The sequence below is a fragment of the Pelobates fuscus genome, chromosome 1 (genome assembly GCF_036172605.1).
Source record: "Pelobates fuscus isolate aPelFus1 chromosome 1, aPelFus1.pri, whole genome shotgun sequence".
Taxonomy (NCBI): Eukaryota; Metazoa; Chordata; class Amphibia; order Anura; family Pelobatidae; genus Pelobates; species Pelobates fuscus.
The window spans coordinates 62,415,803-62,482,228 of NC_086317.1; the positions used below are offsets into that span (position 1 = coordinate 62,415,803).

Consider the following 66,426-nt stretch of genomic DNA (forward strand, 5'->3'; position numbering starts at 1 on the left):
ACCTATTATTATCTTAAAGGTGAAATTCACTTCTCATTCCAGACCATTCTCATTGTATTGATTGACCCTGGCAGTAATAGGTTAAAGGGAAACTCCAGTGCCAGAAAAACAATCCGTTTTTCTGGCACTGGAGGGTCCTTCTCCCTCCCACCCCCCAATACCCGGTTACTGAAGGGGTGACAACCCCTTCAGTCACTTACCTGGGACAGCGGCGATGTCCCTCGCCGCTGTCTCCGCCTCCGCGAAGCTCCTCCCAGTGATTGCGTCGGCCGGTGGGCGAGATTCGGCCGAGGAGACGTAATGCGCATGCGCGGAAATGCCGCGCATGCGCATTATGTCTCCCCATAGGAAAGCATTGAAAAATCATTTCAATGCTTTCCTATGGGGTTTTGAGCGACGCTGGAGGTCCTCACACAGCGTGAGGACGTCCAGCGACGCTCTAGCACAGGTTTCCTGTGCTAGAACCCAGGAAGTGACCTCTAGTGGCTGTCTAGTAGACAGCCACTAGAGGTGGAGTTAACCCTGCAATGTAATTATTGCAGTTTATGAAAAACTGCAATAATTACACTTGCAGGGTTAAGGGTAGTGGGAGTTGGCACCCAGACCACTCCAATGGGCAGAAGTGGTCTGGGTGCCTGGAGTGTCCCTTTAATTGATGAGGGTTATTGTTGACAGGGTCACTGGAGGATCTCAGAAACCACCAGGCAGTATGTTATTGAAAGGAAATATCTACCACAGGGAGTGAATTGTTACATAAAATGACATTATTATGGGCAATGTGGGGGTAAAACTCCACAAGGTGCTCTGAAAGGGTTAGTTTTATATTAATCGCACTATAAGAGATATTTAATAGTAACTGTAAATGTCAGAGACCCTGCTCTGTCACAGTAATATCTCCAGCTCTCCATACATGGGCACACACCAGCCTCTGCTATAGTCTACGTGACTTCTAGAGTGGGCGGGGTCAGTCCGGGCGCACAAAGTCTACAGTCCATAAAGGTAGCTTCCCCGGCTGTTCTAAAACTAAAACTCCCATGATGCTTTGCTAGCTAGCGGCTAGCTCTACCTTTCCAGTCCATCCCATCCCACACATGAGGCTGTGTCCCTGGCGGTCTCCTCCATGCACCAACCCACTGAAAGCAAGGGGGCGGGGCTCTGTAGGCCACGCCCTCCCAGTCCCTCCGCCCCCCCCCCTGTTTAACCCCAGGATTCCCATCGCGCGGTGCGGACGGAGTGCGGTGCTGGGCATTCCCCGGGCGGCTCCGGAGTGCGAGGAGTTAAGGCGGTGCATGCTGGCAGCGCAGTGACCCGCAGCCCGCCGGAAGGACTCGGAGCAGGGGGGTGCGCGCGCACTGGCCCCCAGGAGCCGACACACACAGACAGGCTGGTTCCATTCCCCTCGCTCTCTCTCACTGAAAGTTCTATCCTGGGGTTCTAGCACTCTCTGCGTGGAGTAGTGCGGGCAGGGAGCGGGCGCACGGCAGCGGCAGCCCCCAGGATAATGCATGCGGATTGCAGGCCGGCATGGAGCTGTGCGCTGTGGCTGTGAGCCGACTGCTCACTCTGATCCTCGTCTGCTCGCTCTGCCGGACTACCAGCGCACAGAACGGTAAGCAGACTGCAACCCCTGTCACCCTCAGCCATGGGGGATTACAACTCCCAGCATGCTCAGCCAGCGCTGGCTCACACTTTTACACACCGTTATGGACTGTGGCTCCCAGCATGCTCAGCCAGCCCTGTGATCTCTGTGTGTGTGTGTGTCATTGATGGTTATTGTCCCCATGCCCATCCAGCCATCACCATATGGGAAGGTACATTATAGCTAAACTGTGCTGCACTCCAGGGTCGTCATGCTCCCCCACTCATTGTTTGGACAGGTCACTGATGGCTTGTGTTTGGACAGCCAGATGTCTATTCTCTTACAGACATTACTTTATGGGTAGCTCACTGATAGCTGTTTGTTAGGTGTCCATGCAGATCTAGCATTGGTGTGTGGGGGTAGGTGTCCATGCAGATCTAGCCATTGGTGTGTGGGGGTAGGTGTCCATGCAGATCTAGCCATTGGTGTGTGGGGGTAGGTGTCCATGCAGATCTAGCCATTGGTGTGTGGGGGTAGGTGTCCATGCAGATCTAGCCATTGGTGTGTGGGGGTAGGTGTCCATGCAGATCTAGCCATTGGTGTGTGGGGGTAGGTGTCCATGCAGATCTAGCCATTGGTGTGTGGGGGTAGGTGTCCATGCAGATCTAGCCATTGGTGTGTGGGGGTAGGTGTCCATGCAGATCTAGCCATTGGTGTGTGGGGGTAGGTGTCCATGCAGATCTAGCCATTGGTGTGTGGGGGTAGGTGTCCATGCAGATCTAGCCATTGGTGTGTGGGGGTAGGTGTCCATGCAGATCTAGCCATTGGTGTGTGGGGGTAGGTGTCCATGCAGATCTAGCCATTGGTGTGTGGGGGTAGGTGTCCATGCAGATCTAGCCATTGGTGTGTGGGGGTAGGTGTCCATGCAGATCTAGCCATTGGTGTGTGGGGGTAGGTGTCCATGCAGATCTAGCCATTGGTGTGTGGGGGTAGGAGTCCATGCAGATCTAGCCATTGGTGTGTGGGGGTAGGTGTCCATGCAGATCTAGCCATTGGTGTGTGGGGGTAGGTGTCCATGCAGATCTAGCCATTGGTGTGTGGGGGTAGGTGTCCATGCAGATCTAGCCATTGGTGTGTGGGGGTAGGTGTCCATGCAGATCTAGCCATTGGTGTGTGGGGGTAGGTGTCCATGCATGTCTAGCCATTGGTGTGTGGGGGTAGGTGTCCATGCATGTCTAGCCATTGTTGCGTTGGTAGGTGTCCATGCAGATCTAGCCAGTGATGTGTGTGGGTAGGTGTCCATGCAGATCTAGCCAGTGATGTGTGTGGGTAGGTGTCCATGCAGATCTAGCCAGTGATGTGTGTGGGTAGGTGTCCATGCAGATCTAGCCAGTGATGTGTGTGGGTAGGTGTCCATGCAGATCTATAGCCAGTGATGTGTGTGGGTAGGTGTCCATGCAGATCTATAGCCAGTGAGGTAGGTTGGTCTGTGGTGGGCAATGTTTGGTGCTGTTGTTGTAGTTTACAGGACATCATGTAAGTTCAGCTGCTTCTCTGTGGGTCTGTCAAAGGTGGCTAATGTTTGGTAGTCCAGCAGTAGTGGATTACGGGATTCATCCTGAAGGCATGAAGCAAACAAGTTTAGCAAATAGGTGTCTGTGCATCAGAGAGAATGATGCTTGATGCCTAAAAGCTGACCCTTGTGTGGGACATTGGATAGAATGTTTCTATAGTAACCCCAAATATGTATAGAATTCATGGAATGGATTATGGTATGACATTGGACAGGGCATCAGAAATCTCACACCACATTCACATAAGCCAAAGAGCTAAAGGTTTGATTTAACCGGTGTAGGAAAAGTCACTAGTCCACCCACTAAAAGGGAATCCTGAAAGTGAAATATATTTCATAAATAACCCTTTAAGCTGTGCTGAACACTTTGAGAACAGGCCTGATAGTCTCAACTGCTATTAGAAATGAAGCAGAAATCTTTGCCAAATGTGTGAAATTTCTATTTTATTACATTATAGTGACCTTAGGAAATTTAAATATTTTGTGATCCAGATCATGCATTGTGTTAAAACACAGTGGGGCCCATTTGACAGTTTTTTGTTTTTGTTTTTTTACATTTATGTTTATGAAGTTCTTCACCCTAGAGTGGCACTTCCTATGGTAAAAATGAACTCTGATATTGCACCTCTGAGTAATTCCCATTAGAAGATGCATTGGACCTTATATGTATTAAAATTCCAGTTACACAGAACTGGATTACTGGATATATATATATATATATATATATATATATATATATATATATATATATATATATATATATATATATGAGATTTTATGGCATACAGTAATCCACAGTATACAATAGCAGAGTTAAAACGTCTGGCCAAAGTGGTAATAAAAAATGCTTTCCATCCTGGCCAAAAAAAATCATTAAATGCCCCTGGCTTTACAAAGGATTGGAATAATTTGGGTATAGTGGATATTAGGGAGCTGATATGACTTTAAGGTGACTACACTCTGTCTGGCTGTATGTGCAATAGGGAAGCCCGCACGTTCACATCTCAGTGTGGCAATACTGGATGCAGTACAAAAACAGCCATCTCCAGTACAATAAGATAATGAAAATACTGCAACTCCAATTAGATTAAGTGATGGCTTAATCCATTCAAAGTTACACCAAGGTCCACTTTTGGACACCCCTGGATTAAACGGTCACCAAATCTAATTGGAGCTGCAGTGTTTTCGTTTGTTTTATTCTTTTTGGGTTTATGACTGTATCGCTGTTTTGGAATCAGTTGTGTAATATTATGAGAGCTTTATACAAATTATTTTGCAATGATGGAGAGGGATGTTTATCCTAAGACTGGTGTTTGGTGGTACCATCGAAGTCCAGAGGAGGAAGAGAGACTTGATTGAATACATTAGACTGCCAGTCTCTAAAAGAGAACTGCACACTTGTGTTAGTATTTCTTTTTTTTTTTTTTTTTTCAATGATATTTATGGTGTTAACATATTATGGTGCAGTGGGAATATTAAAAGCACGGCTCTACATATTAAAGTGGCCTCTTACTACATGTACAAAACTTGTCTTCAAACAGACATTGTGAATCACACGAGTATGTCAACAATGAAATGAAATTGACATGAGCTGCGAACATATTGATTGCCAAACTCCAGACACTGTGACCATACTGCCAATTATTTACTTCTCAGCACTGGCTCCTTCAATTACGTACTTCTTGGGCTAAATTCGATTAAAATCCTTCTTTATCTGCATTCGATGGCTCTAGATTGTAATCATTTTTATACCTGCACTTACATTGTTCCTATGTATTAACTCCCTGTTCCATAATATTTTAAAACCAAATAGCCAATATACATAAACGTTTATGCCCAACGATTATCAGTGAAGATTTTGATGTTTTCAACATAGTGGTGCTGGGTATTGGATGATGGTGTGGAAGAGGTTAAGCCTTGGTTTTGCAAGGTCCCTTAGAGGCTGAGTACTAATGAGTAACAGCCCTGCAGTGTCCTGCTGTGTGCTTTCCAAATAAAAACACTGTTCTCTTCCTTAGCTGGACAGGCCTGTAGTCCTTCTTTGAACTGTATTGTCTATTTGTCCCTAAATTCTCTGAATAACCGTAGATCAGTCACTGTGCCCCAGAATGGTGTATATTGGGCTGTAAACAACATTTAAAGCTGCAATTTTAACCTTTTGAGTTCCAAAGGGATGGTGGATGCCATTATGCCTCCTACTCCAGGCAGTGCATGTTCTTTTACTGCTTTAAATATGCATTTTGTTGTGTTTTGCGTGTTGTCTATATGTTTAACCACAGTATCCTTTAATATTGAAGATGAAATGACTTGATAAGGAGTATGATCAGTCATTTTAGCACAATTTGGCAACATCTGATGTGTACACTATGTTAAGGGAGCTATGGTGTGAAATTCTACTTCTGCAGAATGACCAAAGACTGGACTTCTAAAATGACAAAATCAGCGCTAAATTAATAATAAAAAAATAATAATAAAAAAAAAACTCTTTTATTTCTTCATATCAAAAAATAGCTTGCACAGAAGTCCATAGGGGGAAGTACCGGAAAAAAGGATCAGTGTCTTAACACATTTTATACGATTAGTAGTTCATTCGAGATGCAGTTTCCCAGTGCTGTGATTTCCCCTGTGGTCTTCTGTGTAATATATATATATTTTCTTATTATTATTTGAAGAAATAAAGCTGTTTATCATTAACTATTTTTGGGAATGCAAAAAAAAAATAACATTTATGGCAGCCTTTTGTTATAGTGTCCTTTTTTAAACCCAATCGTCACTAGTCAGGGAAAGATTGAGAGAAGGGATGGTGCTAAAGTTGTTTTCTGGTGTACTTAACTGTTGATACTTTTGCCGCTTCTATGGACACATACATTTGTTTCTAGTACATGACAATCACTGAAATAGCCAATTAACTCTGCTAGACTTAGAACCATCCCTACATTACATTTAATCCTTGTATCCTTGGTCTGTCTAGGTCTTATTTCAAGCTAAGTTGCAAACAATGGCCTTATCTTTCTTTTTATTATGAAGTTCACGGCTAGAATATCAGCCTCCCAACTCCTAAAGCATTTTAAATACACAGTCTGCAGATTGATTGTGCTTGAGTATTTGCCATTTATTTTTATGAAACGATATTATACAATGACCTGCTCTAGTTTGTTGGCCATGATGACACTGAGGCTTACACAGGTTACAAAAAAAAAAGTAAATATAATTCTTAGCAAATACAAGGTGGGAAAATGAATTACAGTATAAGGAAATGCATGCGCCGATCCACAAGGTCATCAACAAATTCTACTTTTATTTAGGGGTCCTTATTTTGCAATACTGTGTATTCCCATTTTTAATTTCTTACTTTTTATCCTCTAGGTTTTCTTGTCACATTGCCACAGTATAGTGGAATACTTGATATTCAAGTGTAATTTTGATACATTTAGTTGTTGTTTTTTTTTTTTAGACTTTTTTTTTTCCCAAAAGTTACGCCTTCAGCTATTTTAAAACTATGCCATGATTCTTTGCAATCCTTAAAGAAACACTCCAGACGTCATGACAATGTATACCATGATAGGCTAGGAGCATGCATGTGACTCTCTCAGCCTATTCTTGTCCCACAATTTATGCTCAAGTTAATAAGGAGGTGTTAGCCAAAAGTGGAGGCACCACGAGAATTTGGAGACCCAGTTTCACCTTTAGACCCTAATTGTCAGGGCTCATTAAACATCTCTTTAAATGTCACATTTCCATTCAATACAGTTCTGGGATCACTTTAACTAGATCTATGATTTTTTAAAAAAATGTTTGCATTTATTTTGCATGGTTTATACGATCTCCACATTGAATGTATTGCACACATATTTTTCCCATGTATGTTTTGCAGCAAGCGCTCTATCTTATTCCAGTGCAGTCAAAAAAAAATGTAAAAGACAAAGTAGGAACCACTTTCTTATATATTTTTCCTGCACTTGACAACGACTGACACAAGGCTGTCTCTGTCAAACCCTCAGCCGTTCCTTGTGACTGCTAAGGGGAAAAGGCGGCTCTCTCTATGGAGGATCCTGTGGTCTTGCAGGATCCACCATAGACATGTGTAGTAATCTCGTGCGTGTGCGAGAGTACAGTGCTGATGTCCACTGGTAGGTAAATCGCCAGTAGCTGGACAGGACCTTCTCCAGTACTCTTGAGCAACTGCACTGCAAGTGGAGCTGTTATCATCTGGGATCTTTACAAAATATGCAAAGATCCCAGAAGGTGAGAAGGCCACTTCAATATCCAGCAAGCATAGTCTTGAATTAGTTTGTTTTTGGAGGGTGGGATAAAAAATACGTCAGTATAGCAAGCTAATAGAAGCTATGGTGTGGCTATTCATTTGTGCAGTGATTTTGATTCATGAATGAAATTACTGAGGAGTGCATAGCTTCCCAGACCCAATCCCAATTGGTACATTCTAAGATGTACTTTATATACTGCCATATTGACGGAGTAGTGTTACAAACCCAGGAGTGTGCTATAAAAATTAACTTTGCAACTATGCATTTGCAATCTTTTTGGCTTGCACAAGGTATAGATTAATTTTACTATCATTAAAGTGATCCTATAGTGCCAGGAAAACAAAACAGTTTTACCTGAATCTTGCGCCTATGTCCCTTGGCGCTGGGTTTGGCTCCGCCCATGCTCCTCCCACGCTGACATCAGCCGGCGGGGGAGACCTAGTACGCATCAACGGCCACAATCGCATTAGGATTTCCCCATAAGAAAGCATTCATCAATGCTTTCCTATGTGGAAAAATCTGACGCTGGAAGTCCTCGTGCAGAGCGCGAGGATGTCCAGCGTCAGATACTAGACAAAGGTCCGTTTTGATTCCGTTGGCTCTCTAGTGGCTGTCTGGTAGACAGCCACTGAAGGCAGACTTATAGCTGCAATGTAAATGTTGCCGTTCTCTGGAACTGAAATGTTTTACATTGCAGAAGTAAATGCAAAAGGGACACAGCACTAAAACCACTTCAATAAACTGAAGTGGTCTGGGTGCCTACAGTGTCCCTTTAATGTTGATCCCAAGTCGAGTGCTCTTTAAATGCATTACCTCTATAATAAATGAATAGAAAGTATCCAGGTGTGACTGGCCTTTAACGTTCTATTTACACAAATGTAGTTACTGTTTTATTCTTTTGCTCTGCATTTCTTTGTAAGCCGTTCAATCTTGTACACCATAGGCTCTCACATGTGGGAGTGCTAGCTCTGTAAATGCTAGGTGGTGAATATTGTAAGCAATCTAGCAATATTCTGGTTTCTCATATTACTTTGTCTGGTAAAACTACCAATATATATATATATATTAATATTTTATGAAGGCATAATATCTTCTCAGTTGTGAAAGCTCAGCACTCAATAAAATAAGCCAACTGATGTCAAGTGACATGATTGTCATTGTTTAATATTACGTATAGATGTTTTGTTTTTTTGTTAAAGGAACATTATAGTATTAGGAATACTCGCGAAACTTACACTGGGGATGTTGAGGAGCTGCTGGGAGGTGAGTAAACGCTTGCTGCCGGCCACCCCAGGACCGCCGGGCTTGTAATGAGCCCGGCGGTCCTGTTATATATTATCGGCAATATCGTTATCTGAATTGACTGATATTGCCGAAAATACAGAATATTGTCCGATAATATCGGTAAAACCGATAATCGGTCGATCCCTAAATCCAACACTATCACATAGGAAGCTAGTGCGCATGAGACCACTACTTTGCACCTCAGGTGTTGTTGCCATTAAAAAGGGGAAGGGGGGACATGGCACTTACGCCACTTCGTTGAGATGAAGTAGTCTGGGTGCCTATAGAGTCCCTTTAAATGTATTAAGAGTAACTTGTAGTTGGCATACACCCACTCAATGTTCAGAAATGCCGGCACAAAGCAAATGTGCAGTTGTTTGGCCAAATTCTGCACTCTTATCAAAGAAAAATTTATCAAACAACAATAATCTCAGAGAGGTCTTTGACCTTTTATTTTATTGTTTTTATTTCATAACTCTTCTTAAAAAGGACCTGGTGACCTTTGCTATTTCTCCTAACCCACTAAATACTAATGATGTTTTTGTGTACGTGTTTTTTATTTTCTTTATTTGTGGAGTATAGCATAGCTAAGAATTATGTGAACTTGCCTCTAAGAAAGATGAGATCTGGCCCAGAAAGTAAATGTCTGTGCTGACCTCTTATTACACTATGCTTGATCATGGTTTGTGTGCTCAGACATTCCACTGATTATGCCTTGAATGTGCGCGTGCCCCCATGGGTCTGCATGGCATTATGGTATTCATGATAATTCTGCATTAACACAAGTAACAATTTAGCTATAAATCATTCATGCTACGCCTCATCTGTCTCAAAATTACCTGTAAACAAAGCCCTAGTGTAGGCCACTTCTCCTTGCTTTAGCAATCTGTTGTAATCCTTTTAACCTACTAGGAACAAACATGCTAGGATACCAGTAATAGCTTATTATTTAAACATAAACCCTGCAGTGCATCCGAACAAGAAAATAACAAAGAATTTAAATGATTGTGATATCCAGAGCAGCAATGTACTGGTGTGAAAAATAAATACAATTGCTAAATCTTTTATTTTTGTGATTGTATGCGTAATGGTTTACAGATTCCTTCCTGCAGTTGGTTTATTGTGTTTGTGATCTTTAATTAAAGGGAAACTATTAAAAAGCACGGCTTACTGGGGGTAGCAATTATGTTTGTTTAGCAGACTAACACTGCAGTAATTTTAGATCTTTAATCACTCTCTTCTTTTATATGATCATCTTTCTTGTGAAATCTAGCCGTAGCTTCTCTGTCTGTCTCTCTCTTCGATCTATGTTATGTTGCAGGTTTTGTATAAAATCCTGATTTAGGCACTGGCAATAAAAAGAGCTGAATACAAAGATGGACTGTCACTTCTTTGGAAGTTATATAATACTGTGAAGAATACTTATATGTTATGTTAAACCTTTTTTTCCCTATGTAATTAAAAAAACAAACAAAAAAAAAAACACATTTTTTTTTTTCTTCAATGATATGATTTCCAGAGTAGTGATAGTTCCCCCTATAAGTTCTGTATTTCTTGTAACAGTTTGATTGCATAGCTATCACTTGGGATATCATACTTGCTTTGATTGTACCCCCTATGTACCTATATACACCAGAAAAAAAAAATACTTATTTGACCAACTTTGTTATTTTGCGACTTCTTCATTTTAGGGCATGGGAGAGGTATATTTTCCGAAACAGAAACGGCTGCTTTTATGTTTTGTTTACAGTGATTTAGTTTGTGTAGAGATTCTTTCAAACAGACTCATGCTCTTTATATGCCTTGTTTGTATCTGCTTTTGTTAGTCTGTTGGCATATTCTAATTATTCCATTGTGGTTTGCCTTTAGAAGCAATTCACCAAGACCTGCCTTTGCCTTGGTAACATCTGTAGAAAGTTGTTGAGACGTCAGAAAATGGCCTATGCGGTGTATCTATAGTCCTATCAGGTATTCATGTAATATGCCATATCGTTCCCGACCTTCTTTCGAAAACGTAGCATGTGGCAAACTGTGTCTGAGTAGTTTTATTAATGAAAAGCTATGCATGCACAGTCTTAGACCTGACTTGGAGTGTGTGTCTCCTGTAAACACCAAATAAAACCAATAGACAAAATATGCATATACAATACCTTAGTGCCATTTCACACAGCATATGAATGATTATATATTGTTTGAATTTGCAAAATTAACTTAATCTGTAGTATATGTAAACAAAAAAGACAAACGATGCATCTACTGTTCGTTGCACTGAATTGTCCTGGTCTTTTTTTATATACCACTGCTTACCTCAATATCGCATCTTTCTGGCAAATCTAATTATTCATAAGTTGCTTAGATGCATTTTCTTTGTTTTATTGATTTATGTGGCTGTCAGTCAGCATAGAGATAGGAGAATTAACTGTCATAGCGATTTTCAATTATATGTTGTTTTTTTTTTTTTTTTTATTGATTAATTATGGTTGTGCTTAGGGATTGGTTTCATAATCCATTTACTAGACCAACCACTCCTTCAAATACATTGAGACATATCTGTTAAAGGGAAACTATAGGGAGAAAACTGCCCCTTATTATTTTTATTACATAGGTAATGCATTTGAAAAGAAAATGCCAGAAATGCTATTTATTTATAATCCGCTACCCTTTTAAACTTCCCTGCAAATGCACAGTTTAGCCAAGGAGTGGCATCCAATCACGACATCTGATTTATTATAGTCAAGAATGTATACCGGATTCATTCTAATCCCATAAACATCTGTTCATTAGGAATTTATGGGGTGAGTAGTTTATCCCCAAAGAGCGTTCCAGTAACCACATGAGCATAATTGTACGAGCTCTAAAAACAGATAGCAGCCAACCTGTGGCAGAGTGTTCTGATTGACAGCTTTGAGGGGCTGTGACTTTTACAAATGGAGTTGGGGGGGGGGGGGGGGAGAAAGAGGGTTGGCGTGCGCAAGGGGGATTGCAGCGTTCTGCAGTGATAAAAATTTAATTATTTTTTTTCCCAAAATACTGTACCTGCATATATGATGTCACAACCTGCTTTTTGTGCATCCCTGCTAAATGTCAGTGTTTCTCCAGTAACCTGGTTGTTCATGTCATCATGGATAAAAACAATCTTTTCTAGGAGTTGTAGTTCGGCTAAAAGCATGCAAAAGTACGAAACAAATATACGAAGTACAACTTCCAGCAACCTCTGTAATATCCATAAAGCTGTGCTGGGCAGGCTTTAAGGAAATTGTCATCACTTCTTTTTAAAAGGGCCATTGAAAGTTATTGAATCGGCCTGATTGGTTGATCACTTGCTTGCCTGGTCAGTGCTAACTGCTGAAAATCTAAAGCCTGAGATTTAATTCCAAACACGGCAGCTTTAAATGTGAGTATCTTTTAACACTTTTAAATTGTGCCAATATGCACTCCATGTTTATTTAAATGGAACGCTCGTAAAATGTGCCCACTTCCCTTCCTGAACAACACAAAGGTGTTAGAATAAAGAAACACCCTCCACTTTATCAGTAGTGGAGCAGAAAACATCTGGGGAGCTGTGAACACCATGTTTTTATAGAACTTCCACTTTTCCCCCTGTTACCGTTCTCAGGAGCACTTTGCTAGATGGATGTTTTATAGATCAATAAAGGGTAGCTTTTTGGCACCGTAAGTGTCGGGAGCACTTCCACATTATAATCAGCCATATGGATGGATGAGCACAATGTACTGAGCCTCATGGGAAATGTAGTCCATAATGCAGTGCTAATGCATGTGGTTGATAAGGGCTTCAGACATGATGTGCCGGACCAGTGATGACTAACGTTGGAACCCTAAGAATTTTGGAGTACATTTTCCTAGGAATGGGCTAACCTAAACAGCCTTCCAAATACAAGCTCCATGAGCGACAGCCAGTGTATACCTAGCCAAATGCTGTCTAAGGGTAATGACATTTCTGTCTAGGGAGCGATCTGCTAGAAATGCATTGCTTATTGCTAGCATTGAAAGAACAATCCAAAATCAGGTAGGAAAGGTTTGCCACCCAGGACCACAAACTGGAGGTTTTGGTATGGACAGTGGGGGGATAAACAGTAGGATTCACTTTCACTTTTTTCTCTTTTTTTGCTTTTTAGGATATCTATATCTCTATCCCTTTGTGATACACCCTTACAAAAGTATTGTTTTACTTTGTTTAAAATTAGTCTTTAAAAAACAAACAAACAAAAAACACCCAGTAAGACATGTCCAGGTTATGAAATTAGTGTTTTTTGTTTTCATTTTAAATAAATACAGTTCAACATTTGAGCCGCTGTGTTTCGTGGCCTATTGCTGCCCGTGATCTATCCCTACTTGGATGTTGCAGAGTTAAATGTCTGTTTCAGCCAAGCATAAATGATTGTTTTGTTCCAAGAAAAATACTCTTGAGCTGCAGTGATAAGAAAATGTTGGATGAAAGTATGCCAGTGTTGTCCGTGTCTTCATGTGAACTCTCCGTGATCTGTGTGGAAGCGAAAATAGAGCCCTCGCATAGCCAAGAGTAGTTCTGAGAACATTACTGAATGCAGGCGTCTATGCTCTGACCTTTTAAAACAGATCTGTTCAAGTAAAATGTGACTATGTACTGCCAGCCTCCCTGATTATACAGTATTAATCACCACTGCAGTATTACAGCTCAGCCATTTTTGCACATTTGTCCATTCTTGGTACTCCAGCAGGACAGCAAGTAGGCACATTGCTGTGAGTGCTGCTGGCGTGCAATCAGGAGGCCGATGCTATGTTACTTACCCATATTCTATTGCTTGACCAGTGCAGTATAACTCGCGCTGTAAGCCGTGGAAAGCAACTGTTCTTGTCTATAACGTATAAACCCTGCCAGGGGCAATATGACCCTTTATATCTGTAGCAATCAAGCATTTCATTAAAGGAATTTTGGAGAAGTGTAGTGTCAGAATGCGGACTGGAATCACAGAATTGGTCATTTTCCACAGTTTCTGAGCTATAAGTAATCTGATTACCCATTATACACTAGACAATACTGCAGTCTACTGATCTATCGGCAGCCAGTGAGTGCTTGGAAAGGATAGCCCCATGCTGGTAAAATGTTTTACACGCTTTTAGACTGAACATGCCGGTTTTCCCCGAAAATAAGACATCCTCCGAAAATAAGCCCTAGCTTATTTTCAGGGGATGCTTGTAATACAAGACATACCCCAAAAATAAGCCCCAGTTGAGATGGTTGCTAATTTTCTAATCTATCTGCAGGGAAGTTTCCCCGAACATATATTCTCAAGATTTCATTCGCTAGTAATGTAATCTATGTTTGGGGGAATTCCCTCGAACATAGACCTGATTTCTTGCAAATGCGTGCTACAGTTTTCCCCTTAAAATAAGCCTAGTGCTTTTTTTATTTTAAATGTATTTATTAATATTCTTTTTTTTTTATTTATTTTTTACATGTGCAAAAATGTATATAAGACCTGGTCTTATTTTCGGGGGGAACGGTATATGGCTTTGTATACATTTATGACTGAGGCATACCTTTTTAGTGTTATGTTCTATGAATGGCTCTGGAATAAAATGGATCTTGGCTTTTTGTTCCTAAATTCTGGAAATTATTGCAAAGCCTGCCTTTATATAGCCGGTTTATGCACACTGACTTATCTCTGCTTTTATCATATACTGCCTGGTCCTTCGGTATTTGTTTTTTCCTCCTTACAATGTTTTCTCCTTTTGAGAAAATGTGTCCTTCTGTTCAGCACTGACTGATTAAAACTGTATAAGCTTTCCCAAGCGTTCCTTCACGTTAAGTATATGTCCATCTGGAAAGTACTTATGGCTCAACTGGGATAGGGTGCGGTGTGCATTCATGCACAGCTGCTATTAGAGTATTCGATAAGAATATAAAGAGACCATCTCTAACTTAGAGTAGTTTGGGTGGATATTTGTAGCATTGTTTTGTTTTTCTCCAGAGGACAGCCTTTTGTTAGTTGGATAGACCAGCTTTAAAGGGAAATTTCTTAGAAACACTCCCTTCCTTAACCCCTTAAGGACCAAACTTCTGGAATAAAAGGGAATCATGACATGTCACACGTCGTGTGTCCTTAAGGGGTTAAATCACATTTTATTCCAGAATTAAATACTGCAATAATAGCTGTGACCCAGCATAGCAGATGTAAATGCTTTAAGATAAATCCTATTTTATTGCAAAAATACTGGACATTTTTTTTTCGTGGAATCCATAGTTGTTTGTTTTTTTTTTTTTTTTAATAGATATATATTTTTTTTTCTTCCTGCTTCTGAAATGAACTTCCATTTGTTTTGTTTCCTTAAATCTTAGGTCTGCAAAGCATAATGGGAATGTTTCTCTGCAAGAGCTGTAGGACTCCACTATGGTCATTCCTGTTTATAAGCAATCGATGGGATATGTGGCTTTGGGGGGCTGGCTTAAATCTTAAAGGAACAGTATAGTAACCCAGACAGCTTCATTTTAATGAAGTTGTCTGTGTGCAGTGCCCCTGTCCTCTTAACCCTGCAATGTAAAACATTGTCATTTTTGAGAAAATGCAATATTTAAATTGCAGGTTTAAGTCCACCTTACAGCCACTAGTCTAGAGCAACTCCCGCTGCACTGACGGAGTAACGTGACGTGGAGGCCTGTTAAGAAAGTATTGTTTCACTGTTCTCCTAAGGGAAGTAAAAATGCGCATTAGGTCACCCAGCGCTTGACGCTTCAAAAAGGTATATACTACTTATTTTTTTGTTTTTTTTAAATATACTGCAAAGGGGGGAACCTGAAAGAGAATAGGGACAGGGACACCACAGCATTTGAAATACAGATTTGTATTCTTAAAGGGATACTATAGTTCCAGGAATACAAATCTGTATTCCTGGCAATGTAGCTCCCTCTGCCTCCCCTCCCCCCCTGATCCCAGCTCCGACGTCACTTGACGAGGGGGCGCTAATGATTTCCTATGGAGCAGGAGGGCGTTCAGCATACCAAAAGTCCGAAAGCACCACTAGAGGCTGTCTTAACGTTGCAGTTTCTCTTAAACTGTAATTTTTTTTACATTGCACCTCTAATCAATAGGGACACTGTACACAGACCACTTCAATGAGCTGAAGTTGCCTATGTGCCCAGTGTCCCTTTAAATGCTTTTTCATTGCACAGAAGGTGAAAGAGAAATGTACAGGGATTATGTACTTTAGTGAGAATGCAAAATGTATTTCAAATTTGATGGCCAGTGTAAAAGCGTAGCTGATTTTAAAGAATTACTTTCCAGTACTTCTATTGTGACCTTAAATTTGCAATTCATTTTGAATTCTCACTATAACCCGGACAGTTTGTGTAATCTTATTGAATTACAAAGAGTTAAACTGTGTGCTTGTAAATATTTTTTTAAACACTGCGCATGTAATGATATTCACAGCATCATCCTCCTTATTCTTTACTTTTATGGGCTCAGTTTACCAGATCGATCTGCGGTGGGCAGAAATCCAATCAAAAGACTATATACAAAGCTTTATTGTAGAGCATCTTCTTATTTACTATCAGTTCTAAGACCTAATGAAATACCCTTGAGTCTTGTATTAATTTACTAAATGATCAGTAATGATTTGCTCTCACTTAAGCTTTAAGTCTCTTAACCTTACAAGTGCTAAACAAGTGTGTCGGCTACTGCCCTGCTTACAGATGATTTTCTGATTCCCAACGCAAATCATACCAGCCACTTCACCTGCTACTACTTCAAACAGGTAGTAAAAGACTATTTAAAAAATAATAATTTTAAACTAAATTGTGAATTGAATGAATAGAAAACTGTGTTGCAAAAATCAGGCTAAAAAAGACAAGTCGTCATTGTATCGAAGTTGTAGTTGTCAAACTCTTGTGACACGTCTGAAATGATGCTCCCTTGATAAAGGCACACATGCCGAAACATTGGGGGCTTCTATTTGATTTTTCACCCTCTTCTCACTCATTCCGAGAGTTTGTTTTTTTTGGTATGTATTAATTGTTGGGCATTATTTTCAGGTGTCTATCCAAGTTTGTATCCGGATTGATACTATTGATTCCTAGTATTGATTATGTTTATCTGTGATTAGTATATATTATTTATATTCAGTGTGTGTGTGTGTGTATATATGTATGTATGTATATATAAAATATAATTTCTATTGATGCTGATGCTTATTGGCGTATATGCTGTTATTTTGTACCTATAAAATAAAGTACTTTCTATTTAGTTGGTTGTGCTCCTCATTCATTATTATAGATTACTGATTTTTGGCCTTGGGAAATAAGGCTTTAGAGTGAGCACCCTATTTTTTTGTATTCTATGATTCTGCTCTGAATTTTATTTTATGACTGTTGGTCAAGTGTGCCTACCTGTTCTGTATTAAAATATACGTCTTAAATAATATACAGATTTTAAGGAAGTACTAGCCACGATCAGGATCTGTGTTTTTTTTTTTTTTGTTTTTTTTTTTAAATCTGTGTAATTGCATCACATAACACTCTAACTTTAAAAAAAGTAATCCATTTAATATCATATGATATATGGTCTGCATTTTTTTAGTGGCCTTCTGCCTGCTTGTTTCAATCATCTCTCCTTATAAACACTCAGATACTCCATCTCATTGAAGTAATCTGGGAGAAGTGCCCCTGTTCCCCTAACCATGCAAGTGAAAACATTGCAGGGTTAACAACCATTAGTGGCTGTCTACTATACAGACAGTAGAGAAGCTTCCTGGCCTCTCACAGAGTTTAACTTCGTGAAACAACATTGGACGTCCAGCATCTTTAAAATCCCCATAGGAAAGCATTGATTCTATAATTTTCTAGGTGGAAGCTCTGATGTCACATATGCGCATTAGGTTCCTCCATCAGCATGTCACTGGAGGAGGTGATCGATCCAGCGTGAAGGCATCTCTGGGCTAAAATTAAGGGGAGTATTAAAACGGTTTCTTTCCCTTTCAAGCAGGGGGCGCTAAGGCTTCTCAGATATTCCATGTGCTTTCTCTGTTAAATTCTACCCCCAGCACACCTTGTTTAGATAATAAATGCCTCATTCACAGGTGTGTGGAGTGTCTTTACAAGCATTGTGTGAAATGCATAGAATACAATGATGGATTTTGGCAATGGCTGCCAATTTAAGTCTGGCATCAGCCGAGCAATGTTACTTAGCAAGAAATAGGCTGTTAATTTGAATGTCCAAGATGTGTTGGTTAGCAGTTGTGTAGAAAATTGAGCAACTGAACACCCCTTCTTGCGTCTTCTACATTTTCTTACGGCATATAATTAATAATAAAAAAAAAAAAAAACACTGTCCGAGGTATGTGGTATTATAACACGCTCTTCATCATGAGTCTTGGTGGTCATTTAGTAGATAAGTCGTTCTGGTGAAAAGGCAACAAGAATCCGTAAATGGCTGGGTACTACTCCAGGCTAATTTCAGAAATGCTAATGGAACCATGAGATAAAATTTAAATATTCTAAATTCTAATTCTCTTATTCTTCTTACAAAGTCATCACTTTGTCTTTATATTAAAAAACAAAATAACATTATTAAAACTAACCTGTATTGCACTTGCCATAGTGCCCCTCTAGTTGTATTACGGTGTTATCTTATAATTCTTGTTTCTACAAAACCAATATTTTAATTGCAGGATTATCAGGATAGTGCCACTACACCCACACCACTTTACTTGGATGAAGTGGTCTTGTTGACTATAGTGTCCCTCTAGTAATGACATATACATGGATCTTGAATAATCAGCCTGCACTTCTTCTTCTGTTTATTTTTTGTATGTGTGTAGAAGAAAAAAACAAAACAAAACAAATGATCTTTAAGTGAAATTAACCCCAGACACCATTAAGATTTACTTAATTTGCAGATGGAACACTTACCATAATTGATCATCCCACAGCATCAGCCTTAACATAATTGGAACTGTATGGGTGGTTTGGCCAGCACTAGATCACTTGGGCAACACCAACCACAAAAAGCAGACATATTGAAAGGAAGAAAGATGACAAATTCCTTGAACATGGGCAAAAAAAAAACAAAACAAACATTTTAGCATGGACTGTCTTCTATACTAATGCAGAGGTCAGGACACAACGCATACTGACTTGTTTGAAAAGCAACAAATATTCTGCTTTTAATTTTGTAATTATTTTTAGTTTTTTGTGTCTTCAAAGTTTCCGTGGATTTTTAAAAAATGTTTCTTGATTTTTACATTCCTCAGATAAATGGCATTGTATGTGTTTATGCTTCCATTCTATCTCCTGTCATGGTATCTCTCGAATTGGACTGCATTTTTGTAACTTTCATTTCCCTTGAGTTTTCAGTGGCAAGCAGCTGCAAAGAGGTGTTTTTATATCTGTAAGACTTCTTGTTCATTTTTTTCCCATCTTCATCTTGCTCATTGATGGATTTAATCTGGTTTTTGCTTTGTTGCTTGGCAATGCATGGTCGCTTCTCTTTGCACTTTCACCTTCATTTTTCCAGTATTGTGAATTTTTTTTTTCTCCTCCAATAAACAAATGCAATATGAGTTTTTTTTTATTATTTTTTTTATTTTATTTTTTTATTATTATTTCTGTTTTTGGAGGAATGACGGAAATAACTGTGAATGAAGGTAAAAGACCTAGCTGACTTGACACCAGCAAATTATCACAGCGAAAATCAAAGCAATGCTGCTTCTTTGTATCGGTACTGTAATATGAAACATTGCTTGATGCTTTCTTCATTTTGAAGGCTGTCATCAGGGTAGTCTGTCACATCACAAAATCACAGATATTGAGGCAGCGCAATTTTCAATAATCCTCAAATGGGATGAAATAATATAAAAAATTTAATTATTCTTCCCACACATAATAAGTATATCTGTTCAAATTTTTAAGGTGTTCAGTTTCAATATACATCAGTTTTAACCCTGTAAAACCTTCTTCTTCAAGATGATATCGGCCCATATCTTCCCCTTATTATTTCTTTATATAGCGCTGTTTTATTTCTTTCTTTTGCCTTCCCTTTCAGATCTTCTTGTGCATGTACAAACTGCATGCATCCCAAGTGTTTTTGGTCTTCTGGTATAGTTCTTCTTTGAAACATTTGTAAAGCCGTGCCAGATTGTTTGCTGGCCTGTTCCGAAATACACTGTACGGCAGTAACACTTAAAGGGACACTATAGGCACCCAGACCACTTCAGCTCGTTGAAGTGGTTTGGGTGCAGTGGCCCAGGTCCCTTAACCCTGCAGTGGTAAGAATTGCAGTTTTTCAGAAACTGCAATAATTGCCTGCTGGGGTTAGCTCTACCTCTAGGCCATCTCCGCTCTCACATTGGGTCCAGAAGCACAGCTTAAACCAGCGATGAGGGATATTGGCATTGGAAAAAGTCAAGTGACAACGTTTTTTTTGTGTTTAAACCCCATCTGCACCGACGAGGGAGGGGGCATTGTAGAGAGCTGTAGTGCCAGGAAAACAACTTTGTTTTCTTGGTACTATAGTTTCTCTTTAATTCAAGACTACCTGCAGCATGTGTGCCGTTGCTTGTTTGGCTGGCGACCTATGTGAATATTGAGTTAATGCATCTAATATTATAGAACTGTCCGTCCCCATGTTTATACACATCCCAACAGCAGTCACAGCTTTCCCTGATTTGTAGGGGGCACATTTTGAGCAGTATGGGCTGATGTCATTGACCTTTTTTGAGCTTTTGATGCCTTTTCTAGTTTACTATTACTCATGGCAGCTAATGGGAAAGGCTATTAATCATCATTGCTTCTTTGCTGTTTCTGTAGGTATCCATAACCTAAATACAAAAAAAGTCTGCCCTCTAGCATAAATAGAGCAACCCTAAAAGTAAGGTAATATAGGTAAAATATAACTTTTTTAAGTAGTATATTAAAATCCAATGATCCTAATAGGTTCTAACAAGCAGGGACCAGAACATAAGTGTTGCATATGAAAAAAAGAGGAGAAGCAGGGTAAATAAATGCGACTGCAATCAGTAGGTAACGGGTAAACAGAGGGAGGACAAATACCTAATCTCTAAAAAGGGTAGCGTGCCTACGAGGGCACCCCTTAAAAAAAAAAAAATCTCCTGATAAATAGTGGTATACCAAAGCACCTCCCAGATACCCAGTTAATAATAAATAAAGCCCTAATCCCACAAATCCTCCTGCAACACAGCATACAAAGGAATAAAATAAGAAAAAAGGGTTAATGATTGGTTTAGTGTAAAAATTTCTTAACGTGGTGGCCATGTCCTAAGTAGAAGAAGTAGCTGCAGCATCTCGCCTAATAATATGCCTAACCACGATGAACAAAGTCCCAACGTGCTTTTCACCAAGTGCTGGCTCTTCCAGGGGAGAACATAGGACACTGTACACCCTATTTTATCTATATCTCTGATAGTCGCAGTGGAGTTTCTGTGAAATTCCACTCTATTATGCACCCAGATTGATATTGTCTTCATGGAAAACTCAATATTAGTTTACCTCCCAATACCATCAGCATTCCTCCTATGTGTGATCTCCTTAAAACAGGGGTGTACCTAGGGTATTTGGCTCTGAGGCCACCATGGCTTATTGTACTGGTTATTGTGCAAGGAAACTACGGGTTAGAAAGCCCATTTGGTCTGTCCAACGAATTTTTCTTCATCCCACATTCTCTGTCCTACTACTGCCTCTAGCTATCCCCCATTTTCAGCCTGCCCACCCATAAACACTCCCATAATATCTGTATGCCTCTCATTCTGCTTGTCTATTTCCTGTTTTCATTATGTAACTCATTCTCCAACCCACATTCACCATATTTTCAGTAAGTCCTCCCATTTTTTCTGTCCTCCATAATTTCTGTTTGTTTACCCCCTCCTCCCCTCATCTTTTCTGATCACCACTCATTCATTGTATCCTACGCCCCCAAGTGCCTTGTGTAGTTCGGCTGAGGCAGTGGGTATTCTGCTGCTCTGCCCCGTGTTTCTTTTCCATGCACAGCAGGTCACTGGATTTGGGGTGGGATGCGACTTTAGCTTATGGCCCAATAAATACACTGCAAGGTGAGCGCACTTAGCCACGTTGACAGATCAGACAGAGGAGCATTATTATTATAATAATAATTATTATTATTAGCATGTATAAAGTTCCAGCATATTCTGTAGCCCTAAAATTGGGGTAAAAAAAAACAGTACCATATACACAGACCAAATACAAATGCCAGTAAAGATCTTTCATACAAAGTACTTGGCCAGAAAGCCTGTGCGCTTACAGTGTTATGTACCACTTCCTGGTTGTCTTCCAAAACTGATTGCCGCCACTACCTCCCCCCAATCCGTGCGCTACTTAAACGGTTGCACTGTACCTTGGATTTGGAGTGTATAGTTTAGAAACCTAGAATGTGACGGCAGATAAAAACCATTCAGCCCATCTAGTCTGCCCAATTTTCTAAATATTTTCATTAGTCCCTGTCTTTCTTATATCTAGGATAGCCTCATGCCTATGCCACGCATGCTTAAACTCCTTTACTGTGTTCACCTCTACCACTTCAGCTGGAAGGCTATTCCATGCATCCACTACCCTCTCAGTAAAGTAATACTTCCTGATATTATTTTTAAACCTTTGCCCATTTAAATTAAGACTGTCCTCTTGTAGTAGTTTTTCTTCTTTTAAATATAGTCTCCTCCTTTACTGTGATTCCCTTTTTGTATTTAAATGTTTCTATCATATCCCCCTGTCTCGTCTTTCCTCCAAGCTATACATGTTAAGGTCCCTTAAAGGGGCACTCCAGGCACCCAGACCACTTCTGCCCATTGGAGTGGTCTGGGTGCCAACTCCCACTACTCTTAACCCGGCAAGTGTAATTATTGCAGTATTTTATAAACTGCAATAATTACCTTGCAGGGTTAACTCCACTTCTAGTGGCTGTCTACTAGACAGCCACTAGAGGTCACTTCCTGCTCTATAGCACAGGAAACCTGTTCTAGAGCGTCGCTGGACGTCCTCACGCTGTGTGAGGACCTCCAGCGTCGCTCAAATCCCCATAGGAAAGCATTGAATTAGTTTTCAATGATTTCCTATAGGGAGACCTAATGCGCATGCGCGGCATTGCATTGCCGCGCATGCGCATTAGGTCTCCTCGGCCGGTGGGCGGGATCAGTCTCGCCCACTGGCTGACGCAATGGAGAGGAGGAGTGTCGCGGAGAAGGAGACGGCGGCGAGGGAAATCGCCGCTTCCTCAGGTAAGTGACTGAAGGGGTTTTCACCCCTTCAGTACCTGGCAATTGGTGGGTGGGAGGGAGAGGGAGGGACCCTCCAGTGCCAGGAAAACGGATCGTTTTCCTGGCACTGGAGATTCCCTTTAACCTTTCCTTGTAAGTTTTATCCTGCAATCCATGAACCAGTTTAGTAGCCCTTCTCTGAACTCTCTCTAAAGTATCAATATCCTTGTGGAGATACGGTCTCCAGTACTGTGTACAATACTCCAAGTTCATTCTTCATTCCAGGAATGGGTGTTAAGGTGTGATTCTCTTTGTATTTGAGTCTTTGTTGCGAGATGAGGGTAAAAAAACCTATAGATGACCTGTTTTGTTATTCAGAACATTGAATATAAGGAAAGAGATACTTCCTGACATGCAGATTCCAAAAATGTCTTGAACACGTGCAGTAATTCCTATAATTAGGTGACCCGTATAAACAAAGTATATAAATAGGGACAGTGAAGAAAGCAAAATCTACTTTCATTCATACGCGAGGAAAGCCGGATTCTGAAAATATTCATTTAGGTAATATCCTGAGGAAAAGTCATGTTTTGGATGCACGCCAACATTCCACTGTGTGTGTACACCCTGGAGCTGCAATGTACAGGCGTGTATCCTTCCCTCCTTGGCATAAACTGAAAGCGCAGGATCATCAGTCACATTCCGTTAGTGCCCAATCCAGCCATCTGTTCCCCAAAAAGATGCCTCAAAATGTGCAAACACACCTCGGAAGCAACATTCCGTTAATTCCTGAAGGTTTATATATATATATATATATATATATATATATATATATATATATATATATATATATATATATATATATATATATATATATATATATAGCTGCCACTACATACACTTTGTATTGCCAAATACTTCACCTTCAGGACCTGTGGCTCTCTGTTATTCAATAAAATGTATATTTTCTAAAAATTTCTAATAAAGTATGGTGATGGGTACTTGGAGAGTTCTTTATTGGCAATAGTAAAGCTGGTACCCATCCTGCCCATTAACCCGTACACCATGAGTTTTGCTTGGAATATGTAAAACTACTTGGAACGTTTTTTGCTCAGTTGCCCACGTTTTCCTTGTGAGATTATTTTTCTTTATCTCTACTGATCATATCTGCAAATATATGAGATTGACGAACAGGGACACTATTATTTTAGGGGTGTGGCTGTACTGAGATATTTTAGGTGTCATACTAAAAAATTTTGGAACTAAAATAGAATTTTGGACAAGAACAATGTGTCTTTGTCACGCAGGCTGATTTCTATTCAAGTTTTTGTATGTTAAAAATACTTTATTACTGTGGACCTCTGTTATACATTCAGACACACATAACAGAAATGAAGGACAGAGTAAATTGGGCACGGAAAAAAATAGAAATATGGTCAGTGTTTACATTGCTGCCTATATACACCTTCAGTGGCAGTCACTCAGACGGCCACTAGAGGTGCTTCCTGGGTCAGTACTACACAACTTGCGGCACAGATTCTCAGCGTCTCCACGCTCTGCGTGAAGGTGCTGAACTTCCCCACAGAGATACATGGCTTTCCTATGGGGAAGTTTTGGATTGGCTGAGATCATCCGTTTTGCACAAAGCCAGGTCAAAGTGGACCCATGCGGCGCTGGAATAAAAGCATTGCTTTTAAAGGGGAATAAGGGTGATCCGGGCACTTAACGTGTGTTTTACACTATAGGGTCAGGAATACAATTTTGTATTCCTGACCCTGTAGTGTTCCTTTATTCGTTGCACACCATTTCTTCTAAAAATGTAGATTCTCAAAATTCGATTTTGTGCATGTGCTGTAGTTTGGACAATTACCGTATTTGCAGATTAAACATCTTAAAACCAACTACGCTACCTAAAATGTTGTTTTCTTCTCTATACATGAAAAGAACACCACAATTACCATAACCAGTGCAGCCCACTGCAGTTATTCTTTTGTCTATGCAGTTCAGGGCTTTAATGCCCAATGACTGTTAAATCACTGCTGGTACCAAGGATGTCCTCTTTGTCATTAGGGGCCACAATTGGTGGTCTCAGACTGACTGACAGAGCAACGTACAAAACATAGATCTTAAAATTAATTGATATAGCATGGCTGAGTGCAATCATGCTCAGCTTTGGAAATTTCAAACGTAGCAAGAAACATTGTGGGTGTCGTTGTTTTTTTTGTATTTTTACTTCTTATTTGTTTTTTATTTATTATTGCATTATGTATACATGTAGGGTATCAAAATAAAGCCATATTTCTGCTTTAAAGAAGAATATAAGTAGGGGAGCGCAGCCTGGCTGGCTTGACCAATTAACTCAATTCTTAAAAAGGTCTACATGTGGAATATTGCTGTACTTAGAGGACCACTCTGGGCCCTATAACAACTTAATGTAGTTCTTATGGTTCCTGGTGCTGGCTTACCTTTAGGGGTTAAACATTTTGTGAACAGTTTAACCGCAAAGTCTCCTTGCAAGAGCAGTTTTCTTCTGCTCCCCCTAACATTAGTTTTCTGAAAAATTTCAAAATGGAAGTCTCAGACTGCCGTTATCAGGGGCAACACTGATTGGCTAAGAGTGGTCAGCTTATGCTGTAATCCAATCGGCAGCTCCCTATTCACAAATTGGCTTTAAAAACACACGTACCTTTATCATGGTGCACAGCGTGTTTCTCAATTTTTATTTATTTATTTATTTTTATTTTTATTTGTGTAGAAGTTGTGTAGAAATTACAAGCAAGACAAGACTATGACATTTTTTTTTTTTATTTATTTATTCAAATGTGATGTTCTGTCATATGTACATGTATGCAAGGTATCAGAAGAAAGCCTTGTTTCTCTCTATCTAGCTATCTGTACTCCGTTTTATATTATGGTGGAACACACATGGCAAATGTGCCCCAGTCACTAATGCATGGCATTTCAGGAAAGGGTTAATCACAAGGCCTGCTTGCAGACTCACACTCAGGGCAGCAGTACACAATAGTGCCATAAATTGTAAACCTGTCTGCTCAGGAGTATTTATTTATTTTTCATCTAGTTATTTTTTCAATATGGTAACATTAAACAATGGCCCTTTTGTTTCTGTATTGTTTGGAGAAGAATATTACAGAGATGAGGGGCTGTAGGTCAGTAATTGCTAACACTTGGCCAACCACCCATTTGGTTAGTTATGGCTGCTAAGGGAAGGGGGGCATTCATTTCTAAATCTGAGATCACGTTTTACTTTACTTGCAAAAAATATCAAATATTTCTTGATTATAATAAATCTGTGACACCAGTACAGCCAAGAACTAATGACTTTTATTACAAACTCCATTAACTGTTCCTTAACCAAGTAGGAACACATAAGGCAGGAAGTTACAGGCTGACGTTTTGTGCTGGTTGCTAACATTTTGAGGTATTTAATGTGGATTTTCCAATTCAGTAGAATCCTCCTGGCTGTGTTTTGATACTTGCTATTGGATAAGAAAACCATGAGATCATGCATATAGTCCCTGGTTTTCTGAACATTTAATTTCTTTCCTATTCTCTTTAATATGGTCTGTAGCCAAATAAAATCTAAAGGTAACCATACTTTCTTCATTTCAAGGAAGGAATAAAATGAAACCGATAACAAATAGATGACTCATTTAACCTGAATTAGCCCTGTCCCTATTTTTACCTGCTTTATCAGTCGTGGAGTGCATAGTGATTGCTGAGGGTTGTTTTGGTTCTGATCCACATTCATTTATAAACCCTGAGAGAGCTTTTGGCTTCCTGTAAAATCACTTTATGACATATGTAATGGGGGCACATGTGAACAAGAAAGTGTTCGTTCTTGCCTGGGATCCTTGTTACTGTGTTATTTTAATTGTTTGCTTTATGTACGCTTGATATATGTGTACTGTATATGTATATAGTGTTGTGTGTTGGGGTTTTTGTTTTGTTTTTTGGAGGGGGGGGGGAGATGGGTTTGGTCTTACCTGCAATGCTGTGATTTCGGGAACGGGAAAACATTGCAAGAAAGTTGGTGTAAAACCTGGAATAAGTCTTTGTGTGATTATCTTGGATGGATTTGGGCAGAAACCTTTTAATTTTTAATTGTTTGCTGCGGTGGTATGATTTGTGTGTTGGGGGGGGGGGGGGCACATTCTCTTTCTAGGTTAGTTCTTTAGTTTTTTAGTTTTTAATTTTGTTTTACTTAATTTAACTTTCTTTTCTTTCTTTACAAATTACAGGTGATGGTTGTGGTTACACTGTATTTGGGCCAGAAAGTGGTACTTTTACATCCAAGAACTACCCCCAGACCTACCCAAATAACACCGTGTGTGAATGGAAGATCCAGGTGAAACAAGGAGAACGAATTCAGCTGAAGTTTGGAGACTTTAATGTGGAGGACTCTGATAACTGTCATTCTAGCTATCTGCGGATATACGATGGCTTTGGTGCTACAAGAAGCGAGATTGGTAAATCTAAATCTAACCCCCAAACTAAACTAGAAGGACTGTATTGCTAAACTCCTATACTGTTGCCAAAATCTCACAAAATCGAAATGGTGATTTGTTATAGCATGCTGCATGAATAACTGAAAATGGCGACCTGTTAATGGAGTTATTCATTAAAGCGTGAATTGTTAGGGAATTTAAACTTTTTAGCCAATACCCACAATTTTTTTTTGTGTTTTTTTTTTACAGAGGTTCCAGTTTGGCTAGTTTGTGGTAAAATTTGAAATTCAATTTAAATTTACTTTGCATTCCCAACATTTCATACTTTAGTGAATAATCCTCTATGTAGTCCATGAAGATGGGATACACTGGGTAAAGTGGAAGATTTCAATAAGGGGTTACCAGTACCCGGATTTAGGGTGCAGGCTCCACTAGGTAAATACGGTTTTTCCTACACCTGTACTCATCATATATTGATGGAACACTGTGTCTACAACGAGAACATTTACAGTAAAGGAATGTTTATGGTTTGACACATCCTCTTCAGAACTGTGCACACGTTTCCCTGGCATTGTGTGCCTAATGCTACTGGCACGGGATAACTGGGGCACACCACCAGAGACGTTGCCTGCTCCCTGGCATTTCTAAGTGCGTTTCCTTGCATTCAAATTATAAATAGTCTGTTTATATGAGAGCATGTGCTGATAAATCCCTTGCCTCTGTAGTGCCATTGTTATGTTTCTAGTCCTTTCATCCCACGTCTTCAAACCCCCACCCCTTCTCGTGTCACTGTTAACATTCCCTCTCTAACTAGAAGATCTGCTTTTTGTTTTCCCTTACCAGTTTAACCCCTGGCCAAAATATCATCTTCCCTGCTATTTCATACTACTACTATTCACATGATCCTTTACCGTCCTTTAGTAGTGATGTTGTTGCACAGAACCCTGAATACTGTTAGACACGCAGGTCCGTAAATGGCAAGAAATTCTGGCCTGATCTGCATAAGCTAATCGTTCTGTGACACTCTCCAGCTCAGGATGGTTCTCATGGGAGATTAATTAAAGTGAGCAGCCACTGACATTGTACATAAAACTCACTTATTCCGGGATATCGGCTTTGAGTCCATTACAGCACATCAGTGAATTCAAGGAAATGCAAGAGGTGAAAAGTTATGGTTTCTTGTAACAGATCATGGTGGCTTTTTTTGTCTTACAGGCAACATTTTTTTTTTTAAACAAATGTCAGCATGTTATCCATGTGCTGTTACACAAACATTTTGCAAATCTAATGAGAATTCAATATAAGTCACTGTTTAGTAAAAATGCACTTCAGTGTCTGGCCTAAGGGGATAGCGATAGTAATATGGTTTGAATCTTCCTCTACTTAACTTATAGACTTGCTACTTTTTTCTTATCGTCATAATAAAGATTGTTTACCGTTCTTTTCATCTTTCTTGTCCAAAAGCTAAATACTGTGGCTTGGAGCCGCAACTAAGAGACCTAGAGTCCAAAAGCCATGAGGTCACCGTAACGTTTATGAGTGGAACACACATTTCTGGGCGTGGATTCCTTGCTTCATATGCGACCAAAAATAAAACAGGTATTTGGCTTACAAGGCCTTCCGCTGATTTTATTTTCCTAATAATACTTTTAATGGATTAAAGGGGCATTCTTAGCACCATAACCACTACAGCTCTTTGAGACTTTTCCCTTGGTTTATGCACACCATTGTAAATAGGATTGACAAAAATAAAGTGTTTGTTCTACCAAAAACTTAAGCCTGGTCCCTCTGCTATGGCTGACTTCTACATTCGTTCAGGCAACCTTGCGCAATACTCTCAGCCTATTTTTGTCTCTCAAAGTGAGTTGTAGGGTTTATAGTACTTACAGGACTCAGTTAATGTGTGTGTGTGTGTGTGTAAGTAGCTATGTGTATTTGTTCAATATAATATGTAGAAATCAGACTGACCAATAGGATCTTCCCGTTCAGTAATTTACACTGTACCAAGCGGAGAGGCTGCATTCTAAGCAGCAAAGGAGATCTAACATATAAAGTGCAGCATGGAATTTATAGTAACTAGCCCCCACTGGAGGTGTGGCTAAGGCAGAGATTATAAACTTCCTTGTAGTTATACCGTGATAGGCTGAATGAGAATTACACCATGATAGCATACCATTTGCAAAAGACAACCCAAGGTATTGCAAATGGGGTATGTTCAATCTTTTTTAGTAGCCACTTGGTCACAAACACTGACCAAAGTTAGCGTTCATAATTGTTCTTTGCATTTTTAACACAAAGAAATATAAATGCTAACTTTGGCCAGTGTTTGTGACTAAGTGACTACTGCAAAAGACTGGACATACCCTGGGTTGTCTACATGTGAGGTGTGAGTCAGAGATTTATGACAGATAAGTGTTACAATGTCACTATTGACTATCACTATTGATACATTTTAAAAATATATATATTTTGAAACTGCAAAGTTAGAAAAAGTGTTTTTAACATATATTTTTTTCAATAGTAAATTATATGATGAAAATAATGGTATCTTTAGAAAGACCATTTAATGGCGGGAAAAACGGTATGTAATACGTGTGGGTACAGTAAATAAGTAAGAGGAAAATTACAACTAAACACAAACACCGCAGAAATCTAAAAACAGCCCTGGCCCTTAACAGTAAGAAAATTGAAAAACGGTCTGGTCACTAAGGGGTTAATCTAGGCCTTTTAAAGCTGCTGGGGTGCAATGAAAACTTTTGGGAGCTGGGAGGTGTACGTCAAAACTTACTTTCCTTGCACTCAGAGGATTGATTTCCAAAATACAGTGGAGGATCTACAAAATAGTGTGGTGTAGGCCAGGTTGTGGCAAGAGTAACATCTTTAATTAAGGACACATGACGTGTGACATGTCATGATTCCCTTTTATTCCAGAAGTTTGGTCCTTAAGGGGTTAAATCTGGCAAAGCATCATGGGCATTGAAGGTCTGCAACAGGTAGACGTTGATCCTTTTTGCAGACACCGGACCTAACTTGTATGTCCCAAGTGTGGCTGCTGTTGGATTAAACCTCCCATCATCTCCTGCCATCTGGGAGGTTTTATTGCAGCTGCAAGGCACACAGTTTAACAAAGTGTTTCTAACCGCTATTCTTACCAGCAGTGAATAACTGTGCCGGGAAATATACAGGAGGGTCACATGCCACAGAAAGCCATCTAAGTCTTCATGAAAAGGTTAAAGGGGTAAAATTTTATGATGAGTTGATGTTTATCTGTTTCCAGTGTTCTCTTCCTTTATATCAGTAGTTTCCTTTGTAATCGCACAATTTGTGTTGCTCTCCCAGCAGACTTAGACTGAGATCTTTGTTGTACGGGGCAAACAAGGACGGTTTATTTCCTCTCATTAGATGAGCTTGTATAGGTCTCCTGGGATTCTACGGTATTAAAAGAGGAACTGTCACATTCCGAGAAATGACAGTTGCTTGATCCTCCAACCCACTAAATGCTATTCCAGTGTTTACTGAGGGTGAATAATGCAACAGAGGTTGATAGCTTACTGCAGCTGTACTCCATTGCAATGACTTTGTGGCCCTGTGTTGTGTAGGGAGAAGGCAATAAAGAAACTGTAAGGACTTTAAAAAACAAACAAACAAAAAAAAAGTTGTGTGTGTGTGCGCAATTGTTGGGAGTGTTGATTGTGCACATTATTTACTTTTAGGCATTTTTATGGTGCACAGCACACCCAGTGTAGCATACATTTTTTTGCATATTTATTTATTTTTTTAATTCTTTATTTTCATTGTGCATTAAGTAACAATTGGCATGCAGGGCCACAACAGCAGCTGCATGCTTTTTCATAACATTTTAGCATTGTAAGTTTTTTTTATTTTATTTTTTAAAGAAGAACGCATAAAAATATCTTGCTTGAGAACATTGGTAAATTAGTTTGGACATGCTAAGCTTGTCAAGTTTATAGTTAGTTTGGTCGCGTTTGAGGTTCAGTTTAAATACATCGCATAGCTGTACTGTGAGGGTCCAACGTGTATGCTTATGCCTTTCTCTTGTCCCCCTCTTTATTTTTCCTGTTTTGCTTTCTTATATGCATATATATCTGCTTAGATTCTCACTATGATAAAAAGTTATGGACAAGCTACGCGTAGTACAAGAGTCTTACACGTTATACATTAGCATAGTTATTCGTTTGTTACAAGATTATTAACCAGCATATTCAACCGTTGACACCGCCAGAGTTGGCATATTTAAAAACCAAGGAGAACAATAAATGTTTAACTGATGTAGATTCACTATTTTAGTATCGAGAGCAAGTGGTGGCTTTTGTTATGAGTGGCTAGGTCTACAACCTTATCAGTGTCGCTCTGTGATAACAATAATTAACAATAAACAATAAAAACAAAACCATTAAGAGCGTTGTCCCACGTGCTGTAGCAATTAGCCTAGTGTGTTCGAAGTGTGTGGGCCTTTGGTGCTAAGTAATACCTGGAGGCTTCTGTGTGCATCTGCGCTCCAGTTGCCGTACGGGGGTAGGAGTATTATGTCTGTGTCCCCTTATTACAATACGTGTTGAGCGTGGTAGTAAGCATTTATGTAGCTATAGTTTTAGTGTCAATTAAACAGTGCATATTGCCGCAGTATGGTCTGGTGCGGTCTTAGTCGAGTTTGCATGGGTTGGAGTCCGACTTCAAGTGGTGGCCTTGGTGTAAGGGTCTGAGGGCCGCCCCTGGGGGATATACATTTATTTTTTTTAGCACCTATATTACTTTTATGTATTTTGTGTGTTTGTGCTTGTTAATATAAAATGCACGATGATTTCCCAACTATCCTCACTTTAGAGGATAACCCTGTGAGAGAATGAAAATAAATTCTGATTGGATTTGGGGAAGGAGTTTTGTTCCATGATAAACACAGGGAATTCAAAATGGATTTCAAATTGTAAGCCAGAATAGTTCAACTGAAAGCATAGCTGGCTGGGTTTACAGTTTACGATTCAACTATTGTGGCCTTAAATTAGAAATGTACTTTAAATCTTGGAATTGTCGATTCTAAGTAAATTTCAAATTTAAGGCCACAATAGTCACCCCCTCTTCCCTAAAAAGAATGTTGACCTTTTCCTTTAAGAATGTCCTTTTGTCCATTAATCTTTGCTAGTTTCATTGAGATTATTCAATGGAAATACTCTGGGTTTGGAAGTAGTGTCATTTTTGTTGTTTGAATGTAATGTCTTGCAAGAAAGCCCTGTTAGCCATTATTTTGTGAGGAATGTAGACTAATCAGCTGAAGTTGTAAAACGACAAAGAATTCCGCACATACTTAAAGAGCAACATGAGTTGCGATTAACCCAGTTTCCAACTGCTACAGTCAGAATGTCAGACTCCCAATCCAGCAGGAGGTTACTAGTTAACATGCAGTAAAACATTAAATCCTGTCACTACAGTATTTTAGTCCATTATTTAATATTGTTTAGCACAGGAGAATTTTACAAAATGTGTTAAATAAATAAATATATATATATATATATATATATATATATATATATATATATATATATAGAGTAAATGGAATTACAGTATAAAATCTGACATACCAGTCCAAAAAGAAGATATTAATCATAAGGAAACACTCCCCTGCTTTCCTACTCCATGAACCACAAATGCCCTACTGTGTTTTATAAATAAAATAGAATATTCATGTACTTTTTACCATTACAGGCCGAAGTCCTCAATATTTCTAAATGATGATCCATAACTTTCTTTTCAATAATATCACCATTCATAAGGCTTAAAACACTATAGTAACCAAAACAATGTTGGCTTAATGTAGCCGTTTTGGTGTATGGATCATGCCCCTGCAGTCTAACTGGTCAACTATCTGCCATTTAGGAGTTAAATGACTTTGTTTATGCAGCCCTAGCCACACCTGCCTGTATGTGACTTACACATCCTTCCTAAACACTTCCAGTAAAGAGTCATCTAATGTTTGCACTTCCTTTATTGCAAATTGTGTTTACTTTAGAATCCCTTATCTCCTGCTCTATGAATAGCTTGCTAGATCTAGCAGGGGCCTCTTGTATGTAATTAAAGTTCAATTTACAGAGCAGGAAATAAAAAATAAAAAAAATGATGATAATAATAAGTTTTAAAGCAAGTAACATCTGATTAAAAATGAAACCATTTTGTTTTCATGCATAAGCAAACAAAAGTGATTTAACTCTAAAATTGCAGCAAATTAAAAAGTGAAACTTCAGGGGCATGATCTATACACAAACTGCTTCATTAAGCTAAAGTTCGTTTGGTGACTTTAGTGGTGCTTTAATGATAATCCACAAAACAAAGATTTGCTTTATAAACTTACAGTATACTGAGCGACTTATAGCTTCACCAAATACATTGTTTTTGGTATCGATATTACTCGTACTCCTTTACTTTGTTGCTACGACGTCCATTGTCCTAATGAGAATGGATGTCTAACTCTTTCCTGAAGGGTTCTTTACCTTTCCAGAATATTTTTTTTTTAACCCCTTAAGGACCAAACTTCTGGAATAAAAGGGAATCATACCATGTCATGTGTCCTTAAGGGGGTTAATGGCCTATCTACATTTTATAGTGAGGTAGCAAAAGAAGAAATGTCTGTCTTCCTTGTATATTCCACACTAACAGTCTTCTAGTTCATGCTGGCTATATCTGCAAGTACTATGTAAAAATGTTACCATAGTTTCTGTTGCTTTAAAATTAAAGTGGGTTACTTGGCCTCCTGTTTCTGTGGGGGGGAGGGGGAGGAATTATGAAAAATAGGAATAGCATTAAAGTGTCAAAAGCTGCCAAGGAGACCACAATCCCCTGTGTAATCTAAGTCTGTGACTTGACTTTTGTGTCTGCGAATGCATGTTGTAAACACAAATGCATATATGTAATATTTGGTGTGTGTGTGTGTGTGTGTGTGTGTGTGTGTTTTTCAAGGAAGCAAGACTTTCCCTCTGGCAAAATCTCAACACGTGCTTTGACCTTGAAAATGTAATTTGGAATTCTCTGGATTTTCACATGTCCTAAAAGAATATAATATACTACACTTCATTTTCCTTAATTTTTTAAATATTTTTTCCATCCTCAGATTTCATTACATGTTTAGAGAAACCAAGCCCGCTTTCTAAACCCGAATACAGGTAAGATGTCCAGCTGAAATATGGAGCATTGTTCCTGTATAAACTGAAATCTGCTTATGTAAGGGTCCTAAAAACTGTTGGAAGGGAAAGATTAAAGGAGAATGTGTATTTAAACCGGGGACTTGCGTAAGCACCTGTCTGTCACAAGCAGGCCCTGTTGATGGGAATGTGTTAACACGGAGCATTCAAACATGTAACTTCTTACCCACGCTTGCTCAGTAATCCAGGTATTTGCTTAGTGGCAAACTTTACGAATTGGTGTACATTCTTGAAAAGGCTTTTATGTCTAAATTGGTTTTGTGATTTTGTGGCATAATTTATAAATTCTCACAAGCACAGCTTATTTTATGAACGTTTTTGCCATTTTTCCCGACCGTAAAGAGGGAGAATATTTTCTCCGGTATAAATCTGGTGGTCTTTTGAACTGGAAATTTCAGTGAAAACTGGTGGATTTTACTGTGAAGAAAACCATTACTTTTTAGTTCACTTTAATACTTTCAATAAATTGAATGCCATTTTTTGGAACACTTTAAAAAAAGCATGCAACACTAGTTTATAGAGTATGATATGAATATTTGTGACCCAAACTCCAGAGGTATTTATCGGTTTGGTTTGATTTCCTTTTTGTCTGTTTTATTGCAGCAGCTATTGTCCAGCCGGCTGTCTTACACCGTTTCAGGAGATCTCTGGGACCATCCCTCTGGGCTATAGAGATGTATGTATCCGTGAGATGTACTAGGTTAACACTGAAACTGTTATGTATAATGAATGACCTTTTTATTTTTGCTTTAGAGAGATTTAAACTTAAAGAACTGTCACCTCAGTCTTTTAATTATTTGATCCTTTCATCAAGTTTTGAAAATAAATTATTTGTTAAATTGAATGTATGTAAAAATTAAGATAAATTCACTCCTTCCTTTAATATGGTAAAAGGATACTGTCCTATACCAAAGATAGGGATGTGATATATATATTTTTTTAATATATATTAAAATAACACAGAACCGGTTTCCTTTGAAAACTTGATGAAAACATCATTATATTAGTTAATAGTGTTGAGGTGACCGCTATCCTTTTATGGATGTTGACCTGAATCTTTATAGATGCTTGTGGTTTTCTCTGTGCAATTGCTGGAGTACCAAATGTATTTATTTATAAAATATTTTACCAGGAGGGATACATTGAGATTTCTCTTGTTTTCAAGTATGTCCTGGGTCCACAAAACAGTGCATTCATACAATAGCATTCAATAAAATACTAAAACCATATTAATACACAATATATACAAAATTTAACATGGAACAGGTAGGAAATACATAATCAAACATGACACTTGCATTCTGTTTTGAGATATGTAGAGATGGATCTCTTAAATTACTTTAAGCTTTGGAAAGGTTTGAAGGTGAGCGGGAGGTCGTTAAATGCCATAAATGCGGTGTTCTGTAGGAAAAGGAGAATCGGGCTGCTTTCTTTTTGTATTGAGGTAGACTAAATGAAGTGCTGGTACTGGATTGGAGCTTGTAGGAGGTGGGAACAGCCAGGGAGAGCATTCTGCTCAGGTAGGGAGGGAGCTTCATCATCCTATACAATGTGCGATTGGCAGACTGGACAGTAGGTGGAGCTGTAGCAAATCGTGAAATAGTTTTTCTCTGCTTCCTTTGTCTGAATCTGATTTGTTTTATTTCAAAGCCTGCCTTTGCCAATAAAGTTGAATGCACTGCATTTGGGTCCCTCTAAAGTTTATTTTTTTTTTTTTTTTTTTTTAAGTGTTTTTTCAGCAAGCATAACTAAGAGCAGTAAGCTCAAATATATTTTAGAGCAAACACAGAACACGTTTGATTCGATCACCATTTATTGACAAAACCCATGTGGAATCCCAATTTGATTTGCTTGACATTTTAAGCTCTGTTGGTGTTTGATTTGAAGCCATATATTAAGCAGTCTGGGGGTTTGAATTTTCACAGGGTGGGATGAGTAAGTCCACCCTCCCACCTCCCCACAAAGAGAATTTGTTATTTATGTAAAGATTGGAGCCGATTTTTTTTTTTTTTTTTTAAATCTGTTGTTAAATATTTCTTTACTTTGAGGCAGTGCATGTTTTACCTCTTTTTAAAGGACTATAGTTTCATTTACTGTGCCCCAGGTGTTATTTAGCAGAATAAGCAGCCTTCACGTAGCATTCCGTGAGTTACAGCTGTTTTTCAGTAGAAAGAATTCCAAGTATTTCATATGTAAGAATCCGATAACTGCTAAGAGGTCGGAGCAGCTGATCTGCTGACCTTACATTTCCACCTGCTCTGTAATAACATGGCATTGTATTACAAATTATTACTAGGCTGCAGACCTTTTGATAAATTTCCATATGTTTCCCTGAAATAAAGATTTCCATTAATGAGCCTGGTCTGTAAGCATAACTCCCAACAGTCCTGGATTCGGTAACACAATGCTGATCTGGGTTTCTGTCCTGCCCTCCTAGATTTGATCGCAAATATCCTACTACTAGGAAAAACAAAGACAAGTCCTCAGTAAGTTCAGCGTGAGTACATTGTTAGACCTGCTCTGATATACTAAACTCAGAGCTTCAAAATCACCCTGCTCACAGTCTGTCCCTCTTAACATTATCGTGTTGCTCGCTCACACACCTCACCACCACCATTTAGCGTTAGGAGGTATGCACAAAAGATCTTTGTTTTGGTTTTTTTCTTTATTTAAAAAGAAAATAAGTAAGTGTGTGTGTGTGTGTGTGTGTGTGTGTGTGTGTGTGTATATAATTTAATTTTTTTTTTTTTTTTTTTACAGTAAAGAGTGCAAAAATTACTGAATATTGGGTTGAAACTAGTAGAAAATGTATATACTTATATGGCAGCTAAAACATTTAAAACCCATCCCAAATGGATTTCAACATTACACACACAGTGTGTACTACACAGTGTGTACTAAGGGTACAGAATCAATACACTTGGTACATCATTCTTTACTATATAGCAGAGCAGCCAATAAGATATATTTATGTATAGGCCAATGATGGCTGACCGTGGCAACCTAAATGTTTATATACACTTCCCATGATGCTTAGACCGCCTCTGTCCATGACAGTGGAGTTCAGTGAAATTGGGGGAGCTACAGTGACCCTCCCCAGCCTATCCCATACATTGCTTTATATATATTGATCTATTGAGTAAGTTATGTGCTCCTGTTAGGAGTTCAGATGCTGTCATTGCTGATTTTAAGGAAAATATCTGATTGGAGTCATTGAAGAGGCAGAAGCCAATAGTTTACTAAAATTTCAAGAAATACATTAAATAAAATATTATAAAAGTACCAGTGCTTTATACAAAAACCTCCTTGGATTCATTCACCCACTGCTCATTTAGGTAAAATGAACTTTCAGTGACTTAGAAATAATGAGTACCATTCGCAATGTTGTATAACTCTGTGATCTCGAAGTTTTAAGTAACATAACTTAACATGCCTTGCTAATTTGTTTCTGTCTTCAAAGCTGTCAGTGTAAGCTTTTTAAGATTTTTGGATGGTCAAACCACGTGAACCCTGTGTCCACGGATTATCCTGCAAGGTCTCCATTTCCTCTCATGTGATTTATCTTTGCCACGTTCAGTCATTTGCTGCTTTACTTTTAGACTTTCCCTGTACACACCCGAAAGAGGAACCGGTCATGCTGATCTAAATCCACTCTGTTGAATGTAATGCAAATCTGAAAGGAACAGTGGTTCAAAAAAACGAACCTGTATTCCTGTCCTACTACAAAAGGTTTTCCTACCAATGTTCCTAAGTTTACAGCTCCGATCAGCCTCAACCAAACCCATAGGTTTATAAACTCTGGATACAGAATTACTTATTAAAGTGATGTTATAGAGAATTCAACTGAACTGAAATTTTTAGGCCAGAATTGTCTGTCTGCTGTGCTTCCAGATTAACTATTTGACCTTAAATGTAAAATTCACTTTGAATTGCAGACAGCTGTCACTTTAATGAATAACTCTGTAAATGTGACCGTGTATTTCTAAATTGTACTGAGCTCCTCACTCTCATGTTCTTCCATGATGATTTTTAGTTTACAACGTAAAGTAACTTTACAGAGCTTAAAATAACAGAAATATAACAAACGTGCAGCAATGCAGTGTACGTTTGACACGCCTTGGTTTGAAATGTAAAACCATGCAGTATAGTTAAAGGATGTTTAAAAAGGCAGTAAAACAAAATCTATGCCAACTCCGCACAAAGATGGCCAACGAGCTGCAGCTCTCCATGTCCCCTGCGAGCCTGGACACTCAGTCCTGGGTTAAAAGCTTTGAAGCTAGGTTTGACAAGCCCTGTCAGAGATTCTGGCTCAGATTGAAGGGTAACCCAGCCGAGCACATCCTGCAGACACCTTTTCCAGCTAATAGTCCCTCCTCTGGGCCAAAGACCTTTTGTGGAGCAGGCTTCACCACGTCGCCCACATGCATGGGGAGTGCATTCTCTCAAGTCTTCCCAGGGCTGTGACCCTTCTGTCAGGAGAGACTGGATCGATGGATACAACGCATTTGCTCCACTACTGGCATGGGCGGACGGCGGTCCAGGCACTCCCCCCTGCAACAGCCCAGAACACCAAATACTCCAAACCATCAGATGCTTTGCTGAGGCCCATATGTGGCATAGGGTGAAGGCACCGGGCGGATTTTTTTACCAAACCTAACAGAATTCTATTTTTATTCTTTTGTATGATTTCACTCTGTGGTACTGAATTTTTTTTTTTTTTTTTTTTTACTCTCCTGTAAGCTTTTGCATGATACTACTCGTGGGCATAGTGCCCTTAAACTAATTCAGCCTATGCGACCACTGCTTTTTCCTCACGTTTTACCCTGTTAACCTTCTAAAATCCAGCACTAGCGCTGTGGCTTTCTAGCTTGAATAAGTAATACAAAATGTGCAGACTAAGCTCTACTGTTTTGTTTTCTTACATAGTTACATAGTTACATAGTTAGCTGAAAAGAGACTTGCGTCCATCAAGTTCAGCCTTCCTCACACCTGTTTTTTGCTGTTGATCCAAAAGAGAAGAAAAAGAGAAGAAAAAAAAAAAACCCAGTTTGAAGCACAATTTTGCAACAAGCTAGGACAAAAAATTCCTTATTGACCCCAGAATGGCAGTCAGATTTATCCTTGAATCAAGCAGTTATTACCCTACATTGAAAGATTATATCCTTGAATATTCTGTCTTTGCAAGTATGCATCTAGTAGCTGTTTGAACATCTGTATGGACTCTTACAGTAAAAAAACCTTTCCTTTGCCTTAGACGAAATCTTCTTTCTTCCAGTCTAAACGCATGGCCTCGTGTCCTATGTAAAGTCCGGTTTGTGAATAGATTTCCACACAATGGTTTGTATTGGCCCCGAATATATTTGTATAATGTTATCATATCCCCTCTCAGGCGACGTTTTTCTAAACTAAATAGGTTTAAATTTGTTAACCTTTCTTCATAGCTGATATGTTCCATTCCTTTTATTAATTTTGTAGCCCGCCTCTGCACTTTTTCTAGTGCCATGATATCCTTCTTTAGAACAGGTGCCCAAAATTGCACAGCATATTCAATATGTGGTCTTACCAGTGATTTATAGAGAGGCAAAATGATATTCTCATCCCGAGAATGAATGCCCTTTTTCATGCATGACAATACCTTACTGGCCTTGGCCACTGCTGATTGACATTGCACATTGTTGCATAGTTTGTTGTCTATAACAATTCCCAAGTCCTTTTCGTGTGTTGTTATCCCTAATTCGCTTCCATTAAGGGTATACGTTGCTTGTGTATTCTTTACGCCGAAGTGCATAACTTTGCATTTTTCAACATTAAATTTCATCTGCCATTTGAGTGCCCAGTCCTCCAGTCTATCTAAATCCTTCTGCAGCAAAGTAATATCTTGCTCACATTGTATTATTTTACAAAGTTTTGTGTCATCTGCAAACACTGAAACATGACTTTCAATGCTGTCTTCAAGATCATTTATAAAAATGTTAAATAGAAGGGGTCCCAGAACAGACCCCTGAGGGACACCACTTGCCACCTCTGTCCAGCTTGAAAATTTACCATTAACGACAACTCTTTGTATTCTGTTTTTAAGCCAATGTTCTACCCAAGAACAAGCCTTTTCATCGAGACCGATTTCCTTGAGTTTGAACACTAATCTTTTGTGTGGAACTGTATCAAATGCCTTGGCAAAATCCAAATAGATCACATCCACTGCAACACCCTGATCTATACTTCTACTTACTTCTTCGTAGAACGCAATCAAGTTAGTTTGACATGACCTGTGCTTCATAAAACCGTGCTGATTTTTGCTGATAACCATATTCTTCTCAAGGAATTCTTGAATATTATGCCTTAATAACCTTTCAAATATTTTACCAGCCACAGAAGTTAAGCTCACAGGTCTATAATTTCCAGGCAAGGATTTTGAACCCTTTTTGAATATAGGAACCACATCTGCCTTCCTCCAATCCTCCGGAACACTTCCTGAAAGAAAAGAATCTTGAAAGATTAAAAACAGAGGTTCACTTATTTCTACACTTAGTTCCTTAAGTACACGTGGATGGATACCGTCAGGCCCTGGAGCTTTGTTTATATTAACTTTCTTTAGTTGCTGCAGCACATTGTCTTGAGTTAACCAATTACAATTATTCTGCAAGTTTTTAGTAGCAATCATTTGCACATCTATTGCCATGGGTTCTTCTTTAATATATACGGAGGAGAAATAGTTATTTAGAATTCCTGCCTTTTCTTGGTCTTCATTAACTAACACCCCCGTTTCAGTTTTAAGTGTACCTATACTTTCATTTTTGGGTTTTTTGGAATTTATGTACTTAAAAAATGCTTTGGGGTTGGTTTTGCTCTCTTTAGCTATCATTTTTTCATTTTGAAGTTTAGCAAGTTTAATTGCCTTTTTGCACGCATTATTTGCTTTCTTATATCTTTTATAAGATGCATCTGATTTGTCTGATTTAAATGCTTTAAATGCCCTTTTCTTATTTTTAATCTCTTGTTTTACTTCTCTACTAAGCCACATTGGTTTTAATTTGTTTCTTTTATACTTATTTCCCAATGGTACATACTGAGAAATGTACCTTTCTAATATTTGTTGGAAGATGATCCATTACAACATGTTGATAACTATTTCTGTTGCTTAACAGTATGAAATGCTGTCATGTACCGTCCATGCACAACAAAAATAAAGAATAAAAAAAGGCAGTAAAACCAATCGTTCTGTTTTGGGGGAATTTCTTTTTTTCAATATATAATGTACCCGTTACTTTTTAGTTGCTCGCACAGATATTGTTTTTCTTTACGTTGCTGTCTAAAACCCTGTCCGTTGTGTTTGCGGATGGCTCAGATTTTTAAGAGTTGTCCGAATCCAGCTTTGTGACCTGTGTTTCATCTTTTTACAGTCTTCATCGTTGTGTATGGCTGGTGTTCATGCTGGAGTGGTCTCCAACGCACTCGGTGGACAAATTAACGTGGTGATCAGCAAAGGCATAGCATACTATGAAAGCTCTCTGGCAAACAATGTTACATCCAAAGTGTAAGTATCGCAGTTTGTATAAGCTTGTTACAGCCCGCTGCTTGAAGATTGTTTGCCTGTGTGTGTGCTTTTTCATGTTTGTGTAAGACATTAAGCACGTTTTAAACCCAGAATGCACAAGCATGCAAAACAGTCATTACAGAAATAGATCTACCAGGTGTGATTTTCTAAGGAATTTTTTTTATTTTATTTTTTTTTAACTTTTTCCCCAAAGCAGCTTTATTTTATATTCAGGATGGGCCAAAATTCAGTGTAGGGTCTGTTGGTAGTTACATTTTTTTTGTTTTGTTCCAGGTACATATTTTTTAACGGAGTCTTGTGAGACTATTGTTTATTGTTCATCATGGGTAAATTCACAAAAGAACAACAAAATGAGCCAGAGAAAACAATGAATTTATTCTTAAACTCATCATGTCTGGCAAAGCTTATTTTCATTCAAATGGATTTATCAATAAGCAAAACAGTAGTGTCCAGGGTTAATTTATCAGCACCAAATGCACCCTCTAGTGCAGGGTGACCACTAGGAAGTTATCTGCAGAAATTCGAGCTCTAGAGCCTCAAACATTAACTAATGTTATGAACAATTCAATCGAATGAGCCTGGCTTTTATAGCGGCAACAAAGCTCATTTAAAAGATTTCCTCTTCTGTACCTAGTCAAACAAATCTCCATATGTTAAGCATTTATTGTATGTAATATCATTGAAATGAGTTAATTAATAAAAAGTTATTGACTCCTTAAACCCTACTCTGAATTTTGACCCACCCTGTATTTATTTAAATATTTTAATTATTGTGTGAAATTACAATTTTAGCAAATATTTCCTATATCTAATGAAAGGCATTTTCGAGTATTTTTTATCACTACTAAGAGATTAGAAATCATAGGAATTTAAGCAAGACAACCATCTTGGCAAATTAGTAGAATTGGTGTGAAATTTCAAATTGGACAGACCAGATGGGTCTGTTTTTTATTACTCTATCTGTTTTGACAAACTGTGCATTCATTTAACCCCTTAAGGACACATGACATGTGTGACATGTCATGATTCCCTTTTATTCCAGAAGTTTGGTCATTTTATTCCAGAAGTTTGGTCCTTAAGGGGTTAAGGACCAAACTTCTGGAATAAAAGGGAATCTTGATATGTCACACATGTCATGTGTCCGTAAGGGGTTAAAATACATTTTAGATATTATTCTTTCAAATTCAGTGGATGATTCTCTTTTCAAGTTATTAAATGATAAGGGTTTCAAATTTAATATCCAAGGAACCCTACATGAGATTACTGTATTACATAGGAAAGTGTTATAGCTTCCACCTAAACCACCAAAGAATAAAAAAACACCTATACTGGTTTTATTTTTGTTATGATTAAAACGTTGAGAGTGAATTATTTTCCTGTGACTTCTTAATCCCTTTGTGAGATGGTTTATATCTTGCTTAAATGTTCACGTCATGAATTCTTTGTCTGTTCTTTTTTGTTACAGTGGGCCATTGTCTACAAGCCTCTTTACATTCAAAACGAGTGGTAAGTTGTACTTATTTATTTATATTGTCATTGATCTTCTCTTTGATCAAGTTAAAATGATGATTCACTAGAATGAATCTCTGCAGCCATCTATACTATAAATGGTGATATGCTGCACATAGAATTGCAATATCCTTAGTGTCATAGGTTTAGGCTATGACCTCCGTTTGTAGGAGATTTTGAAGAATTTAACATGATGGGAATTTCCAGGAAACACATTGTGCTTGGCATCCATGCATAAATCAACTGGAAAATGAATGTAATGCCCACAGCAATATTACAAAGCATTCAAGGGTTGTTGCAGTGTGTTTAAAAAAAAAAATAAAAAAAATAAATAAATGAAACTCTTTAAGAGCCTGGACGACATGCTTGCTTACTATGTATTGTCCATTTTTAGGGCGATCCTGCATATGACGTGTTTGCGCTGTGTGACAGATTAGTGTGATTCTCAAGCAAAGAAAGGCAACATAAATATTTTTTAGATTGATTTTATTTTTACAACACTATAGTTCATCTGGGAAGGTTGTGATAACAATTCATGTAAATCATACAGTACAATCTGTTCATTGTTATGGTTGTAAACTGAAGTGACAATTTAGAGGGAATTTTAAATATTAGGACAAAGTAGTTGAACGTAAAGCAGATCATAATTAGAGAATGTTTCAGTTAAACTATTTAGGACTTAAATTGGAAATTGACTTTGAATGGACTTTTAATTCTCACTTTAGTAATAAACCCTGTGTATTTTCATTTTCGAGCATTTCTAGTTTAATAAACATAGACCTCAATTTACTGTTTTTGGCTGAGCTTTTCACATCATTTATTTTTTTGATTAATATGCTATTTGTTTTATTTCTTTAATACTTTAATATTTAGAAAAAAATCCTTTTAACAGTTTTATCAAAATATTAAATCATTTGGGAAAACTTATCTACAAATATTTAATCCCGGTTAACTTTACCACTGTAGTTTATACCCTTTTGGTGTGGCAATCTACACTGTGAAATGGTATTGTTATATTTTCTAATAATTGTAAAGTAATAAAGTACAATCGTAGATGACCTTTTACTGTATGTGATGTGCCTCTGTCAAGTTGTGAACACGAATTGCTTTAATTATTATTTATTGCACAACACTTGTAGGATAATGAGACTAGATGTTGATGACCCACCTGTTTTGGGGGGATAATTTTTTTAATTTATGCCTTTCAATGGAATCACGGTCTGGGTAATACTAATCCTCCAAAACTGACTGCGAATTTCCCTCTAATAGCTCTATATATGCTCTCCCTATCCAACAGAGAATAGATGATGAATAGTAGAAATATTGAATGCTTGTATAAAATGTGTATTCACTTGGAATGTTTTCGTTTTGGCCAGGGTGTTATGGAACTTTAGAAAAGGAGAGAAGTATGAAGTAAATTATCCTAATAGAGTGAGTTTCCCTCTCTCAGGAGAGAAACAGAACGGGAAGAATATAGTAACTAATTCCCAATTTCCCAAGATTCTAAAACTTGGTTTTTAATCTGGAACTAAATAAAAAAGAAAATAACGGTTAGTAAGGTAACCCACCAAATTTAATGTGTTAAAGAACGGCAGTTATAGGCTACAATGCTGTACAGTGAATGTACTATTGCCAACAGTGGTGTGCTCATAACAATAATGCAGCTTAGTATGACTGCATGATCAAAATGCTGTGAACACTCCAAACTGTTAAATCAGCTAAACAATACTTGCTGAAGTTTGTTGGAGAACTTTATGCTGTACAGCTGTGTAAGAAGTGTTGTATTCACGCCCTAAGATTCCTTTGGTTGAAAGTTATGGTTACTTTGACCAACTCGATGTACCATTAGCTAGACTCTTAAAGGCAGGAAAGGATTTCTATGCTGAGTAGCCTAGATACGAGCTTTTGAATCTCCTATGGTTAGAACAATATACCACTGAGACAGTAAATGGTTGGAGAACAAACTGACAGACCGTTGTTGCTACACTGTTGTAAAATATATGGTAGCAATAAAGTGTCTAATTGCGCTCTTGCGATTAATACAAATCCCCAGAGGTTAGTTCGTTCAACCCTGCAGACTGCGATCTATTTGTCTGTTTGTAAGAATGTAAGGAGAAATTTCCTAAAACCTAAATAGCGTTACTGCAGCTGAATGACAGTCAGTTTATCGGGAGGGTAAATAACTGGCAGGATAAATTATCACTGACAAGCTTTAGTAGAGGAATATAGTCCTGCCTATAACTGTAATCACTTTATCAGTGATGATACCCAAGTGGCCATTGATTAACCCATTAAGGACACATGACATGTGTGACATGTCATGATTCCCTTTTATCATGACATGTCACATATGTCATGGTCCTTAAGGGGTTAAACAGACACTCGGTCTGATCTATAGTAAAGGGGGGGGGGGGGAGAGGGGGATAAAGTCAGAGTATAGATCAAGTAAGGCTTACAGCCCTAGCCTCTCGTACCTTCGAGGGCACCCCTTAATACAAAGCCTAATCCCCTCCTGATACTTGGTACCGAAGTCTGGTATTGCCTCCCACCCTGTTAGTAAGGTAAACTGTGAAACACCTAAAGTAATTGTCGTGCTGGCTCACGATCAGTGCAATGAGCCAGTTTTGCCGTAATCGTAGCCCTATTCTTATTACAACCGGGGTACGGAGACATACACTGATTATTCAGTGAATAAAGGTAAGAGCCCCTGACTCGCGTTTCGCCACTCTGGCTCTTCTTGTTTAAGTTATGCCCTTTAATGGAATCATGGTCTGGGTAATACTAATCCTCCAAAACTGACTGAGAATTTACCTCTAATAGCTCTATATGCTCTCTCTAGTTTAGTCTCTGACCTCTCCCTATCCAACAGAGAATAGATGATGAATAGTAGAAATATTGAATGCTTGTATAAAATGTGTATTCACTTGGAATGTTTTCGTTTTGGCCAGGTTGTTATGGAACTTTAGGGATGGAATCTGGAGTTGTCCCAGACTCGCAGATAACCTCATCTTCTATCTTGGAATGGATCGACCCTGAAGGACAGAATAATGTGTGGAAGTCTGATAAAGCCAGACTGAAAAAAATGGGACCTTCCTGGGCAGCATCATTTAGTGATGAGCATCAATGGCTGCAGATTGACCTGAATAAACTGAAAAGGATAACAGGTCAGCGAACATTTCACGACTCTTTCGCGGTGAGATTACGCAATCATGCAGCATTTATTCCAGCTGGGAGAATATGCATCTGTGACACCCGGATTCAGAAGAGACTAGAGGTCTAATCTAATTTAGGCAACCGGTCCGATATTGGACACTATAGGGGTTATTCACTAAAGCCGTTCTGCCTCCAAGGCAAATTATGTGCAAAACACAGCACAGTGTTTATTAAAGAGTGGTTGCCAGACAAAAATCAATTAATGCTTTATTGTACGCTTTTCTGTTTAATAAATCTATCATTTCTACATTATATTAGTGTAGTAGTTATGTTTGTTTTTGTTTTTCATCTGAGCATTCCCTAGGATTTGGAAGCATTTTTACGTTAAGCATATTGCGATAAACACATCACTTTATGCTGTGTATGGATGTCTCTCTTCCTTGCCCAACAATTGCAATTTAATATATAATTTATCTTTTTGATAAAAACTATCTTTATGACTTACGGGTCCGTTATTTGTTAACTCTGTGGTTCCGAAACTTTCTAGGTTCAAGGCACCCTTAATATTTTTATATTTTTCCCAGGCGCCCCAAGTTAAAACATTTTTTAGGTTACATATATGTACAGCGCAACGGCATATACTGGGCCCCTGTTCGGCAGAAATGCTTGCCGTTCAAACGCAGATCCAGAACCTAATCTTGGGAGGGACACTGGTAGATTATTTAAATAAACAATCCAGGCACAATAACCACTACAGCACTTTTTTAGTGGTTATAGTGCCAGTTGTGCCATCCCAGAGTAAGTAGTAAAACTGTTTAAGAACTGTTTGACAACTTACCTGATCATAGCACCAGGAAAATATCTCACGGCGCCACTGTGAGCCCGTCGCAGTTTGGGAACCGCTGTGTTAACTGGTCACTTTCTTTTGTAACTATCTTTCCTATATTGATACACAGTACAAAGCTTTGGGAAATGGAAATATTTCGCATAAAGCAGTGGTCCATTTAACTTTCGAGAGGGAGAAAGAAATTGAATAAGCTTTGTGCAGCCTTGAAAGATAGATATATATATAAATATAATTATACACACAGTGTGGGATATGTTGTCACATATATCTTATCTATTTCTTTTTAGGTATCATAACAACAGGATCCACTCTCTCCAAGTTTAACTACTATGTTTCTTCCTACAAAATTCAATACAGTGATGATGGATCCAAGTGGACAATGTACAGAGAACCAAATACTGATAAAGACAAGGTACAAGTTTCATAGTTACACTAAGCCCTATAGCGGGGATAGACAACCGTTTGCACTCCAGATGTTGTGGACATCATTCCTAGTTCTGCTCTGCAGTGCTGAAGGTTGCTTACCTGCTTAACTCTGCCGTATAGCCGCTACGTTTGTTGCAGTAAACTATAATTTGGTTTTCAAGCAATTTGACAAAATGGGAAATCACATTGTAACCAAAGCCCAGCCCCTTTGCCGTTGGTGGGATAATGTAGAAGTCAAGCTTCAAGTCATTTGTGTTAGAGCGCTGGGAGAGAAACGATGCTAGTCACTAATGAAACCAATTTTAAATGGTTTAAATTTCAAGTTAGGATTCTACAAAATTTTAATGTGAAAACCAATCCAAGGGAAAATAAAATGTATGTATCTTAAAATAGTACAGGCTTCTTTTTTATTTGGTACGTACAATAGGGTAGACATAAACCCCAAATTAATTTTTAAAAAAGGAGGGGAAAAAAAGGATTCTCATCTTAGTTCTCAATGAAATCAATGTTTCTTCTGTCAGAAACGTCTCATTCTGGTCTTTGGAGGATCTAATCTTATCCCTTAAACTGCTGTTCAAAAGTTTGAGATTAGTAGTTTACCCCCAAAGATCAGTTCCACTTATCACTTGGGATTCACTCTTCGTTGCTTAGTGAATCCAGCTCTATGTTAATCTTTTGAGAGAGGCATTATGTGCATGTGTGTGGTCTGCAATGTAGTGAGCTCATGTATTAGACCAGGGGTGCCCAGATGTTTTAAAACTACAACTTACATGATGCCTTGTCATTCTAAAGGCATGTAAAGCATCATGGGAGTTGTAGTTCTACATCACCTGGGGATTTACCTATTGGGCACCCCTGTCTTAGATGTATGCTCAGTCAATCTATGCAACATCATATTTAAACATGTCACACCTTTCTTGTTGCTTTGTATTTTTAGATATTCCAGGGAAATTCCAACTATGACCAGGAAGTTCGAAATAACTTTATTCCCCCCATAGTTGCTCGGCTTGTGAAGATACACCCTGTGAAGTGGAACCAGAAAATTGCTATGAAGGTAGAGCTGCTTGGATGCCAGTTTAATCCCGGTGAGAATGTCTTTACATGTGCGACCATTTCCCTCATTCAGTGTTGGTTACATCAATGGTTTTATACTGTCAATCCAATCTGGCCCAGAAGGACCCTATGGTAGGATGTAGTGTATTGCTAAAAAATCTCCTGCTTTATACAGCCCTGCCACTGTTACTGGAGTAGTAGATTCCATTTTGATATAGAATTACATTTTTGGTTTATTATGATGGATTTGAACAGGGTTTGGACCTAATGGAGAATTAAAGGAATACTGTAGTGCCAGGAATGCAAAAGCTGTATTCCTGGCACTATCCCTCTAGCTGCCTATCCCCCTCTTTCGTCTCCTCGGTTTTTTTTTCTGGACATGGTGAGACAGCTGCGGCTTGTCCTGGGTGGCGTTGCATTCTGCCATGGAGCGCTACACACATGCATGACGTGACCAATGCCTTTTGGTGCCAAATATTGAACCTATAGAGGCTATTTAAACCCGAGCTGTGGCATACTGGCAGCCAGGCGTATATCAGAATTAAGAAGTGTGTTTTCAGCAACTGCAGCTCAGAGTAAAGCTCTTATAACAGGTGAAATGTGTGTGGCTGGATTCCTTTGAAAAATCATTAATGGGAGATTGAGAAGATCCAGTGAAACTTCTTCAAAACATTTGTTTTGGCACCTGGAGTTTCAACAGACTCTACTTTTAAAGCACTGAAGTTATAGACCTTTCTACTGTTGCCAGAAGGGCAAAATGGCTACGCAATGGGATGGCAGATATTGCATCAAAACATTTAGGTAATCTCCCCTTTGAGCAAGGATGCCTGTGTGGATCTTACTTTGATCTTCTGAAACAATTGTCTGAAGGGAAAAAGGGCCTTACCTGAAAACAAGAAAAAAAAAAAAGATTGAATTGGAAATTATTTTCTAGCAACAGAAGTTCTTATAGAGATTCCTTTCGGAGGTCCAATTCTAAGAGCGATGACCAACAAAACTGTAATTCAAGATCAAATAATAAATCTAAAGAGAGACACGTCTGATGCCGCACCGGTAGGAGGGAGACTACTTCAACGTTTCAATGTCTGAGAACAAGAGATTCCTGGGTTTTAAACATTAAAAGAAAAGGTTATCGGATAGAACTACAGGGCTATTCATTTAAAGTGAGAATTCAAAGTGGCTAAAGTATCCAAACTGGAAGTATGGCTGACTGAGAGAGTGTTTCCAATTTAGCTATGTTTACCTTGAATTTCAAATTCACTTTGAATTCTCACTTTAGTGAATATCTCTGCTAAACTCTCTTCCTCCAACTCCGTTCATGTGCTCCTTAGTTCAGTGTTCCAAGTTAGAGGCACTAGACACTAGAAAGAGACTAGAAAGTCATAGACATTCCTCCTCCAGAATGCTTCTTAGGAATATATTCAAGAATGTTCTTGGTTCAGAAGCCAGACCACTCCTTCAGACCGATTCTGGATTTAAGAAATTCAATCTATAGGACTCCAGGACAAGGTATTGCAAGGAAAATATTTTGATATCTAAAAATGGGATTGGATGTGTTCCCTAGTTGTGAAGGATGCTTACCTTCATTACCTAGTTGAGAAAACGTTTAAAGTTTTGTGTCCAAGATCTTTTTTTTTTTTTTCTTCACCGGTACCAATTCATTGCCTTTCCCCTTCTTTCTCATCAGTCTCACAAGTCTTTGCAAAGGTGCTGGTGGTAATTGTGGCACAAAGTATCTGTATTCTGTATCTAAATGATTGACTTTTGAAAGCTCTATCAAAGGAATACTTTCTCAAAGATTCCCAAGCAGATATGCTCTGTCCACAGTTGGATGTTAAATCTGCAAAAGTCAGAACTAAATCCATCCAACAGCCTTCAGTTTTTGGGTCTTATTTTAGACTCTATACAGATGAGAAATGTTTTTACTCCAGAGAAAGTAAGCAAGCTGAGATCTGCTTTTCCATCTTTGGAAATAGGAGAATCTGTTTGATCAAAGTCCTGGGTCTTATGACTTCTGCTATACCAGCAGTCAACTGAGCAAAAACCCACATGTGCCCTCTCCAAGCAAATTTCCTTGCAGAATGGGATCATATAAATTCTTCTTTATACAATCTAATGTAAACAACATTAAACCTCTTCATCTGGCAGAGAACTTCCTCATTTCTTGCTTCTGCTCTATCCTTCAGAATTAAAGCCTGTGTGCTTATTTTGACGCCTTTCATTCTGAAAAAGGCCGCTGGTTCCAGGAAGATATAAATAAGTCTTCCAACTTCAGGTAACTTAAAGATGCTTGACAAATATACTAACACAACTATCTGGGATACAGCTTGTATTCCTAGGGGGAAAACATAAACAATACATTGTGTAATATTGTTTAACAGTGTAACTATCACACAATAAGCACAAACATGTGAAGAATTAAGCACTCGAAAGGTGCCTCTCCCGAAGATGATGGTGGCTATAACTTCCTTAAGGCTGCCAATATCTACCAGGAGCCAGACTGGGATCCGGACTGCAGGTATCAAAAAGGTATTTTAGTGAATAGCAATAAAAATGGTAAAAGTGTCAGGGCCTACGCATTTCATTCCCTCAAAAGGAACTTCCTCAAGGAAGAGATACTCAAATATTTGGATGGCTCTACTAAAATTCAAGAATCTTCTTATACACAGTCATGTACAGATTAGATCAGACCATTCCACAACAGTGGCATATCTGGACAGACAAACGGGACTTGCTCATCTTCCATATCCAGATTTTGTTAGAAAAATATCATGCTTTCGGCAGGAATTAATCTTCTGTCAATTTCAGCAGTTCATCAAAGGATTTTCCAATATTTTGACAGACGCATTAAGCAGTAATCACATTAAACAAGGAGACTGGTCTCTCAGATATTTACCAAAGGTAGATTTGATGCCGTCAAGGATAAACAAGACATTACAGAAATCCGCCTCCATCCAAGATTCTGAGCAACCAGATGCCTTGGATTGTATTTCAATAAAATTGAACTTCTTGCTACCTTATATCTTCGCTCCTATATGCCTGATTCCAAGTGTACTCCAGAAAACCATTCAAGACAGAGTAGGAATGGTGTCAATTGTTTCCTTCTGACCTTACAGAAGTTGATTCTCCACTTTGAAGACTCTTAAATCAATTACAGATCATTGGAATATTGAGATTCGGAAAGACACATCCTAGAATTCAACCTGGTACCTCTACAGACACTGATAACCTTCAAACTAACAACTTGGCTTCTGATCCCCTGGTTACCAGGTTTATTGAAGACTGTATCTAATCTGTTCCCCACCACCATAACTATCCTTTATAAAAAAAATAATAATTTTTATATGAGAACTAAGCAGTTCAATAACTGGTTTAGAGGACTGATTTGGTTTGATTATTAATGCTAAAAAGTATCACTAATTTTCTTTTTATTTATTTTTTATTCTTTCTTCTCCCTTGAAGTTTTGGCTCCAAAAACAATCCCTCCTGCCTTGAAACCCCGTGCTAATAATCGCTCCCCACCTATTGTGGACAAGACCACCTCTCCCTCTCCTCCGGAGATCAAGAACACAACGATGAGTCCAAATATTACAAGAGGTAACTTTATGATTACGGCATCTAGCTATAGCAGGATTGCACTTCTAGGGACACATTTCTTAAAACAAACTTTTTATAATTACATGGACCTAGCTTATATGTGACTGCTCCATCTAGGCAAGCCCTGTCGGGTAAACCCAATGTTGTTTCAGTCAAGGATTAAGAACCAGTGATCCAGGCTAGTGGGTAAAAACATTCTATTGACCGTATCCATCAGTGTGTTCTCTCTTTCTTTGGGTTTATATAGCATACATCCACGAGAGATGGATTTAACTCTTCAATGTATACATTAGTTTTTTAGTTTTTTTAAATAAAAACTACATTGGAGAGTTAAAATGACAGAACCTAGGCACCCAGGCCACTTCACTGAGATGACATGGACTTTATTAAAGTCACTGTTTGCAGTTCAAACATTGTCCAGCAAATATAGGCCATTATATTCAATTTTTATGATGATGTGGGATGCTCTGCTTTGGTCATCGTCGGGGAAAATTTTTTTTTTTATTTTTTTTTTTAAGCTCATTTTATAGTCTATATTCACTTTGGAAAGGTATATTCTAATTGCCAGTAGAAAGATGACTATTATACTGGTTTTATTAAAAAAAAATAATAATACTGCATATGAATTTGCAATAATATTTATGAAAGATGTAGGTTTTTTTTTTGTTTTTGTTTTTTTTTACACAAAGCTCTGGTATGTCGATAGACTCTGTAGCAGCAGAGGGGTTACCGAGACAGTCTTCCAGCAGGCGTGTAAAGAAAGTTTGCTGAGAAATGCTTAGCTCTGCCTTATGTCAGCTGTGAGCTGCCTACTCCCAGTCAGGAATGCTGGGCTGACATCACAGGGTTCTGAACTCTGCAAGTAGTCCTCTGACTCACACTGTGAGCAGCCAAGGGCCAGAGATTAGTTTAACCATTAGGCTGCTGGAAGAGGTGGCAATGAATAACACATTAATGGAATGGCTAGATTGATCTATACTTTGTTGTACAGGCATTTGTGTTGTTTGTATGGAATGTAGTGGAGATCACTTAGTTAAGATCGAGCATATAAACATTTTGTGGCCAAACAGTAGAAGCTCACATGAAACGTTTGTAAGCCTGTCTAACAAAGCATCATGAGATCTGCAGTTCCACAACAGCAGGATTATATTTTTATCAAACTCACAATTGGGAGATGAGGATGACTGCACACTCACCGTACCTCCTGGGATATTTCCATAGGGTAATCTTATGGATAAACCAAAGTATTGTTGGGAATACAAACATTAAGCTGTAGTGGTTCTGGCGACTGTAGTGTCCCTTTAATGATTGTTTTTGATTCGGTCGGTATGAATTTTTATTCTCCCCTCTGTACAATATGCCTATATCTGTTTTTTTAATGTGAGAGAACAAACATTCAGTTGAGGTAGAAGTGCTAAATCCAAAAGCAAACAGAGGTTCAGTGAGCTCTGTAACAGAATGGACGTGTGTTGTAAAATCTGTGCTTGTGTTCCGCTGGTGACCCAGAAGAGGTTACTTCGCCCAACACCTACACAAATATGTGGTCACTGATTGGCGTGTAAGCCTCTGTGTTCTTGTTTTAATGGATTGCAGATGTACCCTTGGCAGCGATCGTGGTTCCTGCATTAGTCATGGTTCTCACCGGCATCATACTGGTGTTAGTTTGCGTCTGGCACTGGAGGAACAGGTTGGTAAAATTCATTTCTCGGCATGCAGCATTTTAAACATTGCTTTTCCCACAATGCATGCTACTGGCTTAACTCCTTACTCGTCAGAGGTGACTTTGAATAAACTATTACAGATTCTCTCAACTTTAATTATTTATTTAAACTAAACAGACAACAAAACTAAGTTTGCCTATCCTACACTGAATATTGCATGTATGTACATATGCAGAATATAGAGATCTAATCTAACTTTTAAAGTGCTGTTGCGTATGTTAACCCCGAAAGCACCAATGATATATTATGGTGATAAAAGAACAATCTGGCCATGAGACATTCTGTAGAAGTGGGATATGTCCTTATTTACCTTTGTTGCAATATACAGCTAAATGGTTGTTTTAAAACCCTACATTATAAAATATCCCAAAGATCTGCCATTAAAGAATTATTTTAGTGATGGTCATTAAAGTGGTAATTACGATGTTGCACAGCAGGCGTGGGAAGCAATTTTTTTTTTTTTTTTTTTTTTTCGGGATGAGATTCCCTTCACTGTGCAAAGGAACATTGCTTTAGTTTATATACTCAACATTTCATATTTCTGGATGCTTACCAGATAGCATATCTTACAATGCCAATGTCGGGTTCGATGGCACAATTAGAGTATAATTCTGTGATTGCAGTTTTATTGAATAGTTGAAGCTCTGCAGGCCTGTGCTTAGACAGTATAACTAATTGGATCTAGGTTTCTCCTGTAGGAAACACATATACACTGGACTTTTCACTTATATTTGGAATTGTAAAATATATATATTTTTTTATTTTTTTTTTTATTATTATTTTGCATTATTTAACTCAGTCTTTGTAAAATAAAAAGTTCCTGCTATGACTGATCATCCACAGAAGGCAGATACAATAGGAACATTCATAAATAACCAGATTGACAAAGCTCTGAAAGCGGAGCAATTGAATGTCTTTGAACATTTAGCACTTTGCCACAAAATAGCACCTGGGTGGATTTTAATAAATCTACGCTGATATTTGTAAATACGGATTGCGTTAAAAAATTGAGTAAGTTAGAAATACTGCCCAATCGCACGTTGTAGTCCTCATCAGCAAGGCACCGTTGGGTACTATCCCTGCATCACTGTTATTAATAACAAATTGTTTTCTACTGCCCTCTTGTGGCTGACTTCATTTTATTAATTAACCCCTTAAGGACCAAACTTCTGGAATAAAAGGGAATCATGACATGTCACACATGCCATGTGTCCTTAAGGGGTTAAAGAACCACTGTTATCAAATTTTCACTATTTTAAAAAGTTTACTACATGTATTTCTGACCCCATGGTGTTAAAATCAGCACTGCCCCATGAAGCACATCTAGCAGCCATCTGAGGAGTGGCCAGTGGAGGTGTCCCTAGGCTGTTTTCAGAGAAAATGCAGTGTTTACATTAGTGTTTACTGCAAAATGCCAGAAGGGAATTATTATACTCCCCAGAACAAATACAATAAGCTATAGTGTCCCTTTAATTAACACCGTCCTTATTTCCTGCATGGCTTTTTAAACTAAATGTGTGTTTTTTTTGTTTACAGGAGGGATTTATTTTTATTATATGATCTGAATTTGTATATTTATTTCTTCCATGCTACAGAAAGAAGAAAGCGGAGGGAACGTATGATTTGCCTTCCTGGGATCGTGCAGGTACCGTGTTAAACCTTTTACTAAATCCTACAAGTTGTATGTAGTAATGGGAACCCTCTATCGCCCTTCCTGCAAAGATTAGAGGTTTAACGCTGCTGCTCCTACTGTCTGGATTCAAATACCTTTGTCAGAATTGTATATGAACTCACTCTTATTGTGAATGCCCAATTACTGCTTGGAAATCATTCGCTCTTCATGGCACATAAAAAAAAAAACACCTTGGCAATTGGCCTACATGTTCTTTCAATTTTGCATTTCCTTGCCACTTAGTCTGCTGTTAACACTCTGTAGGGGAGGTGAGTTGTGTTCCTCCTTAATAATAAAATGTGGACATAGGTTAAATGCTAGAATCTATGCAGCATTTAACGTGACAGGCTGGGATGGTGTAGACAAGTTACGTTGTCTGTTGAGCTTTGTAGGTGCCCCTAAGTTATTTTCTCATTTCTTGTAGGGTGGTGGAAAGGAATGAAGCAGTTTCTTCCAGCCAAATCAGCTGAGCATGAGGAGACCCCTGTGCGGTACAGCAGCAGTGAAGTTGGCCGTCTTCGACCCAGAGAGGTGGCTACCATGTTGCAAGCAGACTCGGCAGGTACTGATATTAACTAATCCTGCTAAGATACATTGAAATCCGTAGAGTGAGCTATGCCGCCATAGTATTGGAGATTAACTGCACTCTAGCAAATATGAACATGTGCATGTATCAATACATACTATTAACTTGTACTTTGCTACTTTATATATAAAAATATGTCTCCAGTTTTATTGTACTGGATCATACACTAGTTGTGTTTGCATTACTCAAAAAGAATAAACCTATAATCATAGTTATGTGTCCAGAAGGATATAGATACGTTATAGAGAGTTCAGAGAAGGGGTACTAAACTGGTTCATGGATTACAGGATAAAATTTACCAGGAAAGGTTAAAGGATCTTAACATGTATAGCTTGGAGGAAAGACGAGGCAGGGGGGATATGATAGAAACATTTAAATACATAAAGGGAATCGACACCGTAAAGGAGAAGACTATATTGAAAAGAAGCAAAACTACCACAACAAGAGGACATAGTCTTGAATTAGAGGGACAAAGGTTTACAAATTAATATCGGGTAGTAGTATTACTTCACTGAGAGGGTAGTGGATGCATGGAATAGCCTTCCAGCTGAAGTGGTAGAGGATAACACAGTAAAGGAGTTTAAGCATGCGTGGGATAGGCATAAGGCTATCCTAACTATAAGATAAGGCCAGGGACTAATGAAAGTATTTAGAAAATTGGGCAGATTAGATGGGCCTAATGGTTCTTATCTGCCGTCACATTCTATGTTTCTAAGCATGCATGTGAGTTGAATATCCTTATGTCCAACTGCTATTTAATTTAGCTTTTGTCTGTATGTGTGTTAACAGAATATGCCCAGCCACTAGTAGGAGGAGCAGTTGGCACTCTTCATCAGAGGTCGACCTTCAAGCCAGAGGAAAGCAAACAGCCCGGTTTCAATGACCTGGACTCCTACAATTCCCCTGACCAGGAGATTTACCATGCTTATGCAGAGCCGCTGCCTACAAGTGGGCCAGAATATGCCACTCCTATTGTAATGGATATGTCTGGTCACCCAACCGGAACCATGTGTTTGCCTTCAACATCCACATTCAAAGTTCCTGGGACGCAAGCTCCCCCGTTGGTGGGGAATTATAATAAACTACTATCTAGGACAGACAGTTCACCCTCCACACAGGTACTATACGACACTCCTAAAGGGACTCAAAGTGCGTGTCCTGTAGAGGAATTGGTGTACCAAGTCCCACAGAGTGTACCACAACCAACAGTGAACAAAGACGTTCCTCTTTAGGCAGTGTATGCCTCAGAGATTGGAGGAATAGACACTTCTGGATGCAAATACCAGGTTCAACAAAATGGCTTTATTTTCTACGAGCACATTGCTTTTAAAGTGTAGGCATTTGTGTAAAAAAGAAAATTGGCTTTTAATCGCACTACTAAGATGACTTGTGAAACAAAGTTTTTGATATTGGAGCACAAGCGCCACACAGTAACATAAAATGAACTAATCGTTACAGATCTGAATAGTGTGTAAGGTTACATAAACTGAGCATGCTGTGTGTGCACTCATATTACAGGGATACTATAGATGGAAAAGCAACTTTAGTTTAAGCAGTTTTTGTGTATAGATCGTGCCTCTTAAGTTTCACTGGTCAATTCTCTGCCGTTTAGGAGTTTCTTTGTTTCTGTTTATGCAGCCCTAGGAACACCTCCCCTGGCTGTCTGACACAGCCTGCATTAAAGCAAAGTGGTCGCATTTTGAATCAGATGTTACTTTAAAAGTTTTTATCTCCTGCTCTGCAATTTGAACTTTAATGACACACAGGATGCTCCTGCAGGGTCTAGTAAGCTATTAACAGAGCAGGAGATAAGTAATTCTAAATTAAACAGAAATTGCAATAAAGGAAGTGTAAACATTAGATGACTCTTTACAGGAAGTGTTTAGGAAGGCTGTGTAGGGAGTTGTGCCTAGGGCAGCATAAACAAAGTCATTTAACTCCTAAATGGCAGAGTTGAGCAGTGAAAAGGCAGGGTCATGATCTATACACCAAAACTACTTCATTATGCTAAACTTGTTTTTGTGACTATAGTGTCCCTTTAAGTGCCCTGATCTGTTCATGTTTTGATGTATTAATAGTTACCTTGTTATTCCGTAAATACACATCTTTACAAGATCAGAGAAAAATCTCTCTCGGTTTACATTGTCCCAATCTTTTCCTTGATTTTAGAAGAAAAATGTACTCCTATGTAGACACACTGTTTATTCTACCAAGCTCTGATTTGGACAGCTTGCGTGGTAAGCACTCAATGTTTTCTGACCCACGGTTGCATCTTGCCCTAATTCCTCCAACATTCAATGTTCTTTCGTTTCAATAACTGTATTTCCGGTCCCCTGCCTTCAACAGCTTTTCTTTACTGTATCAAATTGAGCCTCTGTTTCAAATTTCAGTCCATGATTAATGTCACATCGGTTAACTGAAGGGAAAACTTGAAGTCTTTGTATACAACTTCCAGCAGTAAGCAAGTAGAGTATAGATTTAGGCACTGCCAGGTATAAAGTGGTGTACGTGTACTTGATTCTTCTGTGTTGGGCAAGTGATCATTGAAGTTTGTGATGAGTGTAATTGGCACAATGTGTGTACTTTGCTGGTACTGCAATTTATATATTGTTTTGTTTTTCTTTTATATGTGTTTTTATTAAGAGGTTTTTGCTCCTTAATTTATAAAGAACGCATTAAGTAATGTGATGAAAGTCACCAGATGAATTGGATTATTTAACGATCTGAAGGATGGGATGTTAGAAGCAGCTTTCCAAATGTCCCTCATGTGTCAGTTTGTTTCAGGATAAAATAAAGCTGTGATCCATCAACGATCAAACTACTAGTGATCAGTGGCGTTCTAACTGAATAGCAAATGCCCATCAACAAGGCTTTTTGGAACAAGCACATGATGCTGTTCAGCTTCCAGGCAATAGCCTGTAATCAATCTGCCGTAACAGCCTGCCTTCCCCAGGGAAATGGAAACCCTTTTGAAGAGTTGAGTGATTGTGTTTTGGTAAATTTATTGTTTGTTCTATTGCAATTTTATAATGGGCCACTGAACAACTTGTGAACTGGGTTGTCAATGACGTTGAGTTACTCGTCACACCCTTATGAAACATCAGAGTTTCATAAGGGTTTCATGGGTTATATATTTTTTCAGCTTTGACAAAGGGGTTATTCAAATTTCTATATTTTGGCTTCAGCTAAATATTATAGATAGTGTGGTATTTTTTTTATTTTTTTTCTAGTTGAATCCAGCATTTAGACCTGCATAATGGAGAAGACGGAAAAAAAACACATAATTTGATGCTCTCGCAGTATCACTGCTTTTAAGACGGTGGTGTCCTTTATACTGTCTATGCATTTTATATAGTTGTTCCAATCCACTGGTTGCATATAAAACCAAACGAAAAGTGCACACACACACACCTCTGCGCGCACACAGACACACACACACACCTCTGCACACAGCCTTTATGCCGTAACTATGATTTAAAAATAAATAATAAAGAAATTAATAAATAAGTACACAGTGGTTACATACTAGAGCTGATAGATTTACTTCTGGTGCTGGTTCCATAGTTCACAATTCCAGAGAAGAACCGCACTTTGTAATCCGTAAGCTCGATCTGTTGAGCATTTTATCTAGATCGCTAGTCACTTATAATGTCCGTGTGTACTTTTTTAGGAATCCATCTCGTACTGATTACAAAGTACAGTTCTTCTCTGGAGTTGTGCTGACCACAGCTACCAGTGTAGTTTTGCCAGATGCCTACGCACTTCAGGTCAGTGTAGTGGTTATGCTGCTAGCTGTCTCTGGATGCGGTTAACAAGTGCGTGGTCAAACTGTGTAGGTCCCCTCCTGGGCCTTAACGATCCGCGAAATCAGCCACAGCATTCAAGGTGACACTTATAAAACAAGTGCAAATTCTACATTATGAATGCAGCAAGGAAGGCCCCCTCTAATTATATGATGGGGAGTAAAATTAATTCAGCTAATTTTCTAGGTCTACTATTTTGGTTCAAGATGTACTATTCACCTTTAATTATTGCATACTAATCACATGACCAGGACCTCTTTTTAAAGATTTAACTCCTTTTCTTGTCCTGTCGGCTGTAAGAGGCGATGCTAGACCATTAGTATGTGTTACCATGGTAAGCCAGGAAAAATATATTCACAAAATAGGACTATTTTAGCACATTTTGATATAATGCTAAAACCCCATGCTAATTGCATGAGTTATTTTAGCAATTCTTGTGAGCGATACATTTTGTGAATAGAAATGCACACTAATACAATTATTGACTAACATGTGACTTTTTGGAAAAATCATCCGATCTGAAATACACTGTGACTTTCCAATTTAGCTTTAAAATCCCTTTTAAATTTCAATTGAAGATTGACCCTCACAATAGAATGTAGAGCTAATATTTATTTTTTATTTTTTTTAAATTCTTTATTTTTCGTTTGTGGTGCAGGATATTTGAGTTTCACAGACAGATGTGCACGTGAGTGCTCCAATAACATTTTGAAAGAATATAGTTTAAATTTTGCACCAAATTTTGGGTCAAGCAATAACGTAATAACATCAACATATGGAACTGTGTATGCTGTACTATCTAGGTGTGTCCGTATGTTTTGTATACCCTCGTGAGTAGGGTGAAGCTGGATGTTTGGTGGCAGTACTTGCGGATTGCGGGTCTGTTGGTGTTGGCGCTCCGTGTGGACAATGGTGAGTTGGTGTAGTTATGATGTGCCTGTGTTGCGCCTAAGCCGTGTTAGAGCTAATATTTTTAATGGTTCCGGTCTGTACGACTCTTTCCCACTCTCACTTTATTTATACACATTATTTTGCTGCCCGTTGGCACACACCTCTCCTATAATTATGGCCCAAACTTTTCTTGTCTTGTTGGACGTAGTTTAACTTTCTTTACAGTTTATAAGATGAAACCACATATGCCACGATATCGGATGCCATTATAGGTCTATCAATGAGGAAAGTTCTGTTATATCAGGGTCAGTGTTTTGAAGGAAAAGTTTAATGTGTTTATGTGTACATACTTGCCTGTAGGGGGTTGATTATATAAGTTTAAGCAGAGGTCAAGGATGTACAACACCAGTTGGACAATAAGTTGTAACCAAATGGCTACTAAAAAAAGCGTTGAAAAATGTCAATGGTCTATAGTCCACATCTATTTTGAATGTGAAATATACTTTTTTTTTTTTTTAATTTTCTGCTGGTGAAATTACTTCATTTAGTCTTTTTTTTTTTTTATTGTGCATCGATTGACATACATGCATATGATGCCATGACGGCAGCGGTAATCATTATAGGAACATACATCAAAATATTGTGCCATGGCATGTGAGTATTCTGCACTTTTTTTTTTTTTAAATAATGAAACCGGCTTAACTTTGGATCTAAAGGTAAGATCTGAATAATTATACATTTATAGAAACATAAGGTTTTGCTTGGAGCATGGTATACGCTAGGTACAGTTAAGGTAAACATAGTATATCATGCAAGGGTTAACATTGGATTTTGTAGTGTTACATGCTCATTCATCTGCGGACTATAATTAAGTAGTGATAATAACATAGCTTAACTATGCAGAGAGATAATACATCTAGACTTAGTGATTGGTTATCGCTTAGCAGTAGCCAACAAGCTGGGGTGGTTCTAGCACTAATCAGCGTGGGGCTGGGTACCGACATCAACGAGTTAGACACTTGTATCAGTATTGGGTGCACAATGGAGTTGCTCTGCGAGTGAGCAATACACTGTCACTGTGTTTATCACAGTATGACAATCCGTGTACCAGGGAGCCCTCCGGGTGAGTGGGCTGCAGTCCGTGTAGGGAGCGGCCGCCTCCCTCACACCGTCTGAGTAGGCCTTTTCTAGGCCTCAGGTTGTCCCTGGAGAGAAGCCGCCAGTTGCGGTTGAGAGACCCGTCGCTTGTTGCCGCCTTCTCAGGCTTTCTTCTCTGGGTCGCAGAGCTGTCTAGTTTTGAGGCTTTTGCCCCGATTTTGGCTTGTTTTGAGCGATTCACTACGGAGCTCCTCTGATATGCGACCGTCTAGCATGGCCGCTCGGCTCCGCCCCCCCAATTTAGTCATTTTTCAGCATGAGATTCAACCCCTTGTGATGGAACACTGAAAAAATATTTTCAATGGTCTATCATTATAGAATTTAAAAAAAATGCTGGTTATGATATAACTGTGTGACATGTCATGATTCCCTTTTATTCCAGAACTTTGGTCCTTAAGGGGTTAAATCTCTACTGCCCATTGACCACTTTGATTGCTGTTTAGTATAGATGTGTACAAATTCTGAAATGGTAAAGACCAACGTTATTAATGAGTCTAAATGTTGTTTGATACTTTCATACAGTGACTGGAATCCAAAGTGCAAATTCCCACAATTTAATAACTAGTAAGGAATTCTGGGAATTGTAGGATCCTCCGCAGGAAGACGAGCAAGGTTGGATACACCTGCCATCCCATAAATATCTCCTCATTGTCTAAGGGAGTAAATACAAATACATGTGATTAGGTGCTGACTGACCACAATGTATTCAATGTAAAATACAATATTGAAATTTAGCTTGGGATAATTGATGGTATTTTGGGTACAGACCCTCATGCACCGAGGATTAAAATAGAAAATCTTGTATTGAAATGAGTATTTTCACTTGTGTATTTCAAACATGCAAAGCAGGGTGATCACAATTATAGTGGAGTGTGGCGATTACTGGAGCAGATTAAATATGTTACAAATCTGTACCGATATACTGAAAATAACTACCACGAAACTTGTGCAAAACCGTGTTTAGAACAAACGGGCCAAAACAAATGTTTGCAACAAACATGTTTTCACCTGGCCGTTTCGTATACGAGGGTGCTTTCATGAACTCTTATAGATGGATAAACAAATCGAATTAAAATAACCAGCCTGTTTTATTGCCTGGAGGTCAAAGTGTTAAATGTTTTAACCCCTTAAGGACACCATCATGATTCCCTTTTATTCCAGAAGTTGTGTCCTTAAGGGGTTAAAATAGAATTAAGAAATATGTGCTTTTTTTTTTATCTCTTAGCCAAAAAATTGACTAGTCAAACCATACGGTTTGGTTTTATTTACAAATATGCCCTGAAGATAGAATGAACACATCTCATAGAGTTGAATATTACAATTACAAATTTGTTTATAAAATGTTTGAGCAAGCTTGTCACATTTCTTCCCAGTGGGTATTAATCATAGGCTGAAATGGCCACAGTCCCAAGGTGTTTGTATCATCATAGGAAGCCATTTACCGAATATAGCATTGATGGCACAGCTCCCACAATGCATTGTGAGACATTTAGGGCCACATACATCTGGAGTGCAAATAGCAGTTCCCACTGCTGCACTGACTTATTGGAAGGCGTGAAACTGTTGGTGGTAAGTTGGGGGACCTAGTTAGTTCTTGTACAAGGACTGTTATGAACAGTGTTACGCGATTTCACTTTTTTGTTATACCTATAACATACAGCTGGATAATAATCTCCTGTGACCCTTTTCACAAGCACTTGTTTCCCAAGTTTAACAGTAAACCAATGTGATAAACGCATGTGCAGTAATTCTGCACAAACTGTGAATGTGCTACACTTCTTCGGGTAACCAATCCATGTTAGCAGCACACAGAATTATCTTCCTTTCCATCAGAGCTTTGCAATGGCACAAAGTGGACACATTCTAACTCTTTATCTAAATGTGCATTTCTTTTAAATCCACAGTGCTCCTTGAATGTAATTTGTGTGGAATGGGCATGTACTGTAGACACATATATGTATATGTTGTTAGACTGTAGATTGTATAAAGGATGGAAGGTCTATGTGTTCAAACATAGATGTACATAAAATAAAACCATTTTTTTGAAGACTTTTAATCTTTGTTTCTTTGTGAATTTACTATCAGGCAAAGCATATCACCCAGAGCCAGCAGTTGGTGAGTTATTGAACATTCCAATGGAAGCATTTTTTTATATATATATATCCAATTAATAGATAAGCCTCCAATGAAAACATGCATTTATTACTGAATTTTTAATTGTAAGGTATATCTAAAAACTATTTCCAAAAGCTGCAGATCTAATGTCTGCAGCCTTTGACAGCCCTCCCCTTAGACTCTGTTTGTGCTGGGAAATAAAGCCAAAGTTCTCCAGGCGTAGACGGCAAGGTAGTCTGCACAAGGCCAATGTGGGCAGTGTGGACAGACAGGCACATTTTTACTTGTAGGGGAACTTACACTTGCCACTTCTATTAGCTTCTTGGAGCTACCTGAATCTGGAAGAAATCCTTCCTGCATGTATGATTTTAAATCCAGGGAGAGGTTACTGCAATTATTTGTAAAATCCCTGATTTGAAGAAAGAAAAGAAATAAAAATCATACATTCTATAAGCTGCAATGCAAATAAGATGCTCCTAACACACAAAGCATTGTGTGTGTGAGGAGTGTCCCTTTAAAGGTTTCACATGCTCAATGGATGGTAAGAGCCTCTGCTCAACACTGCAAAAAGAAAGCAACTTTTAAAGACTAGGACCAACAGGACAGTCTGAGTACCACTACAGCTTATTTTAATAGCTATGATGAAAATAATCTTTAAGTGCTGCCTGCTGTTCTGTAAAGGCTTTGTGGTTTGAAGAAAACCAGACAGGAAAACAAAAAAAAATGATCTTGGAACCCAAGATAATATGGATGTTTCAGTTACACATGGTCTGTTCATACTTGAATGACGGGCTGCAAGCACAGAGAATTCCTATAGTGTATTTATTTATTTTTTCTTTTTGCCCACAGAGGGAAGTGCACCCAAAGACTCCTCACCAGTAAGCTGTGTAATGGTTATGGTGCTTAGTGTTTCTTTTTATTTATGTATTGGGATGCTACTTCAGATAAGGCTTATGGTGGTTGATGTAGATCTCCCGTTTTACTGAAATCTATACAGGCTGTGTCCATGTGTAACAGACCTGCTATACTTAGGTTCTCTTCCTTTGCGTAACTTACATGCCGGGAGACAAATTTGTAAAGGCTGTGGCAAACTGGCACCGGAGTTTTGCACAGCTCTGCTTTAAAAAGGATACTACAGGTACCCAGACCACTTAATCTCATTGAAGTGGTCTGGATGCAGTGTCCCTGTCCCCCTTAGCCCTGCAATGTAAAACACTAGTTTTAGAGAAACTGCAATAATTACATTCCAAGGTTAACTCCACCTCTAATGTCTGGCTTCCAGACCGCCACTAGAGGTCGATTCCTGGTTTAGCTCTGTGAAATGACGCTGGATGTCCAGCGTCTTCAAATCCTCCACAGGAGAGCATGGGGACGACACACCTAGCTATTGGCAGAGGGACAATATTTCAATAGTGTCCTTGGAGTGTGTGTATATATAACCATGAAAAGGAGAAATAGGAAACTGACAGTGAAGTACGTTAAAAAATACAGTAAGGGGGGGCGGAGCTTACCTACCGCGCGCGTTAGACGCACATGGCGAGAGCTCCCGCATCTGAAGTCATGATTCTGGGCTTAACGCCTGACTACCGGAGCGTGCCGACTGCGGACTACTACCTTCCTATCCAGGAGGAGATGCTGAATCCAGGGATGCCAGACACGGGGCTCCCCGCTGCTTTATCGTCCAAAACGCAGCCTGCGGCCCGCACGGGTGGGAGCCGCGGAGAGACAGCCGCTGTCCGGGT

General features: G+C 38.7%; 1 protein-coding gene across 2 annotated transcripts; it reads left to right on the forward strand.

Annotated features, from left to right (window-relative positions):
- The first annotated feature begins 1,191 nt into the window (after positions 1-1,191).
- Positions 1,192-58,394, forward strand: DCBLD2 (discoidin, CUB and LCCL domain containing 2). 2 transcript variants are annotated; one of them, XM_063448871.1, is made up of 15 exons: positions 1,192-1,609; positions 27,181-27,408; positions 28,852-28,986; positions 34,508-34,559; positions 35,202-35,274; positions 41,999-42,132; positions 43,619-43,659; positions 46,611-46,826; positions 47,950-48,074; positions 49,026-49,173; positions 52,604-52,738; positions 54,332-54,425; positions 56,055-56,104; positions 56,556-56,693; positions 57,507-58,394. In XM_063448871.1, exons 1-15 carry the CDS (start codon positions 1,525-1,527, stop codon positions 57,947-57,949), a joined length of 2,097 nt encoding a protein of 698 aa, XP_063304941.1. In that variant the 5' UTR covers positions 1,192-1,524; the 3' UTR covers positions 57,950-58,394. The 2 variants fall into 2 exon arrangements, with proteins under 2 accessions (XP_063304941.1, XP_063304950.1); XM_063448880.1 differs by having other exon boundaries at positions 35,205-35,274.
- The last annotated feature ends 8,032 nt before the right edge of the window (positions 58,395-66,426 follow it).

Bases quoted from the DNA above. Each gene is read 5' to 3' on its own strand.
- DCBLD2 (XM_063448871.1), top strand. From the start codon at position 1,525: ATGGAGCTGTGCGCTGTGGCTGTGAGCCGACTGCTCACTCTGATCCTC. The intron at 28,987-34,507 runs GTATTTGGCTTA...TTCCATCCTCAG, and splicing joins TGCGACCAAAAATAAAACAG to ATTTCATTACATGTTTAGAG. The intron at 49,174-52,603 runs GTGAGAATGTCT...TCTCCCTTGAAG, and splicing joins TGGATGCCAGTTTAATCCCG to TTTTGGCTCCAAAAACAATC.